At 45.6% G+C, this 57,500-nt stretch overlaps 3 protein-coding genes across 6 annotated transcripts in view; 1 reads left to right on the top strand and 2 right to left on the bottom strand.

Moving 5' to 3' along the window:
• The window catches only part of LOC101465219 (NLR family CARD domain-containing protein 3), a 21,643-nt gene extending 14,601 nt beyond the window's left edge, over positions 1-7,042 (bottom strand). The window contains exons 1-6 of one of the 2 annotated variants that reach the window (XM_076885413.1): positions 6,975-7,042; positions 5,738-5,815; positions 5,284-5,563; positions 5,115-5,207; positions 1,330-3,178; positions 335-508 (exon numbers count right to left, since the gene is read on the bottom strand). In XM_076885413.1, the coding sequence (XP_076741528.1) occupies positions 335-508; positions 1,330-3,178; positions 5,115-5,207; positions 5,284-5,554 (2,387 nt within the window). In that variant the 5' untranslated portion in view covers positions 5,555-5,563; positions 5,738-5,815; positions 6,975-7,042. The remainder of the gene's footprint in view (positions 1-334; positions 509-1,329; positions 3,179-5,114; positions 5,208-5,283; positions 5,564-5,737; positions 5,816-6,974) is intronic. The other variant, XM_024802733.2, reaches the window with a different exon arrangement.
• An 11,323-nt stretch (positions 7,043-18,365) lies between these two features.
• On the top strand, positions 18,366-47,568 carry LOC101467726 (neuronal membrane glycoprotein M6-a). Its single transcript, XM_004538662.5, has 7 exons — positions 18,366-18,561; positions 36,273-36,465; positions 37,916-38,072; positions 38,899-39,052; positions 40,590-40,666; positions 40,746-40,811; positions 41,704-47,568. The coding sequence occupies exons 1-7, from the start codon at positions 18,525-18,527 to the stop codon at positions 41,854-41,856; spliced, it is 837 nt and encodes a 278-aa protein (XP_004538719.1). The 5' UTR covers positions 18,366-18,524; the 3' UTR covers positions 41,857-47,568.
• Positions 47,569-49,707: 2,139 nt separating this feature from the next.
• The window catches only part of dok1a (docking protein 1a), a 9,352-nt gene continuing 1,559 nt past the window's right edge, over positions 49,708-57,500 (bottom strand). Inside the window, exons 3-7 of one of the 3 annotated variants that reach the window (XM_004538663.5) lie at positions 52,956-53,071; positions 52,772-52,882; positions 52,600-52,669; positions 51,989-52,161; positions 49,708-51,099 (exon numbers count right to left, since the gene is read on the bottom strand). In XM_004538663.5, coding sequence (XP_004538720.4) covers positions 50,254-51,099; positions 51,989-52,161; positions 52,600-52,669; positions 52,772-52,882; positions 52,956-53,071 — 1,316 coding nt within the window. In that variant the 3' untranslated portion in view covers positions 49,708-50,253. Of the gene's footprint in view, positions 51,100-51,988; positions 52,162-52,599; positions 52,670-52,771; positions 52,883-52,955; positions 54,372-57,500 lie in introns of all 3 variants that reach the window. The other 2 variants (XM_076885433.1, XM_076885434.1) reach the window with 2 other exon arrangements.

Below are 57,500 nucleotides of genomic sequence, written 5' to 3'. Positions count from 1 at the left end.
GTCTATTATAGGTATGAGGGTACAAAATATGGGTCTATTATGGGTAATTACCATATTGTACAGAATCATTGTCTATACAGCATTTACAGTAGTGCAGTTAAGATCAGTGAGATATGTGGATGATTTCTATAGAGGCTGTATAAAGTGCTAATGGTAGTGAGTGGTGGTTCAGTCCATGTTATTATTGTGTGTATGAGGGTACAGTTGGCCAGTTATTTGTTTTTGTCCATTGTGTGTGTGTAGGTGGTTGTGGGTGTGTGTATGTAACTACATCAGATTGTTAACTTTGTGTTTTCACCTTGTCCTGTTTGTTGTCATTGTTCTGAACTCTGACCTGAGAATCTCCAGTTTGCAGTGTTGATTCTCCAGTCCTGCCGCCAGCAAGGTCACCCCGGAATCCTGCAGGTCATTGTTACTCATGTCGAGCTCTATCAAAGTGGAGGGCTTGGAGCTGAGAACTGATGATAGTACTTTACAGCTTTCCTCTGTCAGGTTGCAGCCACTCAGTCTGGATGCAATTTTAAAGAAAAAAACACACAGACAAACACTAACACTGGTGTACAATGTAAAACTTTCAGATTGTGCTTCAATCAATGACATACTGTAGCTCCTGTGAAAAATAGAACTTCAAATCAGAAGTACCTGACTCCGTGGTATAATTCTCAAACACGTAGCCTAAAGCAGATGACTCGTAAGGTGGAGAGGAAATGGCGTGTCACAAATTTAGAGGCTAATCATTTAGTCTGGAGAAATAGTTTGTTGCTTTATAAGAAAGCCCTCCGCAAATCCAGAACATCTTACTATTCATCACTGATTGAAGACAATAAGAACAACCCCAGGTTTCTCTTTAGCACTGTAGCCAGGCTGACAAACAGTCAGAGCTCTGTTGAGCCAACCATCCCTTTAACATTAACTAGTAATGACTTCATGAACTTCTTCATGGTGTTTATACACCTCTCATTAGTTATATTTTATATTTTGGGGGTCTTCTGTTTTCTCTTAATTATTGTAGGGTCTTTATCTTTCAATATAAAGTTACTTGAGGCAACTGCAGTTGCAATTAGGTGCTATATGAAATTGAATTGAACTTCAAATATGTGAAGTATTCTTTACTATTAGAATCAAAGACTGAGCTGACTACTGATGTCACTATAACTTTTAGGCAAATGAAATCAAATAACTTTATTACACTAAACAGTATTGCATTGATCACTCTTACTCCCACAAATACATTTGGGTAAATGCTAAGAATCAGAGATTATGCTGAATGGTCGAGAAACACATTATTACAGTTACATTATTAGATGGGTGGTAGTTTTGTGCACTTACATTATTGTGTTGGAAGCTTTGACCGCAGGCAATAGTCTTAGAAGAGCTTCCTCGGAAGCAGAGTATTTCTTCAGGTCAAAAACATTAAGATGTTCTTCTGATGACACTAAGATGAAGACCAGAGCTGACCACTGAGCTGGAGTCAGTTCATGGGTGCAGAGGCATCCTGAACTCAGATACTGTTGGATCTCCTCCACTAACGAACAATCATTTAGTTCATTCAGACAGTGAAACAAATTGATGTTTCTCTCTGCAGACACATTCTCACTGATTTTCTTCTTGATATATTGAACTGTGTTCTGAGTGGTCTCTGAACTACAGTCTGTTTTTCTCAGCACGTCCTGTAGTTTGTCCTGATTGGTCTGCAGTGAAAGACCCAGAAGGAAGCGAAGGAACAAGTCCAGGTGTCCATTTGGACTCTGCAAGGCCCTGTTAATGAAATTCCTGTGGATTTTCTTTGAAGCAGTTTTACTGAAAAATAGCCAAAGGTTTTTCAGTGATGGTTGTGGCAATGGCATCACATTTATGTTACTGTTGTTAAGCGACATCCTCACATAAAGAGCAGCCAGAAACTCCTGAACGCTCAAATGGACGAAGCTGAACATCTTGTCTTTCCCTTTCCTTCCTCGATCTTCTTTGAAGATCTCTGTGAACACTCCTGAGCACACCGAGGCTTCGCTGAAATCAATGCCGCTCTCTCTCAGATCCTTCTCATAGAAGATCAGGTTGCCCTTTTCCAGCTGCTCAAAGGCCAGTTTTGCTAATGACTTAATGTATTGAATGCTCTTCTCTAGGCCATACTTTTCTTTTGTCCGATCAATCTGAAACACCAGGAACTCTGCGTACATCTCAGTCAGAGTCTTGGGCAGCTCTCCCCCCTCTCTGGTTTTCAACACATCTTCCAGAACTGTTGCAGTGATCCAGCAGAAGACTGGGATGTGGCACATGATGTGGAGGCTTCGTGATGTCTCGATATGGGAGATGAGTTTGTCAGCCTCCTCCTTACCTTTGAATCTCTTCCTGAAGTACTCCTCTTTCTGTGGGTCTGTGAACCCCCTGACCTCTGTTGTACTGCTGATAAACTCTCGAGGGATCTGATTGGCCGCTGCAGGCCGTGTGGTTACCCAGATGCGAGCAGAGCGTAGCAGTTTCCCATTGATGAGTTTCCTCAGCAGGACATCTGTTTTAGCTGCCTTTGTTACATCGACAGAGCGAATGTCTTCAGAATGAAGGTCGAGATGAAGGCGGCTCTCATCCAGCCCATCAAACACAAACAGAAGTTTGAATTTACTCTTGTCATAGTTGGTGATTCCTGATGACTGAACATCTGTAAAGATGTAATTAAGAGCCTCCTGTGGGATGCCTACAGTTTCTGGGATGCATTCATGAATGAGCTCTGCCAAACTGAACTTTTCTCCCTTCAGAGGATTCAGCTGACGGAAGGTGAAGGGGAAAATCAGATGCACATCTTGATTGGATCTTTGTTCAGCCCAGTCCAAAACAAACTTGTGAACAAGGAAAGTTTTTCCAATTCCTGCGATTCCATTGGTCATCACTGTTTTGATGGGTCTGTAGTCTCCTGAAGGATGTTTGAACATGTCTGTGGGTCTAATCGGTTTCTCTGGCTCTGCTGACTTCCATACTTTCTCAATCTGCCGGACCTCATGCTGTGTGTTGATATGTACATCATACCCAGCTGTGATGTACAGCTCTGTGTAGATATCAACCAGACGCTGTTTATCTTCTGCCCAACCTTCTTGTGCGCACATAAACTTGTCCTGGAAGTTTGATTGAAGCATCTGTTGGTAAGATGCGATGGGGTGAGGCTCTGGTACTGGAACCATCACATCTGTGTCAAATATGAATGAAAAGAAAGAAAGTGTGAGGCTTTTGTGCGGAGATGCCTATCTCGATGACCATCTGGCAGGCCTTGCATTTAATCATCACCAACTGAAAGGACACAAAACAATGGGAGATGTACTTGCACTGAATCAAAGTTTTACAGAAATGACCCTTTTGCTCTTTGTTGGAAACTCCAGCACAGCAGAGCTGGAAGAGTTTGGGTCCTGAGCCTTACCCATCTCTGGAGGTATTTTGGTCTGGCACTATTCTAATTCTCACAGCAGGTCCAATTCCTTCCACACCAGATCTGCGATATTCTGTGGCCTTCAAAACAATCTGCAATGGGTTAAAGAGATCGAGCTCCTTCCCAGCTCACATTTAACCCAAACTCAGTGCCTGTCCGTGCATGAGATCGATCCACATCTATGCCGAACTTTGGGAATAAATAGTAAATGAAATAACTAAAACTTGCTTTGACGAATAAAAATGTCTGGACTCCTGGCTTTGATCAATATAAATTGTTTAGAAGCAGGGTGGCTGTGGCTTAGGCCATAGACCAGGTCATCTACTAAATGAAATGCCAGTGGGTTCAGTCCTGCAGTTTGCATGTCAATAAAACTTGTGTAAGACAGTGAACCCAAATTGTTCTCTGTGATTCCACTGGACAGTGAGTGTGTGCATCATAGTTAGAAAGTTCTTAAAATGCACAGAATATCAGTGTGTGTTTTTTTTAATTTGTGAAATTTGTCCTTTAAATGGGTGAATGTGGTTGTAATAAAGACCACCTCATCAGTGTTGGAGAGTAACGTAATACATGTACCGGCATTACGTATTTAAAATGACAAAATATGAGTAACTGTATTCTGTTACAGTTACCGTAAAAGGTGGTATTCAGAATACAGTTACTTTGTTGAAATAAATGGATTACACGGTCTTTTCCTGTTTCATATGTTAGGCTGTGCTCTCTCTATTTTTGGTAATTCCACGCCGGAGGAAACCCAAACAAAACACAGGAGGCTCTAATGCCTGTGTCTCAATCTCACCTCCAGCATAATGATGTGAAAATATATTCTAAAAAATTATTATACAAAAATGATTTAATATGAAGGCATCGCCCTAAAGCATGGAGCCTGATGGGCAGTGTAGTCCGTGCTGCAGGGAGGATGGACCCGTGATGTGTCTGTGAGCGAGGGAGGGAGAAAAAGGAAAAGTACGAGCTGTCACGGAGCAGAAATGGGAGCTGGAAGCATGTAAATATAATAATAACCACTGCAGCCAAACAGAGAGCCTGACGAGCCCAGCTGTGAGTAAGCTGTTAAGACTCGACTGTACGCTGTGTTCATGTTTTCCTCTGAAACAATAAGTCCCGTTGCAGCAGCCTTTCAACGCCTCTCTCTGTCTCTGCTAGCAAACTTGACCCAGACAACAAAGTAAAGCTAGTTTTCAGCTACGAGCCGACACGAACCCGACGTATCAGCCAGAGGTCCCTTTACTACAGTTCGGAGCCGCGGACCTGTTTTATATACGCGAGGAATAGTTTTCTACACGAGATCACAGCAAAAAGTGCAGCTTTACCTAATGTCCACCTACTGTTACTCATTTATATTAAGATTTAAACATCTGGTTGGTGTTGGTGTGGAGAGTAACCTTCAGTAATAGTAATAAATCACACAGCAATAGGACATTCATGTAGTTGTAAAAAGCATGATAATATATTAAGTAATCCAAAGTATTCAGAATTCGTTACTCTCATTGAGTAACGTAACGAAATACGTTACAAAATACATTTTGGGGCATGTAATCTGTAATCTGTAGTGGAATACATTTTAAAAGTAACCTTCCCAACACTGCACGTCGTGTGCTCAGTTAGAGACATCACAATGAAACTAATAATTAATATTATTTCAAACATATTACTGTATGTCTGGAAAGTAAATTATTACCATTATTCTCATTGGTCTGAGAAAAAGAATCCCGAGTCTGAGAGGAGGAAGATCCTCTTTTCTCTGATGTCTCCCCACCATCGCTGACATCCACTGACAGACAGAGATAATGAACGTGAAACTAGGTCAGACTGCAGAAACAACATGTTTGTCTCGTCCTGTGACTGACCTTCTGCTCCAGAGATGGCAGAGAAACTCTCCAGCAGATCATTCCTGTGGATCCTCTCTAAAACCTTCCTGGTCACTTCAACAGCTCCAGGAAGTCTGTATGTCTGCACCATCAGGTCTACGGTGTCCCACGTGCTTGTTGCCTGAAGTCGGCTCTTTTTGATGGTCGGGAAGTCTTCAAGGATCTCTTCCTGCTGCAGGAACCACTTGAATTTATTAAACTCTTCATCTCCCAAATCTTCCAGAGTGTTTAAGAGGTCCTCTGACGTCATCACTGCTCCCTGATGACAGAGAATATTGCCACTTATTTACCAGATGTATTTTAAGTTTCAGCTTTTCTGTCCAGCTTATAAACATTATAAAATATTAACATGTTAAGGGTCCTAGGCTAGACCCCCTTATGCTAACCAAGCCTACCGCAGACATGAGTGAGAGAGATAAATATGAACCCATACTGGCTTGGACGTCACCCGGATCAACAAGGTCCACGTCAGGTGTTGAGGAACCAGGACGCCCTGATGAGAAGTGGGCCCCTGGAAGAAGGCATCGGTGGGCAAGAGATTAAAGTAGAGCGCTGTTGGAATGCTTCAACCCCAGTGGAAGGGGTTACATGAATAGAATGAGAGACTATGGACTCTTCCATAACCAACATCCACAGTGATGGTAAAACAACTAGTAACTCAGTGTTCCAACATTTGGAAGATGGGACTGCTCTCATGGGTAGAGATTGACGAGGCACAACACACATGCTACACCAAGGGGGAGCCATGACGACAGGTCGGGGGGAGATATCATCACCCCGCCCGAGATTGGGTGCTAAGCCCCAAGTCCTCTTCTAGTGTTGCATCTCCAGCCTCGGAGGTGCTGTTCTCATATTGTTCCCCTGCAACTGAGAGTACACCTTGGCTGTTTCTGTGGAGAACAGCTGGTTTGTTCTCTTGCCCATCTTTACACTGTTTACATATATATTCTATACCAAACATATCTTTGTGAAAAAAAAGTTACATTGAGGTTGTTTCTGTTGTGGAGAAGCTTCAGCTCTTGTCTTTCTGGCTGCTGCTGTTTAAATCCTTTCAAAGATTGTAAGTGGGACTCGGTAACATTGCAGGAAATGATGCTTGACCCATAAAATACTGTTATGTATGTTCGTTTGACTGAATCCAGCTGCGTTCTGAATCACTCGTAAAGATTTGTCCATTTTTTCCCCAAAACATCCTGCCGCCTTTTTTGGAGTAAAGTCTCTGCATAATAGTTTGTAAAACTATAGTCTGTTGATCTGCTGTTCATCCTGCAGCTTATAAGTATGACTAAAGCAGAACAAAGAACTTCCCTCTTCTTGTTCTCACTATGCAACAATTCAGTATTGTGCAATAGTTCTGTCAAAACTTCAGATTTTCCCGATTAGCTGCATGTTGCCTCAAAGCCTGATTTATACTTCAAGAACCATATTTATGTAAAAATAAATATGTAAAAAATAAATGTAAAAACATTAAAAACGTAAAATTGAATGCGTGGCTATAATAAAGAGAGACTGAATCAATAAACAACCTTTTGCTTTTATTAAATGATGCTGATTATTTTGAAGCTACGAGCCTAATAAACTGTCCAGATGACCTGCCACACAGGGCGGTTTAATAATCAACAATCTTTAGCTTTGTGATCAGGAAGTAGAAGAATGTTTTTGAGACTTACATCGAAACAGGAGCTGAAGTCTCAGTCGAATCTCCTCAGTGTTTACGAGGAGAGCAGCACGACTGACGGCTGTTTAAAGAGAGAGGAAGTATGCTCGCACACACATTTCCTTTTATAACGAGAGACGAGTGAATGTGGTGTTGGGATTTATGTTTATCTGTAAGGCTAATATTACTCTGATATTGTTTGACTAAACAGAGAGGAGCCCCCCCCCTCTCTGCCTAACCAGACCATGTTTACCTTAAACATGGTCATAAATTTCTGGGCTTGGAGAAGCTGTCTATCTCTTTATGTAGGTCTGCCTGAGGGTAAGAGGTGGTTGCCATGGTGATGGGTGAGGCGGCTCCAAATAAGGAGATGCCCAGAAAGCTGCAGAAGAAAAAACCTGAGCCAACATCAGACCTGAGGCCACCCTAAAATGTTTAGACCAATCACCGTGGTGTCTTGTTTTTCACACATAAAAAAGTTTTTACCGCCTGGGCAGCATTTTGTCTCTGAGCCAGAGCGAGGAGGTCCAGGGCGTCATGTAAAACTAAACATTTTGATGATAAATTCTGAAAACTTATGTTTAAATCTTTAATTATTTACAAAACATTTGTCTGCTGAATTTCAGCGTCTGTCTTCCCCAACTCTGCCTTCTTTCCTTCCAAGGTGACAACAGTAGTTTACCAGAACATGAGGTCCCAGACAACGATGGGATCACCAGCCAGCTTCACTGAGTCCAGCGGCCTTGTTCGCTCCTGCCGACTTTAGCCGTACAGCTCTCAGTCTCCAGTTCAGCCTGAAAATGACGAGCTGGACAGTCTCTAGTCTGTGAGCCTCCAAAGGGAATCCAACAATCAGGCTTCCAACCAGTTTGTTGAGTCTGACTCTTCTTCTATTTCTGGTACAGCTGACGCCTTAACCTTTTCTGGCCTGATCAGTGCTGTGTCCTTTCCATTTCTATGTTCCTGGTTCAGTTTTTCAAGAAGGGTAGATGTTGGCAACCCTTGCTAGCAACATCCCTTTCAACGGTTGCAAGAGCCTGCTTTGCATTGCCAACAACAAGTCATACTCATGCCCTTTGTCACCGATTCTGTTCATAATTTTTATGGACAGTTGCATTTGTTGACATTAAGAAACGCTGACAGATGTTGACCACTGGGGTAAATCTTCTTTAGACTATGCACGATCAATTAGAAAAGTTTTGGTCCAATCTGAAGCAAAGCTCATTAGATTGTGAAAGTTTAAATTATTTGGTGGCCTTTTCTTTCCAACATAAACAGGCACAAGTCCTGTCTCATGTTTTAGAAAGCTGAGAGCACTGCTAAATGTCATTACAATGAGTCTCCATTTGGGGGCGCTCCAACATATCAAATGAGATACTGCTAGTGACGCTGGAGATTACTTCAGGATTAGTTAGTTGATGAAGAAGATCTACTCATCTTCCCACTTATCCCTAGCTGTCTTCACTCACTGCTGTATTTTTCTTGAGCTTGTTCAGTTTTAGGCTGTTAGGACTCGCTCATCTTGCAGTATTATTTTGAGTTGAAGCAACAATTTCAAACTGAAACAGGTTTTTATCCATAGCATGAAGTGAAATTTCATGTTTTAAGTTAAGGTGTTTGAATGTGAACTCTAAATATGAGAGTGAAGTAAAAGGAGCGATCAGATTTCATTTAACTCTCCTTCTTTGCACATTTATATCATTTTTGTGCAGAATTGCCTGGATTTGGTAGGTGTAGCTTACCACCCTCTCTGCTTTCAGCCCCAAGAAAAGTATTTAAAACATTTACCTTGTAAACCAGAACTATCCAAACTACAGGCACTGCTGGTGCGTCTGAGCTGCTCCGTCTCTACAAGCAAGAACCAAAAGGATTCCCGGATGGCACAGGCACAAGGAGGCAAGTGCAGAAAACTGCAGAGAAGCTTTGGCTCTACATAAAAGACTGATGCTGCCATCACGGTGTCACCTCTTTGTTTTTAAAGTTTCATTTTAATGCCTCACTTTCAAAATGTAACATTTGAGCTGGAAGTGTTTGTATTTCAATAAGAGGGTTGAGTCTTAAGATAGCTAGAATAAATAAACAGTACACTACACTTTAGCTTTTCATGCACCAAAACTTCATCACAGAGAACCAAATTATTTGCGTTCACAAATATTACCATGAACATAATTTTCTGTGTTGTTACACAGTTTACCAAACAGTCTATGGGGACTGACTTGGTGCCAGAGCCAGGCTGAAGTGGGCATTAGAGCATGTTGCATGACATTTGCATGTTGGCTTCATTTTTAAACCAAGAGGTTGGGTCTTAGGGAAAACTTGTCACGGCTCAACGGCACGAGGGAACAGGGATGGACACAGGCGCAGAAACCAACCCGGAAGCGAGGTGACAGAAAACAAATGATTTATTTCCGCCCACAGGTAAACAAAGGTGAAACACAAAGCGACGCCACCACACTAGTGGCGCGTAGGATTCGTCGGTGATAATGAGGGCGACCTAGACACCTCTAGGAGACGGCTGAACAGCGGGGACAGCGGGGAGGTAGAAACAGGACTAGGTAGGGGCCGGGGCACTGGAACAAGAGGAGATCACGATCAGAGGGATCCAGCAGACAACCAATAATCCTCCGCAGTTGAATTGAATTGCCTTACTTGGTTTCAGATGGAGGGGACAGGTGGAGCGGAAAACCCGGAAGCGGTCGAGGCGTGGGGAGGCAGGCAGGTGAGCGGTGGGCCGGCAGGCCACGTTGTGTAAGCAGCTGGTGGCCCAGGTCCAGGAGGACGGGAGCGAGGGGAACAAGATCTCCACTCCGGGCGCTATCGCTGAGGACAAGAAAAGACAGGTCAGTCATCACACGGCGTTAAGACAAGGTTTAGGATGCTCCACTGAACTAACATGGGAATAGCAGATACTCAGGCGATGAGTGGTTGAGAGCGCAGGTCTGATATACCGCTGGCACGATTGCTCACAGGTGGTCAGCCAGGGAGGGGCAACCGGACTCCGCCTAAAGGAGGAGGAGCCGCTGTCTGAGACCTGCAGGTGCCCAACCAGACCATGACAAAACTGTGTTTACGTTATAGAAGTTTGACTTTAAATTATAAAACTGCCATTTTTCCTTCCAGTCTAGCAAACGCTCTGCCCAGAGTAGAATTAGATCATCAGTCTCATAAAAACCACTCCAGTATTTACTTGAATGTTTGCTTTGGCTCATAACATATTGTAGTATTTAATTAGTTTAGTCTGTTACTGTATTGGAGCAACTGTAACTCACATAATTTCCTTCAGGATTAATAAAGTATTCTGATTCTGTGCATCTTCTAAATTTCCCGTCTCTGAAGTCTGGAGCAGATTTTGTGAGGAACCTCTGGATGTTTGGCTGCATTCATCCTTCTCTCTGTTCTGAAAGTCATCTCCACAGCAAGCTTCACTGTAGGGGGGTCAGCAAAAAGCGTTTTCCTTGTTCACTGAGCTCTGAGCTTCTTACTGAACTCTAGTGCAGGCTATCATCTCTCGCTTACTCCGTGTTTTTAATGTAGCTGCTCACGAAGACCTGATGAATCAGGGCTCCTCAGGTGGACTTATGGAGACCAGTCCGAAACCTTTGGTGACAATTTTGTACGCTGGTTTTGCTTTACTGTAACTGTACAAGACAGACCTTTAAAATGGTGCAGATGTACAGAAGTAGGTGGGAAAATAATCATGACTGCATCATATTGTACTGTATTTATAACCACACTTAGATTAAAAAAATATCATTCATTATCATTCATGTCTATAAACACTGGGAATAAACTCAGCACAGAGCGAATAAAGTAAGGTGTAAGGAGACAGTGCTCAAACCTGTCATACTACACAAATACAGGATGAATGTAAAAAATATTTTTCATTTAGTTTAAAAACTAAAACGTTATATTTTAATTAAACCTTGAGGTCTAAATGATCCATACCCACAGACGATAGAAAGGTGGTTTCCAGAATTCCAGGCCCTGACATTTGCACTGTCACTATATTTGTTTAAAAATAAAAACAAATCAAAAACACAGATGTGACGAGGAGGGGCGGGTCTGACTTTCAAACCGCTTGCTCATTTGTTAAAAACTTGCTACATTGTACCCCAACAGAGGTCGATTATCTTGTTAATAATTTCACCTCCTCACTACGTACGACTCTGGATACTGTAGCTCCTGTGAAAACTAAGGTCTCTAATCAGAAGTACCTGACTCCGTGGTATAATTCTCAAACTCGTAGCCTAAAGCAGATGACTCGTAAGCTGGAGAGGAAATGGCGTGTCACAAATTTAGAGGATCATCATTTAGCCTGGAGAAATAGTTTGCTGCTTTATAAGAAAGCCCTCCGCAAAGCCAGAACATCTTACTATTCATCACTGATTGAAGAAAATAAGAACAACCTCAGGTTTCTCTTCAGCTCTGTAGCCAGGCTGACAAACAGTCAGAGCTCTGTTGAGCCAACCATCCCTTTAACGTTAACTAGTAATGACTTCATGAACTTCTTCACCACTGTTGGGCAAGTTACTTTAAAAAACTAATTAGCAGTAGTTACTAGTTATTTCTTCTAAAGGTAATCGAGTTAGTAACCAAGTTACAATATTATAAAAGTAACTAATTTCTCGGAAAAGTTACTATTGCATTACTTTAACTCTCTGGCGTATAATTGGCTATTTTTGACTAATTTTACTTTTTCCTCCACATTCACCTTTAAAAACTATTTACTTGCCTTGTTTGGTGTCATTCTTTTCAGCACAACCTCACATGTTTGAATTTACTGTTATTTGTTTCATTTTGACATAATGTATTAACACAATTGATCTAAAATCAAAAACCATAAAATCTGTCACGGCCTGGGGATCAGCAAGACGATGATCGGCCATTTCTACCTTTCTCTCTCTCTCTCGCTCTCTGTCGCCGGGCCGGAACTTATTGTGGGTTCACACCTTCAGCCCACGCCCACTGAAGGGGAACACACCTGATGCCCATCAAGCCGCTCGGCATTTAAGCCAGGAGGAGTCTCCTGGTTTTCGCTGGATCGTTGTCTACCACGTGTCAGTGAGAGTCAAGCTACAGCTCAAGATAAGTCGAGCTGTAGCTTGTGAACGGTGTAACTCATTCTCGTTTCCTCGCCTACAGACCTCCAGGATAACCTTCCCTGTGTGAATCTTGGTGTCAAGTGTGGGGAAAGGAACTGCGGTCGTGAGTGTGGAGAGTTGGAGAACGAGTGATTCCCCCCTTGGATTTCCCTGGAGCCCCATCCCCCACATTGTTGTCTATAGCACTGCCCTGCACTTCCTGTATATACACCTGGTGAACTCCGTAAATAAATTCTTGTGTTCAGCTGATTCTGAAGTTCTGCGCTTGAGTCCCTCACGTTGAACAGTAACAAAATCACAGTAGATAAAAGTTATATTTTTTACTGTAACAACCACAAACATTAACAACTCATTTTCATACCTTGAAATACAAATAGAAATTGTAAATTTTAAAAACCCATGCACAAGTTTTGCAAACAACAAAGTTATTTGCATCTATTTACCTAAAAATGCAGCCCAGGCGTTTTTTTTCTATAACTATTTCAAACTATTTACAGAACAATCAGCTGTTCTGCATCAAATAAGATGCCACACAAATTATTTGTGCCACTCCAAAATATAGTTTCTGTCTGTTATAAGATGAAGGAGAACATCACAGCCTGATACCTGCAGGCCTGACAGCAGCAGGTGTGTCTGCTCCTGTTTTCCACCTGTAGGCAGCGTTTACACTGCAAACTGCCTTTGGTGGCTTTTTGACAGAACTGTGACATTCAGCAGTCGCCTCATTGTTCTGACACACTCCTTCTCTCTCTCTGGCCGTCACTCCTAAAACTTCCCCCCCTTCCTAAACAACCAAATGCCACGTTGCCATATCATTTTTTGATTGGTCGACATGGTACATTTTTCCTGCAGTGGGAAATGGTGTTTTTTTTGTTTTGTTTTTGCTCACAAGCTGAGAACGCTTTCCTTAGAAAATGCAGTTTTGGTTGATACGTCTCTACAACGTTGCGTGGAGATCAGGGGCAGTACACCTGGATTGTGTGGACAAGAGATATTTTACTTTGTATTCTTATGGTGACATTTTATAATCATAACTATCATTGATCAGTCATTCATCATTGTTGAATCTGATGACAGTATAATCTTTGTTTTATATCTATGGTAATCTGAGTAAAGATTAATGTATGCATATTATCATCATTGTAATCAAGTTTCAAATGGTATCCACAGCATTGTATTCACCGTCCATAACTGGAGGGTCCAGCAGGACCTTGTTCTAATTCATTTGCAGGCCTACATCAGAACATGCACATACAGAGTTATGTAAACACGCACGTTCGCATACACACTTATTTACACAGGGAGGTCATGTCAGGACATTCTCTAGTTGGACACACAGGCTCACAGAACTGCACAACATGACATGTCACACACTTGTTTTTCTCTAAAAGTATCATCCGATGTTTGTATAAGGAGAACTTTGGACTATGGGGAGACTGTTATCATTTCCAGTAAGGTCTAACTGTGTGATGTCATCATGGGTTATATAAGGATGGGGAGCTGTCCACTCTTTGGAGAATCTGTTGCAAGTTTTCTTCCCACACTTCTGCGCAGAGTGTGTAATTAAAGATCACTATTTTGACGCCTCCCTGGACTCAGCCTGCTTTCTTCTCTTACCCAAATCGAACGAATCTTAACAATTGGCAGACCGGGGTGGTGGTCCCCATCTTTAGGAAAGGGGACTGGAGGGTGTGTTCCAACTGCAGGGGAATCATACTCCACTGCCTCCCTGGGAAAGTCTATGCCAGGGTGCTGGAGAGGAAAGTCTGTCCATTAGTCGAACCTCGGATACAGGAGGAACAATGCGGTTTTCGTCCTGGTCGTGGAACACTGGACCAGCTCTTTATCCTCTCAAGAGCTTGAGGATGCATGGGAGTTTGCCCAAACAGTCCACATGTATTTTGTGGACTTGGAGAAGGCATTCGACCGTGTCCCTTGGGGGGTGCTCTGGGAGTATGGAGTGTCTGGCCCATTGCTACGGGCCATTCAGTCCTTATACGACTGTTGCAAGAGCTTGGTTCGCATTGCCGGCAATAAGTCGGACTCGTTCCCGGTGGGTGATGGGCTCCGCCAGGGCTGCCCTTTGTCACTGATTCTGTTCATAATTTTTATGGACAGAATTTCTAGGCGCAGCCAAGTGGCGGAGGGCTTTCACTTCGGTGGCCTCAGAATCTTATCTCTGCTTTTTGCAGATGATGTGGTTCTGTTGACTTCATCGGGTGAGGGCCTCCAGCTCCCACTGGAATGGTTCACAGCCGAGTGTGAAGCAGCGGGAATGAGGATCAGCACCTCCAAATCTGAGGCCATGGTTCTCAGATTTGGAGGGTGGAGTGCCCACTCCGGGTCAGGGACAAGTTCCTGCCCCAAGTGGAGGAGTTTAAGTATCTTGGGGTCTTGTTCACGAGTGACAGGAGAAGGGAGCCGGAGATCGACAGACAGATTGGGGCTGCAGCTGCAATAATGCAGACGCTGCACCGGTCTGTTGTGGTGAAGAGAGAGCTGAGTGTTAAAGCGAAGCTCTCAATTTACCGGTCGATCTACGTCCCTACCCTCATCTATGATCACGAGCTGTGGGTAGTGACCGAAAGAACGAGATCGCGGATACAAGCGGCAGAAATGAGCTTCCTCCGAAGGGTGGCTGGCCTCTCAATTAGAGATAGGGTGAGAAGTTCGGCCATCCGGGAGGGGCTCAGAGTAGAGCTGCTGCTGCTCCACATCGAAAGGAGCCAGCTGAGGTGGTTCGGGCATCTGACAAGGATGCCTCCTAGACATGCTGGAGAGATTATATCTCTCGGTTGGCCTGGAAATGCCTTGGTGTTCCCCCAGACAAGCTGGAGGGGAGATGGAGGTCTGGGCTTCTCTGCTTAGGCTGCTGCCCCCACGACCCGGCCCGGATAAGCGGAAGAAGATGGATGGATGTTAACGGCGTTAGTAATGCCATTACTTTTAAGGAATGCCTTAAAGACATAAAGACCTGGATGGCCGCTAACTTTCTGCTTCTTAATTCAGATCAAACTGAGGTTATTGTACTCGGCCCTGAAAATCTTAGAAATATGGTATCTAACCAGATCCTTACTCTGGATGGCATTACCTTGGCCTCCAGTAACGCTGTGAGGAACCTTGGAGTCATTGTTGACCAGGACATGTCCTTCAATGCACATATTAAACAAATATGTAAGACTGCGTTCTTCCATTTGTGCAACATCTCTAAAGTTAGAAATATCCTGTCTCAGAGTGATGCTGAAAAACTAGTTCATGCATTTATTACTTCCAGGCTGGACGACTGTAATTCATTATTATCAGGAAGTCCTAAAAACTCCCTGAAAAGCCTTCAGCTAATCCAAAATGCTGCAGCAAGAGTCCTGACAGGGACTAGAAAGAGAGAGCAGATTTCTCCTGTTTTGGCTTCCTGTTAAATCCAGAATTGAATTCAAAATGCTGCTCCTCACATACAAGGTCTTAAATAATCAGGCCCCATCTTATCTTAATGACCTTGTAGTACCATATCACCCTATTAGAGCACTTCGCTCTCGCTCTGCAGGCCTACTTGTTGTTCCTAGAGTATTTAAAAGTAGAATGGGAGGCAGAGCCTTCAGTTTTCAGGCCCCTCTTCTGTGGACTCTGTAGCATTGACCTCGAACAGATTTTATGTGGTACACAGCGCTCAAAAATCTGTCAAAAAATGTTTTACTACGACTTTAGTAGCTACGAAGCCGCAGCGCTTGATGGGTTGTTGGAGCATTACGGCTGCCGTAGTCAGGAGCCTCACGGAGGAATCTGGGTCCAAAACTCCGTCAGCTTCAGGTCCCAAAGTCAAACGAACACTGCAGCATCACTGAGAGTTGAAAAACTGTCTACATTATTTCATCTTTAATAAAATGATCAGCGTTGCTGCTTTACCAGGTGTAACACTTAAGTTTAACGTCCAGGCATCCATGAAAACAGAATTTATGAAATTTAATGGAGTCAGAAGTTAGCAGGAAGTTAGCTCGCTAGCTTCCACCTAAACATGATATAGCATGTTCTGACTGAGAGATTTCTGAAACAATTCAAACGTACAGCTCTGCTATCACTTCCAACATAAATGAAGACAGAAAACTAAACAGCAGTGACGTTTGTAAGGTTACTAAAGTTGGGCTAGCTGCTATATAATGATGTGCTGGAGGATGAACGCTAACTTTTTTCCACTCAATAAAAGTTAACGTGAGGGTTCCTGATGGTTAGAGACAAATGCAATCGCATGGCAGGATGCTGTAAATGGACCAAACTTCAGTCAGGAGAACAACTGAGATAATCCATCCACAACACGAGGTCAGTCATTAATATACTGCAACGACATGGGAATAGAGCAGCTGCCAGAGAATTCAACATTAATGAATCAATGGTACAGAAGTGGAAGAAGCGCAGTTTTTGGCTTCCCTCATATTCCAAAATGTGCTTTGTCTCTTCGCTATTACTGTCGCCCGGCATAGTATGCAGATGATATTGCTTGCAGCCGTTGCGATGCTTTTGACCAAAAACAGGCGCAGCTTGATGACACCATCAACATCGCTATCACAGGAGAGTGGTATAGTCAAAATCTCTACCGTTGGCCAAATTCATATCGTTTCTACTATGTACCATTTATCCCGCCCACCCCTAGTTTGTGCTTCACTGCAGGTTTGCCTGAGGACTGCAGGCAAACCTTTTTTTCTTTGTTAGACCTTTCATACGCTGGGATATGCAGGGGTTTTCAACATCTGCTCAGTCAGTACAGTGCAAACTGACTATCTGATCAGAACGCAGAGCCACAACCGTAGACTGATTACTTTTACAAATAAAATTATTTTTGTGGGTTTTGTGGATTTGTCACTGGCATGGTGGTGCAGTGGTCAGCACTGTTGCCTCATTTCAAGAAGCTTGTTCTTCAGAGCGTTGCTGATTCCTTCCACAGACCAAAAGCATGCATGTGACCATAAACTGTGTGGTGTAGTGCTCATCGTTCTCTCTGTGTTAGCTCTGTGGTGGACTGGCGACATGTCCAGGCAGTTTGATCAAAGGTTAGTGGATGGGATTCATCAGGAGCAAGTGAAGGTTTTATCCTTAAAGCTGATGTGGCCAAAGCAGGAAAAATGGGCAAGTGTGAGGATTTTTTTTTACAAAACGCCAAAACTATGATGGGTACTGGATCGGAGCTTCTCCACAGCTGCTGCTCCTGTGTGGTGTTCCCAGTGTGGAGGACTCAATATCTATCAGAAGTGGTCCACAAAGGAGTAGTGGTGAACCAGCGACAGGGTCATGGGCAGCCAAGGCTCACCTTTGTGCTGGTTCTGATAGAAAGGTGTCAGAGCCACAGAGCATCACAGCCTGATGTGTGGGGCTGCACAGCCACAGACCAGTCAAGGTGCTCATGCTGATCCCCGTCCAAGCACCAACAATGGGCACCTGAGCATCAGAACTGGACCACGCACCAATGTAAGAAGGCGTCCTGGTGTGATGAATCATGTTTCACAGGTGTGTTGCTCACCTGGGAAACACCAGGTAAGGGAAGAGGCGGTGTGATGTAATGTTCTGCTGGGAAACTTTGGGTTCTCCCATACATGTGGCCGTTGCTATAACACGTACCACCTACCTAGGCATTGTTGCAGACCATCTACACCCTTTCATGGAAATGGTACTCCCTGATGGCTGTGGCCTCTTTCAGCAGGATAACGGATCAGGAATAGTTTGAGGAGCACAGCAATGAGTTCATTCCAATCGAGCATCTGTGGGATGTGCTAGACCAGGGGTGTCCAACTCCAGGCCTCGAGGGCCGGTGTCCTGCAGGTTTTAGATGTGTCCTTGATCCAACACAGCTGATTTAAATGGATAAAAAACCTACTCAACATGTCTTGTAGTTCTCCAGAGGCCTGGTAACGAGCTAATGTCATTTTAAATCTTTGTCACTTCAGAGCTGCCTCGTTTGTTGTTTCCCCTGGACTTCCTTTTATTCCTTGAAACCGTGTTTGAGGATGTTTTCACGCTGCTCTGTTTAACCTGTCTGTGCTTTTTTCACATCTCTTTACTTTGTCATTCGGAGTAAATATAGACAGATGCCTTCGTTTTTATTAGTATTAAGCTTTTACTCTGTCGTTGGTCATGAGAAATCCTGCACGTGTTGTTTCTTTTCTTTAATTTTCTAAGACTAAAAAAATATTAGTGTCAATATTTTTTTGTTAAGGAGGTTTCATGTTTTTCTGTTTCTGTACTGAAAGCGAAAGCTGTGGATGGATCCAGAGACAGGATGCTGGACAGGTCCAGATAGTGAGGAGAGAGAGCGTTGGAACAGGGACTTCCCTGAGCCTCCATCATCTGCAGGGAGGGAAAAACACTCACACACACACTGCCTCCCACACACACACACGCACACTCTGCTGAGAGCTAGCAAGGGGCTTTAAACAGCTTCACACATAACCGAGACAAAGGGACTGTAACCTGCCACAATGGAAGAAAACATGGATGAATCGCAAAGCCAGAAAGGTAGGAAAGGACGAGCCATCGATTCCTTTTTATCTTCCGTCACTCGTTCCTTTATGCCATTGTTCTGTTCATCCTTCCCTCCCTGTATCATGGGATTCCTTTGTGTGTTGTGGGCAGAGAGAAGGAGGACGGCATACACGTCCTGGAGGGAAAAAAGGGGAAAAGAAGCTTAGACTTTAGGCTGTATATTTAATTTGCAACTTTTCTCAGCACGGTTCACATTCCCCGTTTTCCCCATCAGTCATCTCGGCAGAAATGGAAAGAGGCTGTGGATTGTAATGGAGCCTCCTCAGGAGGCTGTCTGCTCCGGATAAAAACACGGGATCGTACACGAGCCGTGTGCGTCCATGAACGGGAGCTTAAATACGCAGATTGTTTGGGCTGAGGGTGCATGGAAACGACAGACACCGGAGGCTTGGTGTTGTTTTGGAGGCTGGACGGACAGATGGACGGACAGATGGATGGATGCATGGATGGATGGATGGATGAATGGATGGAGGTGGGAGTGGCTGGGGGAGGAAAAGGGGAAGAAGAGGGTGATAGAAGGAGGGTGCGTGGGGCAAAACCTTGGAATAAAGACTAAAAATCAGAGGGAGGAGGGATAAGTGGGGCAGTGATTGATGCCTCCATTGGGATTTTCTTTGTTAGCCCTCATTGTTGATGCTTCACGCTTGTCTGAACGCCTTTTCCTCTCCACTCTCCCTCGCTCTCTGCACCCCCCCCCCCCCCCCCCTTTTCCGTCTGTGTCGCTCCCTTTCCCTCCATTTTCTTCATATCTCTCCATCTCTGGCCCTTACCCCTCTTTCCTTCACCCGTTCAGCCTTGGTGTATTCCAGGCTGGATTTTTTCCATCTTTCTGTCTGTATCTTGTTTTCCCGTCTACCTGTTTCTGTCTCTCTCTCTAGAAGAGGATATTTTGGCTGATCTCCCACTCGCCACCATCTCACTCTCTCGGTTGACTCCCTCTCGCTCCTTCATTCCCGTTTTTCTTCCGCCGTCCATTTTTCAAATTCTATTTCTGATCTGAATCTTTCCACATGCGTCTATCCCTCTGACCGCCTCGGGGTGGTTTGCAGAGAGTGTTATTTTGCATTTTCCCCCCCAAATGATTCTTGTTGTTGTTGATGTTGGCAGTAAAAATGGGCGTGTCCATTTTCTTCATCACACCTTCAGAGCCAAATGAGACATCTACTGCTGCTTGCAGAGATTCACAAATACAACCAATAAAGGAGGCGGTTTTGATTAAAAGAAAATAGAAATATTTATATACAAGGCCAAATGAATGTTTATTCTCGCTGTATCTATGGAAACACCATCCTGACATCGTCTTCTGTTGTGTGATAGGCGCATTTGTGTGTTTTTTCTGGAAGCAACCTGTTTTAGCCAATCAGAGATGCGGGTGGTGTTCAAGCAAACATGATTTTTCATTCCTGTCACTTCTCTTTTTTTTAAGCCTCACCCCCTCTCCTTCTGTCCATTCTCTAACTAGTTCCCATCCTACATCCGTGTCACACTCCCTCTTCGTCCCTGTCTTTAGTTCAGCCATTACAGGCCTCATCTCTTCCCCTGCACCACACAAAACACAGGTGTGAGATGAAACGAGGCAGCACAGGTGAGAGACACAGAGCGGCTGTATAAGTACGACGTAGAGTTGTTTTCAAAGGAATCGATTTACTTTTACATCAGTGGTGTTTCAATAAAGGTTCAAATGGATTTGATTGCAGATATGTGGCTGAAGGGTGCATTAAATATAATTTCCAATAATTCTACCGTAGTTCACTTTTAACAGGACCAAAAACTGTCATATATGTTAATGTGAAATGGAGTCATGTCACACGAGTGGAATAAAAAGTCTTTACAGTGAAGGTTCTGAAATTTGTGACTTTGCCAACGTTGGTGTTTGCAGGGATGGTGTTTAGTTAAAATTCCGGTTCTCCGTCATCCAGAGACGGATTTAATATTTCGTATCAGAACAAAAGTCTCACAGATCCGAAGGTGCGTTTGGATTCAGCATTTTGTTTGATTTCATTCCTGTTCTCATCATAGACTGTATCCAAACACTCGACTCTCATTCAGACATGAAAAGGTGGCCTTTGTAATAAACTTGTAATCTTTCCGACGACCAGCAGGGGGCGACTCCTCTGGCTGCAGAAACAGTCTTATTGTGTAGAAGTCTTACTTATTGAAGGAAAGCTCATCATGACCACAGACTCCTCAGGTTGTTCTTGTAAATCGTCTGTGCTTGTCCATCAGCTGTTAGCACGAACGTGCTGCTTTCAGGCTCAAAGGAAACTATTAAGCTTGACAATAATAACTCAGTGTAGTAAAAACCAATCTTTAAACAGCTGTTCCAACTCCTTTCTCTTTCTGGGGTTATATTAATGGGCATTTGTCTACGAAATCCCTTCATCATCTTATATAAGCACTTCCTGCTGTGGTAACCGACCCCAGATTCTCCACAGAGTTAATTAAAGTTTCATGTATTCTAACCTGAAAGTCTGAAAGCGTAGCAGCAACACTCTGAAAGGTTTTGATCATTTTCCCTTCCTGCTGAGGACCGATTTTAGAGACTTGCTGGTTTAATTGAAAATCTCTGGTTCATTAAACACGTCTCAGGCTGTTTGTTTGCTCACGTGCACCTCTGGGAGCAGCTGGATAGCTCAGGTCATTTAGAGCTCTACTGCATGCCTCAGTCCTTTATTTGGCTCGGTTAAAACGGTGACTGCTCATGTTACAATAGTAATAGTACAATAGTTTGGAGAAGTGGCCGACGATTGTGTGACATGAAGTCGTCTGGGTAGAAGACTTTTTCGAGCTGATAATGATGCACCTGGAAGGACCTGTGAGCAGTTAATGGTAGCTGCACGGCACAAACGCGTCCGGAGGTCCAGTTCAGGCAGATGGCTAGCAGCTACAGCCGCCTGTGTCACCACCCACCTGTCAGTCAACTAAGCCGTGCCTCTAATTGTGCATGCAGTCATGCAGGCAGTAAATATGTTTATTTCTTAATGCTGCAGCCTCTAGTGGATGTTAGAGGAACTGCAGGCTTTGGTGCGCCTGTGTTCGCTTAGTTTTTCTGTCCTGTAAGCCGACGTTTGATGGAACGCTGCCGACACCGTCCAGAGGTTCTCACAAAAACTCAAATGCAGTCACGCTCAGTGAGCATGGCAGATCAATGGCAGAAATACGTATTAATCATACTTTCACATTTATGGCACCTCGACTTAGTGTCATATTTTTGCATCATCCGTTTATTTGTGTAATACAACTCTGACAATGTTGTAAACAGGGGGATGTCACTGTGTCTTCACAATGACACTTGAACAGTCTCCGTCATCGATCAGCTGAGCTCGTTCTTTGACACACATCCAGTCCCAGCTGAGGTTAGGTGCAGATCCCTGTGTCCTCAGTAGGTGTGAGTGCAGGTTGTACACGTGATGCTTTCATGTCAACATTTTAAGTATCTCTCTAAGAAAACAGAAAATCAGAGTTATTAACTGAGACGGGAAGAGAAGGAGGAGCGATCATTTGTGGTTACTTGGTGCCAGACATCATATCCTCACATGACAAACACACCAAAACAAAACCCCGCTGCGGTCTGTGAGCTGCTGCCGTTTCATCTCTTCCTGTTTGATCCGTTCCTCCTTCACGTTCTCGGGTTTGAGCTTCAGTCGGTCTCCGCTGATATGAAAGGAGCACCGAGGGTCTTTCTCAGGAAACACCGGCTTCATTTTAAAAGGCAACGTGTCTCTACAAATTAGCATGAGCATTTTATTAGCATTAAGGAGCATAATTACAAATAATTTCTGTCTGGGGAAGCAGGGCGGACCGAGGCTTGTTCTCACGCTGCTGCGGTCCAGAGGACATCGTAAAAATCGTTTTGAGGTTTTGTAGATCTCAGTGAGAAAGCTGAGAGCGGACTTTGTGTATTTGCCTCATATCCATTTCATTATCACGGCCACTAATAGAAAGGTACTTCATGGAGAGTGCAGTGAGTCAATACAAACTGACTTACAGGCCCAGAGAGGGGAGGGTGAGATGCTGGAGCCATAAAGCAGCCGAGGAGGATGGCATACGGGATGTTTCTGCTTTATCTCTCTCTGTCTGTGGAGGTAATTTCATTACTGTCCATTGACACATGAAATGAAAAGCAGCTCTGCTCTGCTGCCTGTGAGCGTTTCAGCCTCACACACTGTGTGCAGCTGGCTGGACGACCTCAGAGGAAGGAGGTTAACCCCGGCCCTCGCCGTAACACCCGCGGCTCGGTGTGTCCGGTCACCTCTCGGATCCGGATACGAGCAGCTTCTGGGCCGAATGCCAGGAAAGTTTTTTGTAGCATCACAACCCCAAATTTCTACTTTTACATGAGGAACATGAAAATGAGCAGATTGTTATGACTGCGTTGGAGAGACGTGCTTTAGTGCTGGGTCCAGTCTTGGAGGCCCTGCTGTACATTTGGTGAATTGAAAGGCGCTCAAAGCGTCGTTAAATACATAAAAGTAAAACTCCAACCTTTCTGTGAGCAGCTCCACGTAGCAGCCATTGTGTGAGTCGCTCAGTTTATGAGGTGTGTCTGCCATCTTGAAAATATGATGGGACTAAGTGCTGCTGGCCGTGTGGTGTGAAAAGAAAAACCTTAAAAACCTCAGCAGCCTTCTCGCTGGTCTGAGCCGCTTCATGCAGGAACTACTTTTTCTCTGCGTCGTCTTCCTGCGCAGTGATACGTGGAGCCGTCACAAAACTGTCCCTATTTTTTTGGCACCACAGGCAGAGATCCCTCACTGTTATCTTAGCTTGAACTGTCCCCTGAATGCTGTGAGCCTTCCTTGAGATTTGAAATTTTCCGAGCTCCTCATCCTCCCAGCGGGATGAAGCTCGTTACTTCTAAAGAGATCTGTTTGTCTAAATGCTGGTGGCAGCAGTTTCGTGTAAGTGGGATATGGACACAACGTTTCACATTTACACTGCAGTTTCGTCTTCGGCGCTTCGCCGTCCACACCAACGCCCTCCTGTGGTTTGGCGACGTGTAAATGTTTTTGTGTTTTCTGTGTTGTCGTGTCGAGCATCACGTTTCCAGCTGCAATTCAGAAAATCCTCCTGTATCACTGTAAAGTCAGCGAGCGCTGGCAGCGCTTCCACTTTTCACCGTTTCGTGGAGCGGCTCCAGCCTCGGTTTGTGCATGACATCACCACCACAGTCTGCGTGTGTGCAGCTCCTCGGGAGGAGGGAGTGGTTCACATTCTGCATCTACACATCGACACGAGCAGAAACGATGCCTCAACAGCATCGGCGTCTTGTTTATCTGTGGCATTATCGTGCAGTTAGTCCAAAAGCTTTGTGTTTTTCTGATTTTCTGTTTGTGGGTGGAACCGGGGGGGTGGAAGAGCTGGTGCAGATATCTCATTAGTGTGGGGTGCTCAGCTTCCGGTGCAGGTCTAAAAATGGCGTCTCAGAGGCTTGTCTCGTGGCAAGAGTGGCGCTCTGAATGTTGTTTCTGTGTGAGCATGAAAGTCTGCACAGAGCTGCAGAGATATCAAACCCCAGCATGTTCAGCCGGTCGGTGTTCGGATCCTAGATGTGTGCGCAGCTGATCGAGGGTCGTGTCTGCAGAGCAGCTGCAGATAATTCCAGTCCACAGCCTTCTTCCTGATTCATTTCCCAGTCTATCCAGTCCAATGTGTGCTTTTCTTGGATGAATGTCTCCCATCTCACTCAGCGACATTTCCACCACACTGATCTGTGATCGGTCACAAACCCTCCAAACAGCAGCCGTGAGCTGAGGATAGTCTGAATGTAAGAGACCAGCACGAACGTGTTCAGAGCAGCTTTCCCCGTGAAGCGTTACACGTTCACTGAACTCTCAGCGCTCCTCTTTAACTGAAGGCAAATATGATGATTGCACCGAATTCGCCTTCGTAATATTTCATAATTTCTGTCTGGCTGTCTGAGAGTCATCCATCACTGAAACTGATTGGTCTCACTGGGTCTCCCCCCTCATCTTCTCCCTGTTATTGCTGGCCTGATTTATTGGCCTCCATCAGCGTGTGGTTCTGTGGCATTCCTGCAAACACAGACGATATTTAACATCTGCAGGGAAACAAAAGGCAAAGTGGTGCATTTATGGAAGTGTTTTATGTAGAAGAACAAAATGTGAAAGCCCACCGACCGTGCATCTGTTTCAAGGTTTTAGGGGTTGCTGGCAAGATGCTAAACGAGGTGTTAAACTTGGCAAAATCTCACAGAGTTTCAGTCGAAGGAACCACGTTAACCTCCAGTGTGGCCTGTGTGAGGATATCTGCAGCACCAAAGGCTGATGGATAAAACTTTAGATTCTTAAGGTACAAGCTGCTGGCCCCTGCTGTCCCTTTCCTCCAGTTTGTCACAGAGTAGATCACTGATCATCTGGTCGCCGCCCTCACAACACTAACTAAAGCTTAGTGCTGCCCCTACGCGCACGCAGACAAATAAACCAGGAAGGTGCCTTCATGCTGGCTTTTTGACTTGCTCCGCTGTGATGCGATTTCACAGACACGTGGATGAATCTAACGAGTCAGCGCTTCTGCTCCGATCCCCCGATTATCCCACAGGTAGGCGTAGCTGCCTATGTCCGGCTAACGAAGGCCAGATAATCTCCCGTTACTGCGTCGTTAATGATGAGACGGCTGGTAAAACGGCTCTCCCCAAACTCTGTGAGCACAGCTGCTTGTGAGCCACTGTCATCGGTGATAAAGTTAGAGCGCCTGCCTCTATCACACAGCTGTGAACGGTTGTCACGGTGATGGGGAGGCAGGGAGGGAGGGGTTTGTGGATCAACAGAGAATTTGATTGGCAGATTGGAAAATCTTTTCAGGAGGCGGTGTGTGTGTGTGTGTGTGTGTGTGTGTGTGCGTGTGTGTCACAAAGAAGATATCCATGTATATGAAAATTTTGTTGTTGTGAATCAAAGACAAAAAAACACCTTAAACGTTTAAAAGAGAAAAGCTTCGCATGTAGACGACGGCGGTGCGTGCACATGCATACGCCTATATTTATCTGGGTTACCCTCCACTGGGCTGCACGGCCGCTCAGTCTTAATGGTGTCGCTGGGCTGGGCTTGTCATTTCCATTAGAACCCAGTCCTGACTCCTGAGTGCATCTTCAGGCCACTCTGTGTTTGTGTGTCTGTGTGAGAGCTCAGTGACCCTCTCCTACAGCACACATACACACACACACATAAACACACACACACACACACACACAGCAGTGGTGTTTGTTGGTCTGTTAGACAATCAGGCAAAACAGCACAAAATACAGCCTAATGAGCACCAAGACCCAATGTGAAAGAGTGTGGGTGTGTGTGTGTGTGTGTGTGTGTGTGTGTGTGTGTGTGTGTGTGTGTGTGTGTGTGTGTTTAGACATCGTTATGAGAACAGAAAGTTGGCATGCTGCTATAATTGTGGAGACCAACAGTCACTTATGGGAACCTAAATCTTGGTTCCCAAAAATTTGGAGACTCAAATATGGTTTTAGTGTCAGGGTTACAGTTAGGGTTAGGTTTATGTCAATTAGATGTGCACCTCCGTGTATACATCTCACCTCGTGGGCGATCGTGGCTCAAGAGTTGGGAGTTCGCCTTGTAATCGGAAGGTTGCTGGTTCGAGCCCCAGCTTGGACAGTCTCGGTCGTTGTGTCCTTGGGCAAGACACTTCACCCGTTGTCTACTGGTGGTGGTCAGAGGGCCTGGTGGCGCCAGTGTCCGGCAGCCTCGCCTCTGTCAGTGCGCCCCAGGGTGGCTGTGGCTACAATGTAGCTGCCATCACCAGTGTGTGAATGTGTGCGTGAATGGGTGGATGACTGGATATGTAAAGCGCTTTGGGGTCCTTAGGGACTAGAAAAAGCGCTATATAAATACAGACCATTTACCATTTACCTCAGGATCCACCATCCTGAGGTCTTTAATTGTCATGTGTGAAGTTATTTCGGGAGCATGGCCACAACTCGTTCAGAAACATTTTAAAAAGGGAAGAAAACTTTAAATTTCTGACACACGAGAGCTGATGATAGATGACCTGGGGTGGGATGAAGTGGGTGTAGCTCAGGAGGTGGAGTCAGGTCATCTACTGATCTGGAGGTTGGTGGTTCGATCCCTGGCTCCTCCAGTCTGCATGCCAAGTATCCTTGAGCAAGATACTAACCCCAAGTTTTGCACGAAGTATGAATGTTAGCTAGGAAGCACTAAAAGACTTGGAAGAAAGTGCTTGTGTGATTGGGTGAATGTGGCACGTTGTGTAGAGCGCCACATAAGAATCCATTTACCATAACCCTGAAGCTAATGCATCTCAATAGAAAGCATGACGCACCTCCTCGGGTCACCTTTGCAACGCAGGTAATGCAGCTTTAATATTGTACGGTAGACCCCACAATAATCCAATATTATTATTGGCACCATAATGTTTGTCTCTTTTCTACAAATACTGCTTATTAGAGATTAAACATGAATGTGTTGATGCACGCTCAATCATCCAGGTAAGGAAGTCCCAAAAAGTGGATTCTGTTCATCTGGATGTAATGCTGCATCCAGATGAACAGAATCCACTTTTTGGGATTAAACCAGAATATATCAGAAAGAAAATAATAAAATCACACATTTAAGAACATGGAAGCAGCAAATGCTTTTGGTTTTTGCTTTTATAAAATGAATGAAACTAATTTCATTGAACTAATAATCAGTGAAACAATGTAACAACGCAGTTAAAATGCATTCGTAGTTTGATTAATATTTAGTTATCTTCAAGAATATTACATAACACATACTTGGCCCCAATTTAGTCTTTTTAGGGTCTTACGTTCAAATGAGCCTCGGGTTAACTCTGAGTGCTGCTATATAAACAAAATTGAACTGAACAGAGCTGAAATTGGCCAGGGAAACACTGAACATGGAAATAACCTCATTTATTACAAACAGAACTACAAAAAAATTAATGAAGAATAATTAAAAATTAGTTCTGGTCATTTAATTTATGTACGTTCATGGTTTTCTGCAAATGTAAGTTCACATAGTATCAAGATGGTGATATCAACTTAATGTTAATAAGGCCATCCATCCATCTTTTTCTGTTTATCCGGGGCCGGATCGCGGGGGCAGCAGCCTAAGCAGAGAAGGCCAGGCCAGCCGACAGACATAATCCCTCCAGCGTGTTCTGGGTCTGCCCCGGGGCCTCCTCCTGGTGGGGAATACCCACAACACCTCACCCAGGAGGCGCCCAGGAGGCATCCTTGTCAGATGCCTGAACCACCTCAACTGGCTCCTATCGATGTGGAGGAGCGGTGGCTCTACTCTGAGCCCCTCCCAGATGGCTGAACTTCTCACCCTATCTCTTAGAAAGAGGCCAGCCACCCTTCGTAGAAACTTGATTCTGCCCCTTTTATCCACGATCTTGTTCTTTTTGTCACTACGAAGAGCTCGTGACATCAGGTGAGGCCTGACTGGTAAATCAACAATCAACTACGCTGTTGTTCTCAGCTCTCTCTTCACCACGATGGACTGGTACAGTCTCCACATCATTGCAGACACAGCAATAATCCGTCTGTCGATCTGTGAACAAGATCCCGAGATACTTAAACTCCTCCACTTGGGGCAGGAACTCATCTTTGAGTGGGAACTCCACCCTTTAACAGCTGAGGACCATGGCCTCAGGCTTCAAGGTGCTGATTCCCATTCCCACCACTTCACACTCGGCTGGGAACGTTCTCCAGTTTGAGCTGGGGCCGTCACCTGATGAAGCCAACAGAACCACATCATCTGTGATAAGCAGAGATGAGATTCTGAGATCACTCAAGTGGAAGCCATCATCCACCACACAGAACCCCTGGTGGAGTTCAACACTTACTGCTTACTGCTGGCATTGCAGCGCAAGCTCTTACAATAGCTATACAGCCCCCCCCCCCCCCCCCCCCCCCCCCGGACACTCAGAGGGACACTCAGAGGGACACGGTCGAATGCCTTGTCAAAGTCAAAACACAAGTAGACTGGTTGGGCAAACTCCCACACACCCTGAAATATCCTCAAGACAGTAGAGTTGGTCCAGTGTTCCACGACCAGGACCGAAACCTCATTGTTCCTCCTGCATCCGAGGTTCGGCTAACGGATGAACTTTCCTTTCCAGCACCCTGGCGTAGACTTTCCCAGGGAGGCTGAGTGTGACACCCCATCCAATCCAGAACTACCACCCCACATCTCCAAACGATGTTGCAGAAGCGCATCACACAAGACAGCCCTACAGTATCCATAGCCTTTAGGAACTCAGGGCAAACCTTATCCACTCAGGGGCCCTGCCACCAAGGAGATGTTTAACTGCCTCAGTGACCTCACCCCAAGAGGTAGGTGAGCCATCTCCCCCATCCCCAGATTCTGATTCCTGTACGGATGCCATGCCAGTGGGATTATCTTCAGCTGAAAACAGCAGCACCCCACCACCACTGCACACTGTGCGGGTAGAGCACCACTTTCCCCTCCTGAGTTGTCTGATGGTTTAACAGAAATGCTTTGAGGCAGACCAAAACTCTTATTCCATGTCCTCATGGTCACCTGATAAAACGTACACACACATTGTGTTCATTATGGTGGAAGTCCAATAACAGAACACAGCTCGGGTTCAGATGAGGCAGGTTGTTCCTTCCAACCGTGCCCCTCCAGGTCTCACTGTGGTCGCCAAAGTAAGCAATGAAGTCTCCCGGTAAGACGACAGTGTCACTAGATGAAGCATCCACAGGGACCCCACTCAGTGATCCCATGAAGGCTCGGTACTCTGAACTATCATTCAGCGTCCAGATGAAAGTCAGGACCTGTTCCCCGACCCAAAGGCAAAGGGAAGGAACGCTCTTGTCCACCAGGAAACACCCCAGTATACAGGCAGACAGTCGAGGAGATACAGCACCCAGATACCCACCCGCCGCCACTCACGGAGGGCAACTCCACACTGGGACAGAGTCCAGCCCCTCTCCAAGAGACTGGTTCCAGAGCCCAAGCAGTTCTTTGAGGTGGGCCCGACTGTATCTAGTTGGTATCTCTCAGCCTCATGCTCATAGATAGAAATCTAACTTTAAACTGCCACAAAACCACTAAAGCAGCAACATAAGCAGAACCTACACTCAGTACATCCCTACAAGTTTGGCAAATCCAGTGCAAGTTCTTCAACAGGTTTACAGGGAAATATGTTGTACTGGAAAAGATTTATTCAGTCACACGGTCACAGTTTACGGTCCAAATATCAATTCAATAAAGAGTCAGATCTGATTGTTTTGTTTCTATCGTGAACATGTTAGAGGTACAGTGTGTGTTTGTCCCGCAGGATTATGAGGCTGATGATCAGCACTGATCTGCAGTGGAACAGCAAATGGATTCCTGCGATCATCTAAAAAAATAAGCTCCTCCTAAACAAAGAAAACACACACAGAGAGATGCAGCACACAGTCTGTCCCGGTTTTTACCAGGTCACTGGGTCTTTCCTGCGTTTAAAGCCCAAATATGGAAATATGACGGGATTATAACATGGCTCAAATTCAGGACACACACTCAGCCTCACACACACAGATATGTGCTGATAATGAAAACACTCAGACAGCAACATACTGCAGAAACAGCTTCACAGCACATTTATATTATCAAGCTGTGTGTGTGTGTGTGTGTGTGTGTGTGTGTGTGTGTGTGTGTGTGTGCGTGCGTGCGTGCACGCGCAGCTCCATCTGCCTCACAGCTCAAACATGCATGAATGTGTGTGTGAGACTCAGAGCCACGAGCCGACTCAGCTGCACGGGGACGTTTTGTTAAATGGAGTCAGCGCAGCAAAATGGTACCTTCCTGCTGGCAGAGCCGCCATGTTTGTTCCTTCGTTGGCGGCTCACGTTGTTGCAGAGAAACATGCAAAATCTGCAGTCAACGTCAACGTTTTCCTCAAAACGATGTGATGAAAAACATGCTGTGTGTGTGTGTGTGTGTGTGTGTGTGTGTGTGTGTGTGTGTGTGTGTGAGAGAGAGACAGTATGCATTAGTGAGACTGTAGCCCTCACAGTGCTGCGCTGTTGCCATGACAACGCTACAGGCAAAGTGGGTCAGCAGGCTCCTGCCACACCCCAGTTGGCATGGCAACAAGGGTGGTCAATTAAACCTGAGCAGCATGATGACTCACTCACTCACTCACACACACACACCACTTTTCTTTGTCACCCCCTGTTGTGTGTGTGTGTCTGTGTGTGTGTGTGTGTGTGTGAGACTGATTTTGTCCAGTTTGCTTGAATTGAAATTCCTCGTAATCTGAGTGGAGGGTGAAGTAACTGGGTGGGGCTGATGGAGGACGCGCAGGCTGTGACATCACAGCCAGACAACTGTCAGTCAAAGAAAAACACACCGCTACCACAGACTGTAGATAAATGATGGAGCCACTTCCCAGGTTGTGAGGCTCTGTTCTGAAGCGTCACATGTGTAAATTTTGTGTGTCACCGTGATGGATGCTTGGTGCTCCACCTGAGGATGGAGTACAGATCATGCTGACTGGGTGATCCTCAGACTGCCGCACAGACCTGCTCACTGGTTCTCAGAAACAAACCCTGAAACGGCAGCTCAGACTTCTGGGACTGGAGCACAGCACAGTGTGTGTTCTGTGATGGTAACCGTAATTACCTCCAGGTTGAAAAATGGCGTTCTTGATTCCTACTGGCATTTATTGGATGCAGGTGCCGCCAACTATGCTGCGAGACCGTACAAAATGTCGACACATTCTGCACTGCACTGACCAACACTCGACAGCTCTGTCACAAATAAACATCTTGTTTCCACACCAACACATAAAGCACAAATTGCGCATCTCATTGATCGCATTAACTTGAAGGGGTTAATAAAAACACACCTTGCCGTACCCCCTCTTCACCCACACACTGGGAAAACTGCCACCCACTGAGAAAGGGAAATGCTGCCCTCTACTGACTGTGGCATGTAACTGAAAATATCGTCAATCCTAAACAACAGATTGAACATTGGTTCCACCCTGGAAACATTTTGTAGAACCTTTAAAAGTGTGTCTACATTACAATCTGAAATCTGATCTCAAACAAACTGGTTTTAATCTGAAATTATATTTTATTTATGTATTTATTTGCATTATTATTTTATTTTGAAGTTCCTGAAGTGTCTTCTCTTCTCTGTGCACATAAAGCAGCCATCACTGGCTTTTAATCTGTCCCCCTGCTGTGATCATGTGATCGTGGGTCGCTCCTGAAAGACAGAACTGAACACTGGATCCTGATTACTGAGCCCGAACACCTCCTGCTAATGAGCTGCTTATGCTGCACCTCCTGTGCTGACGAGCTTTAAGCGATCTGCAGCATAAAACACGTCTACAGTGATTTCACCCATCAGCTGTAGTGTCACCACTGACAACAACCCAGTGAGTCATCGTGTACTCGAATACTCCTCTCCTGCTTCTACATGTGTGCAAGACAGATGAGCTAAACTACACCAGGGAGGAAATGTAGATGTTTGCGTTAAACGGTGGAAGAAGTCCAGCAGGGAAAGATGTTGTTCTGCTGCCTTCCGTCGTTGCGTTACTGCCATTATTTCTGCACTGAAAAGCTTCTCAGAGAGGAAAGATCACTGTTTATCTGGCAGCCACACAAATGAGTCATTTGAAAATAGCCGAATTGTTGGTGCATCATTCGCAGCTACTGCACAATTACATAATGTGGCAGGTGGAAAGCTCTACTTAATCATTCCAAGCACAGGAGAATGGCTCTGGACAACAGGCAGAGTGATCAGAAGTAACCTCTCACTGCAAAAGACTCAGCAGGAGTGTTAGCATGGACGAGGACGAGGAGGAGCGGGTTAAGGTGCTCCAGTCTTGTTTTCCTCAAATACAATATATAAGTTAGGCATTTGTGCTGCTAAGACCAAATGATTCACAAAGAGGTTACAACCTTCACTTTGCATGCTTTCATTGCAAAGTTCACTGAAGAATAACCTACGATTCCCCAAAGAAACCAACCAAAGGTCCAATAGGAGACCAAGAAAGTCATGTGTGTTTAAAATCCTCACACCAGGAGTGAGAATGTTTGTGGTGCCGTTAGTACTGAAATAAATGTACTTCAGGACGTTTTCACAGGAAAAAGTATAATTAGCTCAGATTTAATCCAGTTTTTTAATAAGGGAGCATTTCCTTTATGAATGGAGCTCTCTGTCTGCTCCTGTGTTGTAGGAAGGTTATTTTGAGCCAATATTTAAAATGTATTGCATTGAATTCAGCTGATTGTGGGGAAGAAGCCAAGTGAATGTCAGTTTATATGTGCAGCTGCTCTTGCATTGTGTCAGTTTAACTGACTGCGTGACACATTGTTTGTCTGTCGATGAGGCTTATTGTCCATGAGGAGGTAAGAGCTGCTAATCAACCGGATCATTTAAAGCTACATCAAACTGGTCATTAAAACACTCACAGCTAATAAAACCCTTCAGGAGGCATTTAGGCATCACGTTTCATCTCCTGCTCTCGGAGGAGGAAGAGCCACGGCCGTCGCTACATTGATCTCTGCTCGGTTTTCCCTTCTTCACGAGCTTTTAAAATTTTCATTTTTGCTCTTCGGTATTTAAAGGAGTCATTTTTTAGGAACGTCAAATGAAAGTTATTGCATCCGCATTATTTCCTGTAGGCCAACATTCACGGAGCAAACTGGGAGTTTTGGTTTCTGCACTCAAATGTAAAACTTTATGTTGTGACTTTGCACGTGCTGCTCCATGTAATGACCAACCCGGCGGTGCACATGCTCGTTTTACCGCCGTCTGTGTGCTGATAACTAGTGATGTGCGAATCATGAACGAATCGTTCAATACTCGAGAATCACTTTACTGACTCGTGAATCATGATTCACAAGCCCAACTGACTCATTCCTGTTGCTGTTAGCAAACTAATTTCATTAGTAGAAATATATCTAGCTTATAATTAAAATTGTGTGTGTGGGGGGGAACAACAGCCAGTTTCTTAACAGAAACATTTCTGTTCTGAACTGGAAGAAAAAACCCTGAGTAGAAGCTCACATCAAGACAATCCGGTCTTTAAGTGATGACATGCTGAATCCTGCTTCAGGGCCCAAACTACCTTGCGTTTCATAGGGCTATTGTGCTTTAAACATGTTTTAATGCTTTGTAACTTGTTCTATTTCATCTCAACAAGCCCATAAAAACAGTCAGTGATCAATGTCGGCCTCTCTCGGTTTTTATTACTGCTAATCATTTTAAAGCTCAGTTTTTAAAGATTCCGATGCAACTACATCCTGCCATGCGATTGCATTTGTCTCTAACCATCAGGAACCCTCACGTTAACTTTATCAAGTGGAAAGAAGTTAGCGTTCATCCTCCAGCTTCACTGTGCTAATGTTATGCTAACATAGCTGTGTCGCTAGCGATCACGTAGCACATCATTATATACCAGCTAGCCCAACTTCAGTAACCCTACAAACATCACTGCTGTTTAGTTTTCTGTCTTCATTTATGTTGGAAGTGATAGCAGAGCTGTACGTTTGAATTTTTTCATAAATCTCTCAGTCAGAACATGCTATATCATGCTTAGCTAACTAGCGAAACTAGTGATCTAACTTCCGCTAACTTCCTGCTAACTTCTAACTCCATTAAATTTAATAAATCCTGTTTTCATGGATGCCTGGATGTTAAACTTAATCGTTACACCTGGTAAAGCAGCAACGCTGATCATTTTATTACAGATGAAAGAATTTAGACAGTTTTTCAACTCTCAGTAATGCTGTAGTGATCGTTTGACTTTGGGACCTGCAGCGGAGTTTAGAACCCGGACGCGACTAATGACGTCAGACTTAAAGGCCCTTTCTCAATTCTCAAGTACGCGAGTCCGTACTCACCGAGAACGCACGCGAGTACGGACTCGCGATTTGTACAATTGGAACACCAGCGTACTTGATGATGTCACAGGTCCGGAGTTTTTACTGCCGTCCCCTCTTAATTTAACTGTGAGTAATATGTTATGAAGCTTAACTTTAATCACAGCCAAACCGGTTTACTCAGGAACAAATAAAACACTGAAATAAACCAAACATTAACATTTAGAAGTGATCTAAGCGACTTATATATCATGTTTAACCTATTAATAAAAATAGTGTACATGTACATACGTGTACATACCTTAATAAAAACAAGCAGATGAGATGTTAGAACGCTTTTATTTTAGTGGACACTCAATACAATAGACAGCTGCTGGGGTTTGGGGTTTGTTTAACCTGAGTAGCGAAAAGACCGCGGGGGGGTTGGAAACGATGTGCCGGCAGTCCGCTGTTCTCGCCGGCTCTAATGATCCTCGACCTCGCTGTCTGCTATGGAGCTGGTGGGTCACAGACGTCTCCGAAAACGTCGGAGTGCGTTTGGAAATATATGACATCTTGATAAATCGAGCAGATATTTGAAGTTTACACAGCTACATTCTCGCTTGAAAATAACTTAAAAGTTTATTTTGTGACCCAGAAAGAGTAATATTTAAAAGTTTTTAGCCCCGCTCGTCCGCCATTGCTGCGTTTGAGTTTTGGACGAAATGCATTCTGGGATATTTAGCTGTACCAAGTCCACACAAGTCACCACCAATGCATGCTCAATAAAACGGGCGGAGCGAGAACACATCCGGGACTTTTTTGCGTTCTCGGCTTGATGCGTACTTCGAATTGGAGCAGTACTTGGTCTCCGACTGATGACGTATCACGAGTACACGACAACGCAAGTACGCACAAGTACGCACATTGAGAAAGGCCCAAAAACCGGATAGCTCCTCAATTCACAGTAGCATCGCTCTGCTAACATGCTAACAGCACATTTGAGTTACTCACCCCCCTTCCTGTGCTGAATCGTAGAATGAACGAATCACTCACTCACTCACTAGTCATGTCCAAATTCATGGGCTGCATCCTCCTGAGGACCCGTCCTTCGCGGTCTAGGTGGGCCGGGTCCTCAGAAGGTCGGGTAGGCCGGAAGTAAACGGCTATGGAATTGGACGGTCTAGCCTTCAGATTTGCGTCACCGCTGTCTCGGTGGAGTTTAATAAACTCAGCCGTCTGCTCCTTGCTATCTAAAATATAAAAGAACATTGGCGTAAATTCTTGATTGTCTCACACTTCTGTTTAATCAGCCACGAAGGACACACCCGACCCATCCTTCAAATCTGGGGAATTTGTTGGCCGCATTCGGAGGAGTCTACGAATTTGGACAGCCTTCGTCACATCACTGTGACGTAATCGGCCTACAAACGCATCCTCATGAGGATGCAGACCATGAATTTGGACGTGACCACTCATTCACCACACATTTGAGGAAAATACTAATAAAATAAATGTTCCCTTTAAGAATCTTAATTTTTTTTTTTTGCTCTTTTTTGCGCTATAAAAATAGTTGTTTTTCTTTTTCAATCACTCATCTTAGCAGTAGGATTTACATGAAAATAGAAACAAATTAAGTTTGAATGAAAATGTAAATTTTTTGCACTCTCTGGTCAACTGACTCAGTGACTCAAACAAAAACCCATTTTGGTGAGTGACTCATTCAAACTCAGTAAAAAAACTTGAATTTACCATCGTTCCTCATAACCCCGCCCCGTGTCTTCTCCTTTGCTTTCATCATCGTCATATAGAATTTGTCGAACTGCAGTCAGACTCACGGTTTCTGTCTCTGTCTCAGGCTGTAAGGAGTGCTGCGAGCGATGTGTGGGCAGCCTGCCCTGGGCGTCGCTCATCGCCACCATCCTCCTCTACATGGGCGTGGCCTTGTTCTGTGGGTGTGGCCACGAGGCTTTGAGCGGCACCGTCACCATCCTCCAGAACTACTTTGAAGTCATTAGAGCCCCGGGAGACACTCTGGATGTGTTCACCATGTAAGTGTTTCATCTTTTCTCTGTACGGAGTATTAATAATCACTCTTAATAATCACAAACCCCAAACAGAACGAGCTGAAGTCAACTGAAGTGCATAGCCTGTATATAAAAGATGAACGCAGCCATTGGTTTCAGTGTTTTCTCTTTTTTTCTAATTGATAATGGGTCCTTATTGGTGCATCCCATCGATAGTCAAAGGAGCTTGCTCTTTCGAGGATGCCAATGTTCACATTTTGGACAGAGAGGACAGATGGTTTGAAAGAGGAGTGAAAGAAACATCTATGTCCACTGTGAGCGACCATCTTTGAACAGAGGCGGGGTTTACGACACTAACTCTCTGCCATCTATAATCCAGTTTTGAGATCCCTCCCCAGACGCCTTAACGCCCACTCACATCCTGGGCCATCTGACCTCAGGAATTCGCATGATAAGGTGGGGCCAGGTTTCACAATGAACACACCCGAAACTCTGGCTGATTGGGACCCACACCCAGTTTCACACCTTGGCTCAGGCGATTAGAGGATCATCAGGGGGTCCTTTTGTCCCTCTGTGGGGGGACACTCCCACTAGGTTTAAATCTGGGACTCTCCACCATTTGACCTTAGAACTGAAGAAGCTTCTCGGATGAGAGGTGAAACGTCTTCAAGCAACTTAAAGAAGTCCAGACGCTTTCCTTTGCAAGCTCCTTTGACTACGATGACCTGGAGGACTGAGAACCTTCACAGACATCCCATCGCTAGTAATATCCAAAATAAAATTCTAAAACTTCACTCACCAGAAATGGAGCGTAGGCTATTTACAGCACAAGAAACTGTATTATTGGGCACAGTTTGTCTCAAGTTCAGGCCACGCCCCTTCCTGCTATACAGCTATAAATCCCTTGTTGGCCCACACAGTTGTTTGTTCTAGTTTCTTACCCCGCCCCTCCAGGCCCGGGAACCCGCACCTCTTCCTTTATTACGTGGTCTCCAACCTGCAGCCTTTGAGCTAGCTCGTAGCCTCTGGGCTAGCCTGTTGCTTCATTATTATTAAAAGTGTTTCATTCACATCATCGTTGCCATCCACCTGTCAATCAAAGAGACCACGCCCCTAACCGTGCATGCAGTCATGCCGTCTGTAAACATGATTATTTCTGCTGTAACCTTTTAACAGTGTAGAGACCGACTCACTGCTGGAGCTTCTAGTGGACACTACTGGAACTGCAGTTTTTGGCTCTTCAATGTTTTTTTTTTAAAAAATGTAAACAGACACACGAGAAAATAAAGATAAAATTAGGAATGGCTACATTTACACCACTTACATTTTTAATGTGAATAAATCCTCCATGATTCTCTGGTTTCTGGCAGTTCCTCGTGGTGATTTAGCTGAAGAAGTCTGAAGAGCACTCGAAGCATGAAAATAAATAAGCAGTCATTAATTAGCGACGCTGTGATGTGTGTCCTCTCCGCAGCATCGACATCCTGAAGTACATAATTTATGGCCTTGCAGCTGGATTCTTTGTGTTTGGAGTGCTGCTGCTGGTGGAGGGCTTTTTCACCACCGGAGCCATCCGCGATCTCTACGGAGAGTTCAAGATCACTGCCTGCGGACGCTGCCTTACTGCATTCGTGAGTCAAAACTTCTAAAACTCGTCAAGACATATTTGTGTTTAAGTTAGTGTTAATTTAAACAAAGAAGCTGCTGGAAGGATAGACGTGGTGACCCTTTCCTATTTTATACAAACTCCACTTTGCTAATGAGGGCCAATAATTAGCTTGATGTCACATGACCATAAATGACCGCAAAAGGTCAGCATCACTGATATTTACTTGGATGTGCAGAGTAGTATGATTCATATTGACCATTATTGACATTAAAGTTGTTTTACACACACACGCACGCACACACACACACATACATACACACAGACACACACACACACACGCATGCACGCACGCACGCACACACACACACATACATACACACAGACACACACACACACACGCATGCACGCACGCACACACACACACATACATACACACAGACACACACACAGTGATTACGGCCCTTTTTAAACATCTACAGTTGCTTTTATCTGGATCAAACACTTATTTGCACAAACTTTATAACTTATAACTTAAGTGATGTCGTTGTGGCACTTTAACGTTTCCTGCAAATAAATGTTTGCAGTAAACAGCACAGTCATGTTCATCATGTTCATCACAAAAGTACTGTTGGTTTCTGAGGTTTGTATTCGTCTAGTCAGCTACATCTGGAAACTGTGACAGATATTAGAGTGGCGTGCATGCGTCAGTGCAGCCACTCAGCTCTGCGGCTGATGAAGACGAATGTGCATTTTGCACTTTTTTTAGTCCAACCTGAATAAAGACTTTTGTGAGCTCTGCTGAACGCGATGCACAGCAGTGCGAGACTAACGTGTGCCTGTGTTTGCAGCTGATGTTCCTGGCCTACCTGTTCTTCCTGGTGTGGCTCGGGGTGACAGCATTCACCAGCCTGCCGGTCTTCATGTACTTCAACGTTTGGTCCATGTGTCAGAACACCAGCTCGGTGGAGGGAACCAACCTCTGCCTGGACCTGCGTCAGTTTGGTACGCAGACTTTGGACCCTTTGCTCTTTGCACCCTGATGTTAAATGAACTTCCAATCATGAACAGCTACATTTCTAACTTACAAAAGAATTTCGTTTCTTTGTGGTTAGACCTCTGCAGGCTTTGCACAACGCATTTTCTGAGTTTGAGTTAAACAAGGAGGACTGGTTTTCCCAGTTTGATGCAGTTTATGTGAGATGCTGTAAACAGGAAGACTGACGAGTTCAGCTTGATGAGCTCAGCTGCCTTTAAACAAATGACTGTAATTTCTCCGTGCTGCTGCTCCGAGCTCAGACCGGCCCCTCCCATTGATCCGTGCACCTCTAATTTATGTGTGGAACATCTTTTCCTTCACTTTGTTGGATTTAGCAGACTGGAAATCTTCTTCATACGCTGCTGTTCAGATTTTTAACTCAGCCTGTTCTTTGTTCTGTGATTAAAAGTAAGATCCTGGATCACCCGATCACTGCTTAGAGCAGGCAGGTTAATGGTGACTCACCAAAACACCAAACTGGCACATATCATGGAAAAACCTGTGCGTGTGCAGAAGAAGTGCCAAATACCAGCAGAAAGCTGCAAAGCCTTCCAGGCGCTGCAACGACATCCGAGAATCGGACGCTCGAGAGGAAAAACATTGATCTGAAATATCTGCAAATTCATTAATGACAGAAAACGTCCGAGCTCGGCCTGTCGGTCGGTGTTTCTGGTGTTTGATGAAGTCCTGAACATGTGTTTGAGGGGTTAGACAGCTGAGCCTGTGTGAAATGTGGGTGTGACTGAATAACAGCAGCGACGGCGGTCTGGCTCTCTTCAGACATCCTGAGAACAGATCACAGAAATGTCAGGAAGCAGTAACGGGACATGTTTGTCTCTGGGTGTCGCTGCCTGCATTCACTCAGGAGCCACGGCTCCACCTTAAATCAGTACAATGTCAGATGTCATTCGGCATGTAAGGTGCCAGAAGTTGGCCCGGTTAGGCCCAGAGGTGCCAGCTGTCTGGGTTCTTTATGCAGATTATTTTTCTGCCTGATTATCATCACCTGTCTTTCCAAACAGCATGTTAGCACGACTTAGCTCAAAACCTCCTTAAATGTTCACACAGACAGACTTCAGCTGGTGGATGCTGCACATTACTGTGTGCACGATGCAGCACTGCCCACCATGTTGTTCTCAGGATGCCTACATTAAAACAAAAGGCACCACCAGAGGCCTTGTGTGCGCTCGCTCACTGCGCTGCCATCTGCTGTTCAACATTTAGACTGCAGCAGGCCTCAGTCAGCAAACTAATGAAGATTTCTCAGGAGGAAAAACATTAAAGATGAACTCCTGGTTCACGAGGCGCTGCGCTCTGGACTGTGATTACTTCAAGGCCGTTCCCAGCGGCCGACAGTCCAGGAGCGGGGAAGCGTTGATCTTGGTCAGCTTTAATTAAAGAAACGCAGGGACCGTCCGAGCGCTGCGATAGGCAGAGATTCCCCGGTTCCTTCATCAACCACAGAGGACGAGGAGAGGCTAACAGAGCGTTTGTGCTTCTCAGGAGCGGTGACCATCTCCGAGGAGAGGAAGTTGTGCACGCAGTCCGAGAAGTTCGTCAAGATGTGCGAATCCAACGAGGTGAGAACGCAGCAAAAACACGTACACGTGATAACCCGTCAGCACAAATCCACCGCATCATGCGTATGTTGTGTTGCAGCTGGACTTGACCTTCCACCTGTTCGTGTGCGCACTAGCAGGAGCAGGAGCTGCTGTCATCGCCATGGTAAGAACCATCATTCTCATATCTGATTGGTTATAATTTGTTCTGCCATTATGGTTTTTAATGATTGGTGCAAACGAAGGAAACAGACATCGTCCCTGCAGACAGGGAGACAAAAGAGTCAGAGTGTAAAATCCAGTCCTGCACGTCTGCAGTGAGACAGGCGGTGAGTCACCGGCGTCTCCAGATCCGAGGCGTGGAGACGCTCACGTCCTTCCATCCTCGCTCCAAGCACACATTCACAAACCTGAGCCTTTCTGAATAATCTCCGATCTTTCCCGTGCGCAGATCTGTACAAGAACCAAAGCACTGGCACTCGTCCACACACACAAATCTGTTGTGCGGCAGGAAGCAGCGTGAGGGACGTTTCATTTGTCAACTTACTGAAGGGGATGAAACCGCGTGGTGCTGCATGTGAATGCTAAAATGCTAAAATGAAGAGTATATCACACACACGGCACAGCAACAGCAGTGAGTTGCTGCGCCGTGCTTTAACACTAGGGGCCGCCAGAGGGAGCGGCTCGTGTGCACAGTGTGGGATTAACGGCATTAGACTCGACCCGTGTTCAGGGCTGTACCTGTGTTTGCTCCAGGAAGGTGACTACATGTGCACTTCCTCTATTAAATTCAAGTAAACCTGTTAAAAACATACAGCTGCTGTTTTTAGCCCTGAGTGGCAGAAACAAGGTAAACACATCCTGTCCTCCTTCTGCCTTTAAAGGCGACATGTGACCCCCTCATCTGGCCTCCCCCTCCTTTTCCTGCAGCACTGATGTGATGGTGTAGGAACAGTCCAAACCAGCTGATCCCAGATAAGCCGCTCAATCTGTCTGCAGCGTCAGCGTGCAGCGGACGAGTCGGTGATGTTTGATCAGTCTCCTGCGTTTCCCCTCAGGTGCACTTCCTGATGGCTCTAGCCGCTAACTGGGGCTACCTGAAGGACGCCAGTCGGATGCAGAAGTACGAGGACATCAAGTCGAAGGAGGAGCAGGAGCTGCACGACATCCACTCTACACGCTCCAAAGAACGCCTCAATGCCTACACATAAACACGCCGCCACGAGGAACGACACACACACACTTACCTGTCAGACACACACGCACACACGGGTGAAAAAGATTCATTCAAACAAATTTACAGACACGAGTAGGCAGAAATTAGAGGATAAGAAACCCATGAGATCACCGACGCCCTCCTCATCCTCAGCTCTGATCATTGCTGGTCTGCTCCAAGTTTAACACGATAAATCGTCCAGATTCACCGAACATAAAGCGGTCAGACATTTTAGTCTGAAGGTTTCTGAATGTGATGGTGTGAGTTTTCAGGCCTTTCAGAGTAAAATGCTGCACAAACAAAAGTTCTCACTGCATAACACAAACCAGCGTAACGAGGAAATGCCAAAAATCACCGCGGACGAACCCAAAGAAGGAGAATTATTTCAATCTGATCGCCTAAAGACTCCAAACAGCAACGATCTACAGCAGACGCATGAGGACGGCGTCCGTGAGCTCATCGTCAACACACACACACACACACACACACACACACACACACACACATGGAGACATGTAGATGTGACTGAATGGTCGGTGTTGTTTGGTGGTGTCATGCTGTGTTGTGTCGTTCGCCACGCTATGATGATGGTGTCACAGAGAAATAAGGTCCCCGAGGAAATTTGTGCCTCCCGGGTACAAATGGGTAGCTTTGCCAACTCCCCCCACCCCCTCCTTTCTCCCTCCCTGACCTCTGACCTCTTCACATTGAGCCCAGTTTCATTAGTTGTTTCGTAGTTTCTCGTGTGGTCGTTTGCGGCGGTGGGGGGTGGGGCGGGGTTTTGGAAACAAAAGCACTGGATTGGTTAACATCCAGCAGATGGTCGGAGACCCGCCTGAGGTTAGCGTTGAGCTCGAGCTTCGGTTATATTGTTTTCAACCATAACCACGGGCCGATCACGACGACCTGCAGGAGAGATTTTACCCGTTAATTGCGGAGCGCCGATGATCGCAGAAGAATCGATGTCACGAACACAACCAAATTCTCTCAATGCGTCTCTATTTCTGCGTATCGTATTCTTCTTTTTATTCTGAGGCTGACAGCACGCACGGTGGCAGCGGGGGTGCAGCTAGTGAAACGGGGCTCCCTCCTCCCCCCCTCTTCGTCCCCTGATTGTAAAAACTTGTGATTCGTCCTGAGAAACAGCACATCTTAGCAGCACAAAGTCTTTTAGTCATCATCTCATCCGTCTGTTACGTAACGTTTTCTCACTTTTCAGGGATTTTGCCACATTTTTATTCGGATTCTTTCTGTGTGATTTTAGCACCGGGGTATTTAAACGGGGGGGGCTGTAACATTACCAGGTGATGATTCAGTATTTCAGCGATTCTGCACACACACACACACACACACACACACACACACACAAGCATATACACCAGTCATCTCGAGCGATTCGTTGTTCTCATGCTTCCTGTTTTGCGTTCTTTGGCGACGCCCTGATGCGACCAAAACGTTATTTGTAAGTTGAGTCAGAAAAATCAGCGACACCAACCGCAGGCTGACGGCGGCAGAGGATCGGCAGGAATTCTGGGTAGTGTTTGTGTGTTGGCGGTGGTGGAGGTGGTGGTGTCTGAAGCAGATTGTAGGGCGGAGGAAGAGGAACGACATTCCAGCGAATAAGCTAATGGTTCAGGGCTGAGCTGCTGGACTGTGGTTGCCGGCTGCTCTCGTGTCCTGTAACGCTCTCCTCGGGTTGCTGGGTTATTCTGGACCAGCGGAGCTTCCCAGTTCTCCACAGTCGCAGTTCACCACGCGAGGTTTTATCAGCAGATAAAAATGCAGTCAACACATTTAATAAGCTCGACGTCCTTCTAACGCAGTGGGCTCAGGTCCAAACGCTGTTCGGTCTTTGTTCTGTGTTCAGCAAGAGAAGAAGAAGCGTGCAGGCGAGGATGGTGATGACTCTCTATCTGCCAGTAGAGACGACTGAGAGCGAGATGAAGATGATGACATGATGGTTTGATTTGATGAGACTACCGGCACACACACACACACACACACACACACACACACACACACACACACACACACACACACACTCCACCACCGCCATCACTCTGAGCCATAACTCTTTACTTTTCACGATGACATTTCACTATTTTATTATCAACTTTTAATCTTTGAAACTTTTTAAATGTGAAATCATTTAATTAGAAAAAAGAAATGTGTTTTTTTTCTCTTTTCCTTTCGCGTGTGGGCGGTGCTAAAGCGCTGCACCGACGTTAACTCTGTATAAAGATATACATATATGTGAAACAGTCGAGGTGAGCAGCCGGGAGGAGGATTTCCTATGGGTTACAGAGTCCGGAGGGGGCGGCGGTTCAGTCCCAATGTCCTGATCCTCTGCTCCCCGCGCACAGCTGCACTTACACCTCGACGCTCCCGAGCCGCAGTAAAAGGTTTAAACCGGCGCCTCGGCTCCAATAACCACGACGACCAAAGTCCAGATTCGCTGGCTTCACACGTTGGTCATCCTGATTTGTTGTGACTCTCTAAACAGTTATTTTGGGTCGCCATCTGCCTCAGCCAATCAGCACGTGGAAAACGTTGTTTGCCGCCAGCTTTGTGGCTCGACGTCCTGCTCGTGTGTTTTAAATACTTTAATGACCTTATAACCAGTGTTGCCAACTCCTCAGTAAGGAAAATCGCTATTGGCTGTCCCAAAAGTCGCTAGAAGTTGACAAATGACGTCATCGTCCAATTTGCATAATTGGTCATGCTAATCTAATTGTAACCTATGTTGTTGGAGAGAGAAATAACATCGTGGAAGAGACATAAAGTGAGTAAAAAACGTCCTAAATGCAGTTAGAGTTTATTTAGAACTACAAATTAAATTTCTTTTAGCAATTATTGTTTTTTAATGTCACAATTCCAACCCTGCTCCTTTACCCGGGCTTGGACCGGCAAAAGTGACCCGAAATTGGCACTCTGGTGGAGTTACTGTCTGTGTGTGTTTATAAGTAGTTTTAAACCTTGTGATCCACAAAACAGCATAACAGTAAAAGAACTGACTGCGTTACAGTCAGTGCGGAGCAGCGGCTTCGCTCATGCACGATTCATTTGCCGTTTGGACGCACAGGTGTGAACGTCTCCTGCCCTGATAGCAGCGGGGGGAGGACTGTCCTCCACCCGTGAGCGCTTTGGCACGGGTGAGGTGCCCACGGCAGCACCGCTGCTTGTTGAGAGTAAGAGCGATACGCGCTTTCACGTCAAAAAGTCGTCATAAATAAGTCTCCAATAACACCGGAAAAAGTCGCCAGATTTGTCGCTAGTCGCTTTTTAGAAAAAAAGTCGCTGAAAACTCGCTAAACATAGCGACAAATTCGCTAAGTTGGCAACACTGCTTATAACTTAATGCTAAAAAACTAATTTCACTTATTTAAAAAATGTGTGCAAGCTGATTGGTTTAAACTCAGATAAAAGCTTTGATGTTAGACAGCACAGATGCTGATTGGCTGAAGCATTCACGGGACGCCATCCAATCAGGACGTGTTGGGAGCGTCTGCGTTTACAGCAGACATAAAGAGAAGTTAGCGTCTCAAGCCGTGCTCGCTGCTTCGTGTAACTGCAGCTGACCAAAGTACAAAAAGCACCGCGGCGTCATCGAGGGGCGCCTCCGCCGGACTCGCGTCCTGTTCAGGTGTGTCCCGGCTGCACACGGTCAGTATTTTTAAGGGTCTAGTTTTACAGTAACAGTATTCTATCATTTCATTGCCTGACAATGGATGTCTTGTCAGTGTTTTTAACCTCAGATAAAAGAAAAAATAGTTTTTTGTGCACTTATTGACCATCGTGAGCTCTCTCTCTTATTCTTGGTGTGTAAGTGCATTGAGATCCCCACTGTGGGACCCGTGTATAGTCTTGCAGCATTGGTTATAACCTGAAGAAATAACAATGATGAAAACGAATGAATTCATAATAATGAAGATAATCTTATACTACATAAAAAAGACAGTGACTCTAGTTGTTGTTTGTGGCATGGTTATGCATTCAATGGTCATAATTTTAACGATTAAAACAAGACAAAAAAAAGTCATTTTTTTCCACTGGCGCTGTTCTGCTGTTTTTATTTTCCACTTTTCCGTGTGCAGTATTGCCGTTCCTGTTGCTAATGGTGTTGCTAAGCTAGCTTGCTTGCTCAGTTGTTTACCACCAGAGCAATATATTGTAGCAGTTTGACAAAATCGAGACGTTAAAAACAACAAGTCCATTCAATTTACGGCATACAAGTGCATGAATTTATGATTGCAAGTCTTCAGTGATATGATTATGGTGTTCTGTATTGTTTATCCTAATAAAGCGGATTTGCAGATGTGGTGTAATGTATTGCTCTGGCCACCCGTTTCCCTGCACCCACCTCTGCTCACGTGCTCCTCCTCGCCCTCCTCGCAAACGCACGGCTCGGACGCTTTCAGAGCCCGTGGTGGATTTCAGACGAATGATCGGAAACGCAGAATTCAAACTTCCAGCGCTGCTGGATGTGGAGGACCACAACGGCCATTGGTTAAAAAGGACGTGAATAAATTAACAAACACGTCTTTAATGCAAAAATAATATTTATACAAAATAGGGTTTCTTAGCTTAATTGTTTTTGGAATTAGTCCTCTGTTTACTTTATTTCCCCTTTTGGTTCTTTCTGTGTTTCGGCTTCATTATGCAAGCAAGACCCAGAGAGCTGATTCTGCTCACCTGGGTGTTACCTTCGGTCACCATCCAGGTGACCAAATGCACCGCTGAATCGTCTCTGGGTCAGCGACGGTGCGCCGACTCCTCCTGGTCGCTGAACCAAGGTCGGTCTCTGCGAGGCAAACGAATCAGTCGTGTTAAGTTTGGCTTGTGTTCGGTGCACAAACACGGATGCAAACTCAAACGTTAGTTTATGCAAAACTGTCAGAAATACTTAATAATCTGAATGATGGCAGTTTTGGTCGTCCACAGTCTGAAGGTGAAGAAGAAAGGAGCCAGACTGTCGGCTGTCAGTGTGGCACAGAACAGATTTGGCCCAAATGAAACCAAAACACCTGAGACAGGTGACCCGAGAGGCTCAGCCCGCTGTTGTAGTCGGGTGGAGGAGGACGTGAGCAGCTCGCTCTCCATTCGTTCAAGTCTCCTCATCTGACTGTCTAACCCACATGTAAAGACGAACGCGTGTGATGACACGTTCTGATCCTGCGTCCTCTCGGTCTGCTCGCTGACCGCGGCTGAACCATTCCAGGATCCCGAGCGCGGGATCAGAAACCCGAGCGCGTCGGCGCGATCGAGCATGAGTTTCAATGACATGACGTCTGAGTTCCAACCCGCTGTGAGGAGGTTTGCCGTGTTCCCACAGCTCTGAATCACAGGGGGAGATCAGACCCTCTGTGCCTCTTGTCCATCATGAAGTGAGCCGCAGATCTAACAGCTGATGATGTCAGTCCGTGACCTTCCACTGATCATCGCGTGTTTCAGATTCATGCATTATGTGAGGTTGGACATTTTGGACGTTGGAGGTCGTTTTTTTCTGTTTCTCTATAGTGTGCTAGACTTTTTGTACTTCACTCTGGTTGCTTAGTAGCAGGCTTCATCTGATTCACTCCTCCATCTTTGTACATATGTGTGCCAACAGCTTGGGCAGACAGTGGCTTTTTTATTTGTAAAGACATAAACTTGCTTGCATATATAAATAAAATGAAATAATACACTTGTGTACTTGTTAATAAGGGAACATCCTGAGTTTGTGTCTTCATTTCTCTCACAAAGTCATTAGAAATAATTAAAAAAGGATAATGAGGATGTTACGTCATCCTCACACTGAGTGATGAAACATCAACAGACCAACGTGTGGCGCAGAGGATGAATAAAAGACGCTTTATCACACGCGGCCGGATCATCATCCACGATGGAAGCTGCTGTGATTCATATTTCTGGTGATAGATACAATAAATCTGATCAGAGTTATGAAGGACGTTTATGCACAAAGGCCTCACACCAAAGGTAAAGCTAGTCACGTGATGTCACCTGCTTCATGCAGGCCTTTATCCAAGGAAAGGAAACAACAGGCTGGCACAGGGAGGACACGAAAACTCTAAAGGCCTAACTGAACACGAGGACCAAGCCCTTCTTGATAAAGGCTGTAACAGCGCCATCTTGTGGTCACATTTATGCATTACAGCATCAAAAAAACTGGCTGGCATTGAGCAGTCAGCAGCTGACGTCTTCTAAGCAACAAGGACTAAACCATCGTTTATGTTTCCTCCGTTTTGTATTATTACCTGATGGTTTTGCATCTAAAACCTCTTTTAGGATTATCGCGCATTAGTTCGGCTTCAGTCACAGAAAGCTGTCACCGGATCATCTCTGCAGCACGTCTGCACACGATGAGCAGATAACCTCAAAGTGACGAACATTTGATTTAAAAAAGAAAGGCTGAAGTTACAGAGGGCTATGTTTCCCCTCGACGCCCTCAGGTGTGCGACCAGTCCAGAGCACACAGATCCAAGTCTACAGTTTTAGGCGCCTCCACCGCCACATATGAAGCTGTCCTGTGTTGTGAATCTTTTTCTATTAACTGAGTCAAAGAAAAGTCATTTAAAAGCGAAACATTTTATCCACAGGTTTTGTTTCACTGTTTAACCATAAATTAAGTCTACAGTTCATGTTGGAGTGTTGGAAAGTCCAGCAGTGCCGCCTTGTGGTAAAGAAGTGAAGTACATGTCTAAGCACGTCATGTGATGGCTTCCTGTTTTATCTGTGCGTGATGCACATCCCCCCCTGCTGGTCAAAGTTCATCAGTGCATCAGGCTGTCTCCACCCTCCCATCCTCACGCTTCTGGTTTTGTTGCTTTAGGTTGTTACGTCGATTAAATTTAAAGGAAATAAATGAATGTATAACGTGTGACTTAAATGAAATCAGAATCATAATATTTTATTAATCCGCAAAGAATTTTGTGATCACAGTCACAACAACAAACACAGTAACACACTGAACTAATTAAATAATACAGTATATTACAAAGTTTACAATATACAAGAAATATTTCTAATATGTACAAATATGTTAGTTATAAACATCCAGATTATTACAGAGAAACTTTGTTATTTCCACTGTGGAGGACGTCCTGCAGACTGCAACTCCTGCACTGTGCTGTGCATTAGATGGAGTTGTGCAGGAATGATTTCCTGTGTCGTTCAGTGGTGCATTATGGGTAATCTCAGTCTCTCACTGAGCGTGCACCTGTGATTGCCCAGCATGTTACAGAGTGGGTATTATCCATCATTGTCCTCATCTTGGACAACATCCTCCTCTCCAGTGAATGCACTGGAAAAGTAAAAAAACATGACCTCACAGCGCTCGCCGGCTGGTCCAGGTGGACACAGACACGATTGAACAGGTAGATGATGGCGGGGAACTGAAGGGGATCCTGATCTGATAGGTCAGAGATGGTCCAGGGTGAGTCTTTCCAGGGTCTTTGTGACGTGGGAGGTCAGTGCCACAGGCTGTAATCGTGGGGGCCACTGGGACGCGGTGTCTTTGGTACAGGGACGAGGTGTGAGCACTGGGACCCTCTTCAGACTCAGCACGAACAGTTTATGAAAGACTCCACAAAGCTGGGGGGTCTCGAGGACATGGGGACTCACCCGGTCTGCTGCTTCTCGTTTGTCTCTGAACCTGGTCTTGACTGAAAGTGGCGGGTGGGGGAGGGGCCTCAGGCAGCGGTGCAGTGTGGTAAATATTTACTCTGATTCATCAGGTGTTTGAACACGACGCCAACACTCCACCTTTCCCGATTGCTTATGTGAATAAACATCTTCTGTTCTTATATGTGTATTAGTGTTAAAAACACCAGGATTCACTCAGTGGAGCAAAAGTGTCATATATTTGTTTTATTTAAAGCACAATATTAGAATAAAGCACAATAACACTTACGGTAACAGATGATGGCGATACCTGTCATAGCTCCTATATTTACACAGAAACACAGTAAGGCCCACGTATGTAACATGACTCAGGGACATTTTTGCAGCATACATTTGTGCATCGTAACCAAACAAGCGTGTTTACAGTTTTATATGTAAAAATCGTGTATGAGAAGTTTTCTATGTGGAAAAATCAGTCAGAGTATGAATTTGCAACACGGGCGTGCTAAACTTATAAAAATGCAGATAAACAGATACATTAACATAAATCACATTCATGCAGGTTTATTTATTTACCTGTCTTAATGATTAAATATTCATATTTTAGGAAGCAAGCAAGAAGTTTCTCAAACATCTGATCCCTGACCTTTCAAAACCGGCAGTTCCTCCGACGTCCAGCCTACATCGCCTGAGCTGCGGTAACACGAGTTTTCAAACAATTTTACTATGAAGAATGTCAATGATGGTTTCAGATGTTTTCTAAACACCAGAGTTAAATGATGCCCAGGTTTTCATAGATTACATCATCAAGCGGACAACCCGAGGCTTTTGTTGTGCTCCTGTTGGCGATAGGAGACGAGGAGGAGGGGGTGCTGTCATTGGATGACGAGGGGCTAGACGACGGTGCTTTCTTACAGACATGAGCGTAAAGATGAGCGAAGGGGTCGGCCTTGGCTTCGCTTTTCAGAGACACTTCGCTCCGTCTGCCGGGTTGGGCGTAGACCGCGTCACCCTCTGCTGAAACCTTCGTTTCTTCTTTTTTCTGGAGGACGTTGTCTGTGTTCTGGTGATGGCCGACCTTGTCGTACACCTCCGAGTAGACCGAATCCGGGTCGTCTGCGCGAGGGGGGGGATGCGGAGCGGCACATGGGGGTTTGAGAGGAAGAACGCTCGCAGGGTCGATATACGTGGCTCTGACAGGCGGGGGTTTTGTTACAGGCCGGATGCAATCAGTCGGATTAGCGTATATGGCCTCTGACTGGTCTCCATGGTTACCTGCAGAGGAGCCAGCAGGGACCAGTGGGAGTGGCATGAGGGTGATAGGAGGCGGGTGATCTTCCCGAGCATGTGCGCTCTCTTCTCTGCTCTCCTCTGTCCTCAGCTTGTTCTCCAGGATGGCGGCCATGTTGGTCATATCGGGGACTTTGGGGAGGGGCGAATGAGCCTGTATGTTGGTTACCGCAACCTTCTCTCCCTCTGGGTTTTGGTTGGTCGATGAAGTCTTCAGTTTGATGGTGCTCTGAATCAGGGCGAATATCTTCTCAGCCTGCGGCGTCTCAAAGATGAACGCTCCAGGACCGGAGTCGCAGCGCCGCCCGGCTTCGATGGTTAGGGTCAGCTGGGAGGAGGAGAGAAAATAAACGTCTTACACTTGTGAGGCTTCAGTTTCACTTAAAGCTTCCATCATGAACTGAACTTTAACAAGAATGTGAAAGAATTTCAGGTGAAAACATCAGAGCAAGAGAGCCAGACTTTTCGGTAACACCGTTTTGCACCACATGATGGCGCAGCAAGCTAATCCAGCACCCAGCAGGGCAGGAAGAGCTGGTACCCACACGCATGTGGAGGCGAGATATGGCTGAAGAATTATCACCAAACACAACCACATTTGATCATTTTATATAAATGATAAAAGTGAAACACGGGCAAACGTAAGCACGGTTCCTGGAGAGTGCTAACACTTTTGCTCTTTTTCTGTTCAGGCGCACGCCTGCAGACGATATCGAGCCACCAGTAAAGCTGACGGATTCAGAGCTCCATAAAAAAGCTCCAAAACCTCCCTGCTGTCGGGCTTGAGTCCTGATCTCAGGCTAAACACTGACTTTTCCTGCTTCTCCTTACAGTCTGATAAAATGGCGCCCCCATGTGGTGAAAGATGTAATAACAACATGCAACAGGTGATACAAAAAGCACCTTTACATTGTGACCATGAGCACTTTTACTAGTCCCCCCTAAGGACCCCAAAGCACTTTACACACCCAGTCATCCACCCATTCACACACACTGGTGGAGGCAGCTACAGTTGTAGCCACAGCTGCCCTGGGGCAGACTGACAGAAGCCAGGCTGCCATATCGCGCCATCGGCCCTTCTGGCCAACACCAGTAGGCGGTGGGTGAAGTGTCTTGCCCAAGGACACAACGACCGAGACTGTCCAAGCCGGGGCTCGAACCGGCGACCTTCCGATTACAAGGCGAACTCCCAACTCTTGAGCCACGATCGCCCCCACCTTATCATTCCCGTATCGCCTCAGGAGTTCGTACGCCCACTCGTGAACAACCTTCTTCTTCTGGGTTTCTTTCAGAAGCAGCGCCTCCCGTCCCACCTGCAGCCAGTACGCCCCCTGCAGGCCGCAGCGGGTCGCTGCCTCCGTCCTCTGAATTGCCACCCAGAACTCAGAGGCTGTAAACAGGGAGGAGAGTCTGTCATTCATTACTATGCAAATAAAGCGAAGCAGAACACTGATGTGATAATTTTAACACAGTTTAAATACATGCAGTTAATAAATACTGACAGCATGAGCAAAAAGTGTGAGGCTCGGCTTCTCTGTGCTCCTTTAAGGATGTTTCTGAACACTACGTCAGAGTGCATGTTGAATGTTAGGAAGGTTATTACGGTCCACTTTTACTGAGCAGCCAGAGAGAGCTGAATATTACATTTCTGCAGTATCGTGTACATCCCTGTAGCTCACTGTTTGCTCAGCGTGTGTCAAATTTTCCCAGACTCACGTTTATGTGAACGTATCAAAACTAGGGGATGCAATAACTGCTCGTCCTGTTCCATGGGGGGCGCTCTTAACCGGAATTGAGTATTTGGAGAAGACAAAAGCAAAGAATTTACCTTCTTCTACTGAGACGTATATCTGGTTCTCCTCCATTTGGGGCTGATTGGAGCGTGGACGACCTCCTTTCTGAGAGAGCGAATGAAGCAAGCTTAAATAATTAGCTGTGAAATCATGAAGCTGCACATTTGTGTGAAACGTAAAGAGAAGGAACATTTGTGTCCTTCACACCTGAAACGTGCTTTGGCACAGTTTGTCCACCCAGTCGGCACAGTCGTCTCTGAGTGCGGCGAACACCATGGTCCTGTCCTGAGTCTCCACGCAGAACGCCCACATGTTCTCCTGCAGACACAAACCAGCTTTAAGCGTCTTTTCGACTTTTGACGACTGGAAACGTGAGAGTATGACGGCTCACCATGGGGCAGGCCTCAGCGTTCGGGGGGAGTCTGAGGACGCTGATCAACTCAGACAGTCGGACCACCTTCACCCTCCGGTCCCCGTGTTTTCTGACCCCAGTGGCGAGATCGCCCCCTGCAGGATGCACCGTGCACAAACAGGCAGAGCGTTACAGCTGAGTCGGCGGCGAACGCCTGACAGACATAAATCACGCGGCCTGTACGGCTTCTTCTCAAACCAGAGAGACTCAAACAATAAGCTTCGTGCGCACTCTGCACTGCGGCCGTTTCCACCCGACGAGTCTTTGCTCAGAGCGCACGATTCTTCTCCGGGTGGAGAAACGTGAGGCGACATGTTTGCCTGAATGTCAAACAGCCGCAGGCGATACTTCCACTCGCAGGTGTGGGAGTGTTTGTGGCTGAGCTCTGGTTTAAGTAAGATTCAAATGTGTGTGTGAGTGAGCTGAACACCAATATTACTCGTCACAAGGAAAAGGCAGAGTGATATTTAAAGATGAATCTGTTTGTAAAGACAGGATTAAGCACTGAATCATCCTGTCATACTCACTCTCACGCAGACCTGCGAGCCACAAGCTCGACCTGCGTTAGCCTGCAGACTCGTGTTTATCTGACTCATAATTTAAGGGATAAACATCCTGTTTTATCCACGAAGCTCTGAGACCAGTGACAGACACGATAAAGTCATCATGTAACTCCTGTACTCAAAATCATTTTTGCAATCAAAGAAGTCGCCCCCTGCTGGCAAAGAATGAAGGTTTATGTCACTTGTCAGATCGGAGTACATTCATCTTTTATAGATACATTTTGCTGTGAATCGGTTCATCCATCGAGCTTTGGGTCATGGGGGCAGCAGACACCCAGACCCCCCCCGTCCATCCACCTCTTCCTAACTAATCAAGAGGGACTCCAAGCATTCCCAAGCCAGCTGAGATATAACCTCAAGGTCAGTCCAGGGTCTGCCTCCGTGCTTCCTCCCAGTATCCCAGCAGGCATCCAAGCATCCGCCACCATCTTCTTTTGATGTGGAGGAGTAGCAGCTGTACTCCAAGCTCCTCCTTTCATCTTTCAGAGGAAGATCATTTCCACATTATCAGTAACTACCCAGAGCAGAAGGTGACTGTAGATCATCAGTAAAGCTTCACTTTTACACTCAGGGCTCTCGGTTCGGCGTTCGCACCAGTCCATCTGTTGATCTCGTGCTCTGCTCTTCCATCATGTGTGAAAAGACCTCGAGGTGCTTCAAATCTTCTACTCGAGGCAGCGACTCATCCCGGATCAGAGCGGGCACACCATCCATTTCCAGCTGAGGACCATGGCCTTGGAGCTGCTGATTCTCGTTCCTGCACACTGCACTCATGATTTAAAGAACCTCGTCTTCTCTTAATAGCAAAGCTGAAATCCTCAGGCCACCGAAGCTGAAGAACAGAAAGTGAAGAATGTTTCAAAAGCAGGCTTGAAAAAACCCAAACTGGCATCCCAGTTCCAGAAGTTGGAGTATTTGGAGCACAGAAGGAGACCTGGCAACACGGCATGTATGCTGTCAGCAGAACCTCTGGAAGGTGGAGGTGCTTTGCAGCTCGCACATGGATGTTTCCGATGATTTTCCCGGACTGAACTATATATTTTAGCAGTGATGTCGTCCCTCTGTCTTTGAGGCCTCTATGCAGATGACAACAACACTGCAGACCTTCTCTAAACTCCAGCTAACGTCAGACATCCAGTTTGAGTGAGCAGGGAAGAAGCAGGAGAGAGGTGTCGAAGTGAAAACTACGTTTCTCCCTCCAAGTGAGAAAACACTTGATTCATGCAACTTTTTGACCTTTATTGGATTACAGTGACCTGCTTTTTATGAACGCACCTGCCCGCTACCTAAAGAGGTTGGATACTGTCCACCATTGTGCTTTATGTTTTATTACTGGAACGAGAGAATAACTCAGCGTGATTGTTTTTAACATCGCTCTAAATTTGATCTGTTATTTTATATTTTTCACATGTTTGTACAGGATATTGTATTTGTTTAAAATGTTATTTACTTGAGAAGTTCAGCCATCCGGGAGGGGCTCAGAGTAGAGCCGCTGCTGCTCCACATCGAAAGGAGCCAACTGAGGTGGTTCGGGCATCTGACAAGGATGCCCCCTGGGGTCTCCTGGGTGAGGTGTTCCAGGCATGTCCCACCGGAGGAGGCCCCGGGGCAGACCCAGGACACCCTGGAGAGATTATATTTCCCCAGATAAGCTGGAGGAGGTGTCTGGGAGAGGGAGGTCTGGGCTTCTCTGCTTAGGCTGCTGCCCCCGCGACCCGGCCCGGATAAAGCGGAAGAAGATGGATGGATGTTATATACTTATGTGGTACGTGTATTTTGACTTTTGTTGCTATGATACCAGGTCTCTCTTGGAAATGAGATTTTTTACCAGGATAAATAAAGGACTAATAAGAAGAAGAAGAACTCCAGATAAATAATTTCCTGTTAGTGTAGCTTTATTCGTGCTTTCTTTCTGGAGCTCAAACACACTGACTGCATAGAAACTTCGGACTTCAAACTTCTCTTATTTTTACTCCACTTGTGTATTTGTGAGCAAAAGTCAGCGAACCTGTGCAACCTCAAACATTCCTGTGTGCACACACCTGCAAAGCAAACAGCAAAACTCGGTTACACGCTGGACTTTGGACACTGGATCAATGCTTGAGTCAATGTTTAACCTCAGTTTGGTTGAAGTGTGCTTGGCGTGTATTGAGACTTGCTGATTATTACAAAATTAGGTGACGTCTGATGTGTTTGCAGCAGATTCTGCAGAACATCTGAACTCTTGGTCCAGACGAGTGCAGGAGCTGCTCCCCCAGGCCTCTGGTCCCCCTCTAAGTACTCCTGAAAGTATATTTACTTTTACTACTTCCTTTGTAACATCAGTACTCTTGCACTGCTGATTCTACTGCATCTCCCTCACAGCTGAACGTAATTTGCTAAAAGTGGCATCAGGATGAATCTGAGATGAGTTTCAGTCGACCAGACGTCACCATGCAAAAACCCGACCGAACACTAGGGGTCAGTATTGTCGCACATGTGGCAGCAGTGAGGATTGTTAGCTGGTGTGTCTGCAGATGACAGAGAGATTACTGTTCTCATCCCCAGATTCAGTTCAATTCAGTTTCATTTATACAGCGCCAAATCACAGCAACAGTCGTGTCAAGACGCTTTATGATCTTTATCATCACTCATGAATCTCTGCAGGTGAGAGGCGAGGAGCATCTTTGTTAGCATTAAAGCTGTGAAGCATCCCTGCATGTATTTGTGTGCAGGTCACAGAGAAAGGACTGAAGGAAGCACTGAGGTTCTGTGACGAGCAGCTCTCACCGTGTCGGACACTTTCTGGCCTCTGCGTTGATCGCACCTTTTAAAGACCACTGCTGGCAGCCGTTTCTCTGCTTCGGCCCGGTCCTCGTTCACAAACTCTTCTCTGATGTTCGTGTGTCGTCCACGTAAAACGTGCATGTCATGTGTTCACTGTGCAGATGCTGCCGCTGAGCTTACATAACATCGCCCTCATCCCGGGCTCTGTTAAAGCGTCAGATCCGGTGCTCGTGTTCAGCGGCTGATGCTCGGCCCGCCGCTGCATGCATGACATGCGTTCAGCACCACCAGCATCCCTAACATGACACGATTCCCCGCCTTTTCGTGCTCGTGTGGTTTTATTTTTAGCTCCCCAGGAACTGATATGAAGCCGGCTTTCAGTGCTGAGCGTCTCCACTGAACACGAAAGCCGAGTTTAACTTAAAGACATGAAAGAAATATTTAATTAGTTATGTTTTTCTGTTTAAGCTGAATATTTTGGACAGTGCAGACGTCCCACAGGGGTAAAGTAAAGAAAAGGTCTGGAGAATCACAACATCAGAGGATGATTGAGAGTTTTTCTTTATAATCTGCACTTTGTGTCTGTAAATAGAGCATCAACATCAAAGCTGCAGTTCCAGAAGTGAGTCCATGTTTGCACGTGCAGGATTAGAGCCACTGCTGCGATCATTGCTTTCTTATGTAATCAGGATTATGACCAACACTTCAGATGTTCTACCTTTATAATACAGTGGTTCGTAAAATCTGTCTCCACCGCCTGTTCAAAGGTGTATTCCAGCTACCGACAGGTGACAAATGAAAGGATGAACCCCTGTTTCCTATCTGGAAGCATCAGTCTGTTGTTGAATGTGAATGCCACTAACTGGCTCTGCTGATTGAATCAGCGCCATGTTGTTCCTCCAAAACTTACGTGCACGGATCTGCATGTAAATGTTACCTGAGGTGGAGCTCGGCAGGCGCGTGCGGGGGGGCTTGAGCACCTGCCCCTTCAAACATCTCTGCACGGCCCTGGAGCTCCCCACAGCGTTTCATTGACCTGATTAAACTGTGAAAATCTGACATTTAGTGTCACGTATTAAATATCACCTCAAATATCAAAGTGGAACAGGATAAAACCTGAGACGTGATCGTGATGTGACGGATAATCCAGGGAGATGACACAGAGCTGCTCCAGCACCTGCTCCCCCAGTCTGGG

Source organism: Maylandia zebra, linkage group LG6 (genome assembly GCF_041146795.1).
Source record: "Maylandia zebra isolate NMK-2024a linkage group LG6, Mzebra_GT3a, whole genome shotgun sequence".
Classification (NCBI taxonomy): domain Eukaryota; kingdom Metazoa; phylum Chordata; class Actinopteri; order Cichliformes; family Cichlidae; genus Maylandia; species Maylandia zebra.
This window is presented reverse-complemented; position numbering and strand designations above follow the sequence as displayed.

What these genes read in the sequence shown, in the direction of transcription:
- LOC101467726 (XM_004538662.5), top strand. Translation starts at nt 18,525, where the DNA reads ATGGAAGAAAACATGGATGAATCGCAAAGCCAGAAAG. An exon ending in TGAATCGCAAAGCCAGAAAG is followed by an intron (nt 18,562 to 36,272) that starts GTAGGAAAGGAC and finishes TCTCTGTCTCAG; the next exon opens with GCTGTAAGGAGTGCTGCGAG. An exon ending in GACGCTGCCTTACTGCATTC is followed by an intron (nt 38,073 to 38,898) that starts GTGAGTCAAAAC and finishes CTGTGTTTGCAG; the next exon opens with CTGATGTTCCTGGCCTACCT.